Source organism: Henckelia pumila, chromosome 1, assembly GCF_033568475.1.
Source record: "Henckelia pumila isolate YLH828 chromosome 1, ASM3356847v2, whole genome shotgun sequence".
Taxonomy (NCBI): Eukaryota; Viridiplantae; Streptophyta; class Magnoliopsida; order Lamiales; family Gesneriaceae; genus Henckelia; species Henckelia pumila.
In genome coordinates, this window is record NC_133120.1 from 140,135,369 (window position 1) to 140,207,457 (window position 72,089).

The 72,089-nt window shown below is 36.2% G+C and overlaps 2 protein-coding genes and 1 non-coding gene across 3 annotated transcripts; all 3 read right to left on the minus strand.

Annotated features, from left to right (window-relative positions):
- Positions 1-21,419: 21,419 nt before the first annotated feature.
- LOC140876003 (zinc transporter 2) lies at positions 21,420-23,296 on the minus strand. The gene is made up of 2 exons (XM_073279842.1): positions 22,665-23,296; positions 21,420-21,950 (listed from the first exon to the last, which is right to left on the minus strand). Exons 1-2 carry the CDS (start codon positions 23,290-23,292, stop codon positions 21,559-21,561), a joined length of 1,020 nt encoding a protein of 339 aa, XP_073135943.1. The 5' UTR covers positions 23,293-23,296; the 3' UTR covers positions 21,420-21,558.
- A 26,145-nt stretch (positions 23,297-49,441) lies between these two features.
- LOC140874119 (uncharacterized) lies at positions 49,442-57,596 on the minus strand. Its single transcript, XM_073277397.1, has 5 exons — positions 57,473-57,596; positions 50,752-51,648; positions 50,350-50,585; positions 49,960-50,205; positions 49,442-49,630 (listed from the first exon to the last, which is right to left on the minus strand). Exons 1-5 carry the CDS (start codon positions 57,594-57,596, stop codon positions 49,442-49,444), a joined length of 1,692 nt encoding a protein of 563 aa, XP_073133498.1.
- Positions 57,597-62,262: 4,666 nt separating this feature from the next.
- Positions 62,263-62,368, minus strand: LOC140876929 (small nucleolar RNA R71). The gene has a single exon (XR_012149156.1). It is a non-coding gene; the product is annotated as a small nucleolar RNA R71 (small nucleolar RNA).
- Between the last annotated feature and the right edge of the window lie 9,721 nt (positions 62,369-72,089).

Sequence of the window (72,089 nt, forward strand, 5' to 3'; positions counted from 1 at the left end):
AATACAACAAATCCAATCGGTAGAATACAACCGACGATAACACAAGTGTATAAATATCATTATACAACCAAATCGAAGGTTCAAGGTAAACAAATCCCTACCCTCTAACCTCGCACTCTCGGATCCTCAATCCTGCTGAGAGCCGCCAGGACCGTCCAGCCTCAAACCTATCCCGCCACAAGGTACACCACAATACCTAAACACAGGGGAGTGAGTGACAACTCTCAATACATAAGCAATGATATACGTACAAATATGCGCACACATATGATTTCAAATCTCAGGTAAAACACTTGTTCATGGCGCCAAGAATATACATGTAATGCCCCAAAATTATATTAATGGATGTTATTTGAGATAATCAGAGATTTTAAAAGTCGAGGGCCGATTTAATTTTGATCAGGGACTAGAATGCAATTTTTGGAATTTTGAGGGACTAAAATGCAAATTTGGGATTTATTAGATATATAAAAGGATTTGACTTGTATTATTCACTTCATCACCTCCACCAAAACGCCATTCTCCATTTTAGGCATGAGAAAGCTTCCCCAAGCTTTTGTGATTTCCATTTTTGCTCAATCCGTCCGACAGAATTTATTTCTGACTTTATATCTTCGATCACAGCAACGAGTGCTCCGTTTGGAAGTAAGTCTTTCTTATTTCTGAGAAGTTTGAATTTTTGTACGTTGTTAGAATTGATTTATATTCAGAGAGAAAGATTTGAGATAGCTGTGATAGTATATCTAAGACGGTATGAAGGTCTAACGTCGATCGGATTTGATATGAATTTTCTAGTTATTTTCGAAAATTGGAGTTTTTAGATGTGTTGGGATTAGATTGGAAATGATGTTTGATGATTGAATTGAGTTTATTGAATTTATATCTTGTTGTCTGCGTTTTCGGTTTGATCAGTTTATAGCCGTTATGCTGTCAGTTTGAGTTTTGGAATCGTTTCGATGTTTTGATCGTATCGAGTTGATTGAGCTTTTGATGTCGATATTGATCCTATTGACTTCTTCTGATAGATTGAATTGAAGTTAGCAGAGTTTCGAGATAGCAGCTTTGGACAGTTTGGAAGATTGGAGTCGGTATAGTATCGATTTTCTTATTATCGATTGAAGAAGTTGATTGAGTTTTGAATGAGTTTGATTGGATATTGACTATTATCCTTATTATTGATTTCAGATTGGAGTACCTTCGAAGTGAATAAGGTATAAGATGACTTTGAAATGGAATAGGACGATTAACTCGAATCCGGATTCATTCGAGTGTCCTAGAAGAAATCACATACTTGCATGTTTTTATGCTTATATGAATTTATGATTGAATTTATATTTGAATGCATGAGATTACATATGCATTCATATAGAGACGATTGATTATTCATTTTGAATTAGACGATCTGGAGATTATAGCTGAGTGGCCTTGGTAGGCGATTTACTACAAGTGTCGATTAACTCACTATAATGCCCTAAAGTCTAGAGGATTAAAATATACCTCGTCCACCTCGAAAGGGGAGTTCAGTGTGATCGTTGGATATTTTAACCTCGGGATCCCAAACCGAAGAAAGAAAGAAGAATTCCATTTGATTATCTGAGTCTGATAATCGAGAGATTTTAAAAGTCATGCATATCATTTTAATTCAGTACTTGAATGAATTACTTGATTTATATCTGAAGATTGATATATGACTTTGATTGATGCATATCTTGATTGATATGTTTATTTGATATGCATGATCGTCTCTTTTACTGGGAATTGTATTCTCATCGGATTTTATGGCTGTTGTCTTTGTTTGTATGTGTACTTGGCAACAGGTGGGGCAGGAACAAGCCAGAGAATTCAAGGATAGAAACTATGTTAGAAGTGAGGTCTTGAAGTTTAGAAGCAAAACTAGTATCGAACTTGTTATGTTTTGTACTTTTGGGGGAACTTAGATTGATGTATGTTCTATCGTATTGAAGCATGTATAACTTAGATTTATGGTTATTACATTATGGAATTATGTTGGTTTGAATGCATGTTAGAATGGATGGAATTCCCTAAGAGTTTTTTGGATTTTGGCTTCAAGAGGGGGTGCGCCCGAGCGGCAGTTTTTAACCGCCCGAGCGCGAGACCTTTGTTCTAAGCCATTTTGCGTACCAGACTGCAGGCGCCCGCGCAGCATATTTGTTACCGCCTGCGTGGTGGAATTCTATTTTGGGCGCGCCCAAGCGGTAGTTTTCTACCGCCCGAGCGCACCCCTTTTTGAAAGAAAATAAATTTTTTTCTGAATTTGCCTTGGCTTTTGGTTTAAGCTCTTATGCTTTGTACTAGATTAGAGGATTAGAATTGAGGCCTCACATTAAGTGGTATCAGAGAGATAAGTTTCTGGATTTTATTTCTAGAAGTGAGCGGGGTAGATCGAGTCTGCTTGAACATAATTTCTCGCATGTAACTGATTAATTCTATGATTGAAGAATATGCGAGCATGCTTTATGGTTGAGAATTATTTGAATTACTTGGATTTGTGATTTAAATTTTTAAAGCATGAATTACTTGAGATATGAATTGTTTTGTTTCTGAATTAATTGAGATTCGAACTGTTTCGGGTTACTGGTTGTATTGAATACTCTAGAGATCGATTGAGTATGTCGAGCAGAGGTTTTTGGACACCAGATAGATGTATTTGAGATGCTGTGTCCTAATCCTCTTGAATCAGAATTTTCTACTCGGTAAGTTTTGAACAGAATTCAACTAGTAGTGAACCCGATGGTACAGAATTGTTCTGTGATTAAAGTGATGGATGTCACTCCGAACTGATGGAAGCATTACTGATGAGGTTTCAGTCTGTTAAACCTTCACTTTGAGGATTTCTGAGAATGAGTTTAGTTGTGAAAACTGATTAGAAGAGATTGGTCAGTTGTTTGATTCTCTAGACTACACCGACGAACTACGGATTCAGTTAGTTGGTGGTTATCGAAGAAGAAAGCCTTAGAGAAACAAGGTTTTTTTGTTCTTAGAGTTTGTTAAATCCGAGTTTTTTTGCGACAGACGTTAGTACTTGCTATTATTGAGAATTCACAGACTCTAACTACTCCTGGCTTTGATGAAGAAGGTAACTGTTTTATTTTAGTCTTTCGACTCTTTTGCTGTTAATTATTGATGCAACTTTTCTTCTTGTGGAGAAGTTAGAGTGATGCTTCCTCTACTTTTGAGTATCTGAATAAGTTGCGATGAATTTAGTTCGCAATTTTTTTTTTTTGAATTTTGTTTCGATGGGAGTTGATTGTACTGAGCAGTACTATACTTCGGTTAACAGATTTTGATTATATTATTGATGTAGTATATTAACCGAGTACAGGGCAACCGAGGTTGATTTCAGATTGTTGCCAGTTTCGGATCCGAGATGATAGACGAGTGGATTTCTCCTCCGGTAAGAATTCTTGAGTTAAGAATTCCTTTCTTATTGATTGTCGATTACCATTTGTTACAGAAGGGTGCGGAGGAATATTTGATGTATGCAGATGATGTCTTCAATCAGCCGTGTTGATTGATTTAACAGAGTTGTTGAGTTTGCTGATGTGGTTCTAGTTGAGATTCCAGATTTGCTTCCGAGTCGAGAGGATGAGTTCAGCATTAATTTTTGATCGAACATCATCGACTGATAATCTGAAGGGAAGAGATTTCAGAAATCGAATTCAGAATGAGGTACGATCGACTTGAATTTTAATCGTACAGATTGAATTGGAATTGCATCTGCAATGTTTATGAGTCCTTTGAACCGAATCTTCCCGAGATTTGTAGATTATTTCTTGAGTATTCTTATCGATGAATCTCTTATCCTTCGAAGAGCCGTATTGATCTTTCAGATTCTTTTAGAATTGTTCGCAGATTTGCATGCCGATCGATGATGCTATTCTTCCGACGTCTGAATCTTGTTGAGACCGAGTTGGCTTTTCCTCGATATTTTCTCTAAGAAGATGGAATTTTATCGAACACCTCAAGACTGGAGCTGTTATGAATTGATCTGGATCGATGTCCTTATCTGAATTTGAAGATTTTTGGGATTTAGCGAGTTTTATCGCGAATCATTTGAAGAATTCTTATTGTTGAGAAGACGATTACTCAGCAGATTATGTTCTTCTGTTCAGTTGTATCTTTGATGATCTTTTGGTGCTTTGCAATCCTTCTTATTGAGAGTTGAGATTTATTCTTGTTCAGAAGAACTCCGTATTATCTTGAGCATCGAAGAAGTTGAAGACGCTCGAGACGCAATGTTAGTTTCTGATTTGAATCTCACAGAGATCTTATTGCTTGAAAGATTTCAGTAATCTATTCTGATCTTGGAAGATAGAAGTTTTGATTGTCGCAGTCCGAACTGATTATGAGTTGGGAAAGAGATTTATAGAGGACGATTAATCTGACTGCGAATTTTATTGTTATCCAGAGAACTGATGGTAACAGCTACAATTGTAACCTGTATGATCTGATCTTATTTTATCTACTTCAGTTGTCTTCTTTGACAGATGATTGCTGCACTTTTGATAGAGTCTGAAAAATATGGAACGTTTATCTTGACTCCTTCATTCGACTTCGAACCAGAGTTGATTGAGAAGAATGATAACGCTTTGGAATCTGATTCGATCTTTCAGAATCCGATGAAGATAGATCAGATCTGAGTTTAATCTGAGATGCAGAATTTTTATTGATGCCTTATTAGCGAATAACATTTTTGTGCTAGATGTTTCGGTTGGAGATAGAGTATCAGGAGATTGGCACTTTGAAGTTTATTCAGAGTTCTTCCAGATGATCGGAAGATGGTTGATAAATTGAGGAATCAGATCGAATAAAGGATGATGAAGTATGAGATTCGAAGTATAGTTTCTGATGTTGTGAACTGTCAGCAGTCAGAAAGAGAACGATCCAATTTTCTGTTGTACAGTCTATTTTGATTCAGAATGGAGTTGGGATCACAATTCGTTGATTTTAGTAGCAAGACTACTTTGTTGAGTTCGAGATGAGTTGTTATCTGAGTATCGTTGAGCGAGTGATGGAATACTCGGTTAAGAATTCTCGATTCTAAGAATTCTTGATTTATTCTGTAGAATGACTGTTATTACAGAATAGTATGAACGAACTCTCGAAGCATTTTAGTCGATGTATTGAATTGTAACCTGAACTGGTTGATGTGGCAGTGGTTATTGAATGATTGAAGTTGTTCGGAATGAACTTCTAGATTGGTCCCGATTGTCAGAATGAGTTTGACACTGATTTGAGATCCAAATTTTTATCTACAAGAAGTTTGTGAAGTGAGATTTCTTAGAATCGTTTCAGAATTGAGGTATGATCGTTTTGAGCTTTTGACCGGCCATTTGATTTGACGAATACTCCTGTATTGCTGAAGAATGTGTCTGTAGACTGAATCTCTCAGAAGTATTAGTTGAAATTAGGAGTTCTTATCGATGAAATTCTTGTTTCTGGTTATGAGAATTGTACTGATCATACAGAGCCTTCTACAATCTTTTCAGAATTGTACGCCGATCAGTTGTAGACTAATCTCAATGTTTGAAATTCTGAGCGGACCGAATGAATTTCTTTGATCTTATTATCTGATGATGGAATTTCTGATTTTATACTTTCTTGTATTCTGATTTTCTGTGCTGATGATCTTTCAGTGCTGGGATTTCTTCTTATTGAGATTTTGGAATTGTTCTTATTTTATCTACTGCCTGATTTTGATTGACCGATAGATAGGATCCGTTATAGTTTTCTATACAGAATGATTATGATGAAGAGGAGAGAATTGATATCTTGTTAGAGGTTGTCAAATGTCATGAATTGTCGAAATCTGTCAGTCTAGACAGAGATCCTCGATGTAATTGTTCTTTCAGCATAGACTTAGAAGAGATTTTTGTTATTGATTGCAACTTATTTCGATTCGATACCCTCAGAACGACGGACAGCCAGATCAGATGAGTCCAACTTTAGAAGAATTGCATTGAGTAGTAGTGCTCGACTTAGCACTAGTTGACAGAATTCTTGATGTTTGTGGAGATTTCGTGCAACGACGGATTTTGATGAGTTATTGGAGGCACATTATAGAAGTTGTGCGAGAGTAGATGATGATCGAATTGAATTTTGAGATTAATTTCCTTTGTCACTTGGTTTAGAACGTAAGATGATTCGAATTGTGACTGAGTTTAGAAGAATTTGCTGACAAGGATGAGATGACTTTTTGTAAGGCCCGAAAATATTAAGTTCTTAATTACGGGATTTAAGATTTAAATTCCGAATAAAAGTGAAAAGATGAATTTAAGAATTTATGAAAATTAGAGATTTCAATGTCGGGTCAGAAATATTTAATTTGAGGATTTTTGGATTTTAAGATTTTAATATCCAGAATTCTTAAATTAAAAGATTAAAAATATTTGAATTGATATTTACGGAATTTAAGATGTGAATTCCAAGATGATAAATATCAAGGATTTAATTTGAGGATGAAATTCGAGCAAGGGCCAATTTGCAAATATTGAGTAATTTAGGGACTGAAATGCGATAAGGTCCAAAATGATTTAATTTTAATTCAAGAATATTTAATTTGAAAATATTTAGAGTTTAAAATTAAATTCTATTATTTTTAAATTATTTAGGATTGAAATTGAATTAAATCGCTTGTCCGATGACTAATTTGCAATTATGCCAAAGTTCAGGGGCCAAAATGAAAATTAGTAGATATATATCTACTTTGAAACGTGGGAATCAGATTATGTTCAGAATAAAATCAGAAAGTGGCCGAGAGAAAGAGAGAAAGGGTTCCAAAGTCATTTTTGAGATTTTAAATTTCAATATCTTTTGATCCGCCCGGTAGAATTTTCGATTGAACATATATTTGCGATCACAGCTCCGAGTGATATGTTTTGACATAAGATTTATGAAGTTCTACCATGTTTGAATTTTAAGTTGTTGTTAGAATTAAGATTGGATTGTATAAACGTGTTCTAGCATATACGACGATAGCATATCTAAGACGGATCGAGAAAAAGATCGTCGTTTGGACATGTCTTGGAATTTTAAAAGAATTTTCGAAATTCTGAATTTATGAGGCTGATGATTTCGAGATTATGCTATTGAATTGGTGATGATATTGAGTTTAAATGATTAACAAGATGATGTTTATGCTTTTGGAATTTCCGGTTTTAATCTGTTACGCCGCCGGTTCAAGATTTTGAATTGATATGCATTATGAATGTCTAGAGCTCATCTTCAAGTTTATTATGGATGAATTGACTATGAAATTATGTTTAGAATGACGATATGATGCTAGTTGAAATCGAAAGATTTATCAGACTCGAATAGTTGCGACGTCGGTTTGAATTCCGATTTTATTAGTCAGATTTGAACTGAATAAGCTCTAAAGAAACATCGATTCAGATTGGAAATTTATGTTTAGATATGTTATAATCTATTTCAGATTTGAATTGAAGATTAGTGAATTTGAATCGACGAGTTCGAGTTCGAATGACTTGAAGTGTTTGAAGTTGAATCAAAAACACCTTTAAGTAGCATTGATTGAAATAAACAGGTTGTGATGACCGATTTGGCTATCTTTGAGATGATCAGCATTCGAAACAGATTCAAGATATTTGAATCGCGATGAAAGGTATGATTCGACATTATTCCTACCAGGTAGAACAACTCGAGAACGTGGTGGTTTTCGAGTTAGCTTGAAATCACATACTTAGTTGTTTAAGTGCTCTTATGTGATTTACTTTCTTTTGTTGGTATCCTTGATTACTTACATGCATATGAATATATTATTGATGTGTTCAAGATGTTTCTTTAGCTTATGTATGATTTAATGCATCCAGATTGTGTTGCATTCATCTTGAACCCTACCTTGAATAGCACAGAGGGCAGAATGGCCTAGAGTGAATATGACGTTTGGAGAACTGTAGTTGAGTGGCATGAAATGTAGATTTACTTCCAGAGTCAGATGACTCATGGCACGGAATATAGATTTATATCCAGAGCTAGATGACTCACTATAGTTGCACCAAAGTCAGGGGAATTGAGATATTTAACACCACCTCGATTGGGAGAGTCGGTGGTTAGTTAAAGATTTTATTCCCCGGGATCCCAAGAACTAAGCTTATTGGTATCAGAATTGATAGCCTATTCCTTGGCACATGCATTGCATTTATGCATTAACCTAGAGTTTTCTATGGTTTAGATTATGCAGTTATAAATGCTAGCATGTTGTGATACGCTATTCTAGATATGAATGTGTGCTATTGCTTAAGATGAATCGTTATGCCTTAAGAATTTATGAATCGCTGATGATTCTATGATCTACATGTTATTACATGTTTTATGATTTTAGATTTGTATGGCATATAGATTCCATATGCTTTAACGATGTATATGCATGTCTTTCATACTGAGATTTATTCTCACCAGAATTATCCGGCTGTTGCTTTGTTTGAATGTGTGCATTGCATCAGGTTGGGGCATGAGCAAGTTAGAGTTGACTTGGATTGCACGAGATTGAAAGATTAGAAGTGGAGATTCGGGTTTTAAGCAGATAGAAAGCAAGAACTTTTGTATATGTTGTTTTTGTCAAGTATTGATTTATACTTGAGAGTTCATGTATTCTAGATCACTTGATATTAGTTTGAATGCATGTAAATTATCTAGAAGTATGTTTAGAATTTTATATGAAGTTTGTACGAGTTTTGGAATCACATTATACAACAAAGATTCATTTTATTTTTCTGGATAGGGTGCCCGCTCGATCGGGTGAACTCCACCGATCGAGCACGGCTTGTGAATTTCCAAAGAAAAGAAGTGAGTTGTTGGGCTCGCTCGATCGGGTGATTTCCACCGATCGAGCGAGGCCAAACTGGATTCATACCCGAGAGCTGGACATTCTTTCCCGCTCGATCGGGTGAATTTACCCGATCGAGCGAGGTGCTAAGAATTTTAAAAAAAAAATTAGCTCTTGGTTTGAATATTCTTTTATTGTTCGATTACTTGTCTATTAATCGTTAATTGCCCTAAGATGAGATTAGAAACCCGGGTCCCCACAACAGGTGGTATCAGAGCGTAAAGTCTTGGACTAAGATAGAAGTTGAGCGGGGTAGATTGAGTCGCATGCATTTATAGTATTGCATGAGTATGCTTTACTTGTTTTACAGAATTGTATGCGACAATGAGTATTGATTGCCACTGCTTGCTTTACTGATAGAATTACATGCTTATATGCTGATATGTATGCCTGAGTTATTGAATTCATTAGAATAAATGAATTCGTTGCGAACATGTATTAATTGAAAAGCATGAGAATTTGCAAGCATGTGTTCTATTCAGAAGCATGAGATTATATGTATGTTATACTGCAATTGTATTTTATAATCTCTGCCATATATATTGCTTCTGGTATTGAATAAGATAGATGATGTAGAGAGTATGAGAACCTCAGACAGAACAGAACAGTATTGAGGTAAGTGTTTGAGCCGATTGCACTGAGTATGTGAGTTGAACAACTTCAAAACTATGAATCATCAACTCAGAACGATACAGAATATGCTATGTCTAGAAAGGAGTTGATTTGAAGAGATGGATCAGTTGTTCAAGAGAAGAATATTCAGATGAACATAGCATCAGCTTGGTTTTATATCAACTTCAGGACATAGCAAGAAGTTGGTGAAGTTTCCAGAAGAAGTACTGAAATTGTTTGGCAGGTAAGTAAACAGAATTGTTTCTTTCCGTATATGTTAAAGATGATAGAACAGTAGACTTTGCAGAATAGAAGAATAAGTTGATTTCAAGCCAGTAATAGAAGAACGAAATCATGAACCGGTAGTACGAGGCAGAGTTGAATTTTTCTTCACGCCTCTGTACTTGTGAAAACCTATGATCATCACTTTCACTACAATAACAACAAAGATCGATTCAGTCTAAACGCCAGCAGATGAAGACATATAAGCATAGCTTCCTTAGCTGAAACAGATCGAGAGAACATGTGAATGACAGATAAGGTCATAGGCAATGCAAGTACAGAAAATAAGGCTCAAGTTGTAGATAAGAATATGACAGGTAAGTGAGTTAATTCTAGTTAACCGCTTATATCATAGCATACATTCATAGATCAGTGATTTGTTATGCTATAATCCGTATCTGATGAGCCTTTATTTAATAGTATTTGCTGAGATTTTTGCCGTTGAGTAGAAGAAATGCATTTGAATGATTAGACAGAGAAGATGAAATGCAGACTTGAGGAAATAAGATTGAATATGCTAATATCAGACGTGATATATTAAGCTAGAATGCATTATAGATATTAATGCAATAACTGAGTATCAGATAAGAATTGATTGATTATGTGCAGTGATTAAGTTAGATCAGCAATAGTAATGAGTAGAGATCTATTTGATATGAGTTTCAGAAATAAATTTCTATTATGTCGGTACTGTTTATATCACGATGACCGAGGAAAAATGTCAGTAGAAGATTAGTCGATATATTGAACTAGCATAGACTTAACCTAGAATTGACGGCTATGTCAGTGGTTAGAATGTACAGAAATAGTTCAATGACATATTTCGATCTTTCTACGACATGAATGCAGTTCTATATAGAGTGGTGTCTAGTACGAAAGTATTATGACAACTTGTATAGAAGAACATTACTTGAACTGAAGAACTTCAGAAACAGTTAGCAGATTTAGTATAAAAGAGTTATGTAGTACCGAAATGATGATTAATTCTATGACAATAAGTTACGTCGAAAAGATTATATTCGACTATTGTCAGCTGAACTCATGTCAATAGAGAATAAGAAAAATCAGTTACAGTGGAGCTTTTTCTTCAATTTTGCTGAAGCTATTACATCATAGAAATCACGATTCTTGAATTTCTTGCTATCGATTCTGAGGTTTTTGTATTCGACCACGATCGATTTTGATTGACTCTTATTCCTTTGCTAGAGTCTGATTTGTTTCATTCTTCTTGAATTTTATGATGCAAGTGAGTTGGTATCACTTAGCAGATTTTATCATTCAGAATATGTAATTTTGGATGATCTTGATTTGAGCAAGTTCCTTTGAGCTGAGATTTGAGAATTTTGATTATTTGATGTATTTATTCAGTATATCTTGATGTATTTGGCTCGTAACTGATAGAAATTCAGATTCAGACTAGAAGAAAGATTTATGGGTTTTAGATAATTGATGGATTTATTGGGTACAGATCTGTACTTGTTGAATATTTATGCTTGACAGATACTGAAACGATCAGAATTGTTGCGATCCAAGCTAAACTCGATTGGGTTGGAAAGATAAAAGCAACATTGATCTAAGATCAAGCAATAGAATATTGATTGAAAATGCTAGATTAAGATAAGAGATAAGACAGCAGAGCAGAATAGATGAATTTTTGCGATGAATAATCATTTGATTATGCCAGATATTCTAGATATGGAATATCAGATTCTGGACAACAGATTTAATATCCATTCAGTTGTCTCAACATGTATGACTTACATGTAGTCAGTACTTGGAAATTAGTATTGGAAGAAGAACTGAAAACAGATATATACGACAGAATTGACAGTACCAATACTAAAATTCCAGTAAAAGAAGCAGAAAAGAAGAACGCAAGTGGTTTATGTAACAGATTAGTTACATAAGAATTGAAAACAGATCAACTTTGTGAACAACTGTAGTTCGAATCTACATGAATCGTCATGATTTTGCGATTTAGAGTGTAGTATATTTCGACAGATTCAAGAATATGCTGTATTAGATATAATACAAACATAAAAAGATATTTGTCATGCATTTAGCAAGATGATTAGATTACATGAATTATTGAAATCTATTGTTGAGATAGAGACTTTAGATTTGTTTTCTAGATTGTGGCATTTATTGTCAGATGTTCTGAGTGTTTGGTTGTATGAGATTTCATTATACCATCCTCCGATTAGTGGAATATCAGATGTAATTATCCAGATTTTTGAGGATATGCTCAGAACAATAGTACTAGATTTGGTACTAGTTGCTTGATTATTTGCCACGTGATTACTTTGATTTCTGTGACACCTATTTGATAGATATAAAGATAATATTTTGATGTTTGATTGATCAGAAACACAGAATTGTCTTTATATTTAAACAATCTTACAGAAATATCAGCTATCAGACCAGATATGAGTCAAGAAACGATAGAGAATGTGAAGATTGTTTCGAACAGAATAAGAATAGAGCAGCATGAACAGAGCTAGTAAATGAGTAACAAATAGAGATTTGAAGCCTGAACAGAATGATCAGAAAAGAAATTTTTTCCCAAGCATCATTAGGTTCAGAAAGAGATTTTAGAAGCTATGAGTATTTGATCTAACTAGTTGATTAATACTCAATCGTGAATTGTCAGATAGATGAATTGTTATTTCAATTCAGATACATTAGAAGGCAATAAGATTGTAAGCAAGGCAGACTAACTAATGCAGAGTTAGATCACGAGAAAGAGCAACTTAGATATAAGTTGACTTAGTGATTATATGTATCGCAGAAGCAATCAGAAAGAAGATTAAGATACAATAGAAGTGAAGATATCAGAATAGATATCGAATGCTCAGAGAATTGAAGTCAGTATTACTTCAGTCAGCTATACAGCTTACGAGAATCCGCAATCAGATCGAATGCGATTTCGAGGACAAAATCATTCCTTAAAGGGGAGGAATTGTAAGGCCCGAAAATATTAAGTCTTAATTACGGGATTTAAGATTTAAATTCTGAATAAAAGTGAAAAGATGAATTTAAGAATTTATGAAAATTAGAGATTTCAATGTCGGGTCAGAAATATTTAATTTGAGGATTTTTGGATTTTAAGGTTTTTATATCCGAAATTCTTAAATTAAAAGATTAAAAATATTTGAATTGATATTTATGGAATTTAAGATGTGAATTCCAAGATGATAAATATCAAGGATTTAATTTGAGGATGAAATTCGAGCAAGGGCCAATTTGCAAATATTGAGTAATTTAGGGACTGAAATGCGATAAGGTCCAAAATGATTTAATTTTAATTCAAGAATATTTAATTTGGAATATTTAGAGTTTAAAATTAAATTCTATTATTCTTAAATTATTTAGGATTAAAATTAAATTAAATCGCTTGTCCGATGACTAATTTGCACTTATGCCAAAGTTCAGGGGCCAAAATGCAAATTAGTAGATATATATCTATTTGAAACGTGGGAATCAGATTATGTTCAGAATAAAATCAGAAAGTGGCCGAGAGAAAGAGAGAAAGGGTTCCAAAGTCATTTTTGAGATTTTAAATTCCAATATCTTTTGATCCGCCCGGTAGAATTTTCGATTGAACATATATTTGCGATCACAGCTCCGAGTGCTACGTTTTGACGTAAGTTTTATGAAGTTCTACCATGTTTGAATTTTAAGTTGTTGTTAGAATTAATATTGGATTGTATAAACGTGTTCTAGCATATACGACGATAGCATATCTAACACGGATCGAGAAAAAGATCGTCGTTTGGACATGTTTTGGAATTTTAAAAGAATTTTCAAAATTCTGAATTTATGAGGCTGATGATTTCGAGATTATGCTATTGAATTTGTGATGATATTGTGTTTAAATGATTAACAAGATGATGTTTATGCTTTTGGAATTTTCGATTTTAATCCGTTACGCCGCCGGTTCAAGATTTTGAATTGATATGCATTATGAATGTCTAGAGTTCATCTTCAAGTTTATTATGGATGAATTGACTATGAAATTATGTTTAGAATGACGATATGATGCTAGTTGAAATCGAAAGATTTATCAGACTCGAATAGTTGCGACGTCGGTTTGAATTCCGATTTTATTAGTCAGATTTGAACTGAATAAGCTCTAAAGAAACATCGATTCAGATTGGAAATTGATGTTTAGACATGTTATAATCTATTTCAGATTTGAATTGAAGATTAGTGAAGTTGAATCGACGAGTTCGAGTTCGAATGACTTGAAGTGTTTGAAGTTGAATCAAAAACACCTTCAAGTAGCACTGATTAAAATAAGCAGATTGTGATGACCGAATTGGCTATATTTGAGACGATCAGCATTGGCAACAGATTCAAGATATTTGAATCGCGATGAAATGTATGATTCGACATTATTCCTGCCAGGTAGAACAACTCGAGAACGTGGTGGTTTTCGAGTTAGCCTGAAATCACATACTTAGTTGTTTAAGTGCTCTTATGTGATTTACTTGCTTTTGTTGGTATCTTTGATTACTTACATGCATATGAATATATTATTGATGTGTTCAAGATGTTGCTTTAGCTTATGTATGATTTAATGCATCCAGATTGTGTTGCATTCATCTTGAACCCTACCTTGAATAGCACAGAGGGCAGAATGGCCTAGAGTGCATATGAAGTTTGGAGAACTATAGTTGAGTGGCATGGAATGTAGATTTACTTCCAGAGTCAGATGACTCATGGCACGGAATATAGATTTATATCCAGAGCTAGATGACTCACTATAGTTGCACCAAAGTTAGGGGAATTGAGATATTTAACACCACCTCGATTGGGAGAGTCGGTGATTAGTTAAATATTTTATTCCCCGGGATCCCAAGAACTAAGCTTATTGGTATCAGAATTGATAGCCTATTACTTGGCACATGAATTGCATTTATGCATTTACCTAGAGTTTTCTATGGTTTAGATTATGCAGTTATAAATGCTAGCATGTTGTGATACGCTATTCTAGATATGAATATGTGCTATTGCTTAAGATGAATCGTTATGCTTTAAGAATTTATGAATCGCTGATGATTCTATGATCTACATGTTATTACATGTTTTATGATTTTAGATTTGTATGGCATATAGATTCCATATGCTTTAACGATGTATATGCATGTCTTTCATACTGAGATTTATTCTCACCGGAATTATCCGGCTGTTGCTTTGTTTGTATGTGTGCATTGCATCAGGTTGGGGCATGAGCAAGTTAGAGTTGACTTGGATTGCACGAGATTGAAAGATTAGAAGTGGAGATTCGGGTTTTAAGCAGATAGAAAGCAAGAACCTTTGTATATGTTGTTTTTGTCATGTATTGATTTATACTTGAGAGTTCATGTATTTTAGATCACTTGATATTAGTTTGAATGCATGTAAATTATCTAGAAGCATGTTTAGAAGTTTATATGAAGTTTGTATGAGTTTTGGAATCACATTGTACAACAAAGATTCATTTTATTTTTTTGGACAGGGTGCCCGCTCGATCGGGTGAACTCCACCGATCGAGCGTGGCTTGTGAATTTCCAAAGAAAAGAAGTGAGTTTTTGGGCTCACTCGATCGGGTGATTTCCACCGATCGAGCGAGGCCAAACTGGATTCATACCCGAGAGCTGAACTTTCTTTCCCGCTCGATCAAGTGAATTTACCCGATCGAGCGAGGTGCTAAGAATTTAAAAAAAACAAATTTAGCTCTTGGTTTGAATATTCTTTTATTGTTCGATTACTTGTCTATTAATCGTTAATTGCCCTAAGATGAGATTAGCAACCCGGGTCCCCACACTTTTGATAGACGAACGGAGTTTTGGTGTATTAATCGACTAGAGATTCTGACATTCTCGGATTGATTGAGATGTCAAACGGTTTGAGACGAACGATTCAAAGTTAGATTGGAAGAAGATTCTTGACTTAGTTCCGAGATGTAAATTCTTATTGTAGTCCTTTGACTTTATCCTCGACCTTGTGATAGAACAGTGATTGATTTCGAGGACGAAATCGATTCTTAGAGGGGGAGAATTGTAACGCCCCAAAATTATATTAATGGATGTTATTTGAGATAATCAGAGATTTTAGAAGTCGAGGGCCGATTTAATTTTGATCAGGGACTAGAATGCAAATTTTGGAATTTTGAGGGACCAAAATGCAAATTTGGGATTTATTAGATATTTAAAAGGATTTGACTTGTATTATTCACTTCATCACCTCCACCAAACCGCCATTCTCCATTTTAGGCGTGAGAAAGCTTCCCCAAGCTTTTGTGATTTCCATTTTTGCTCAATCCGTCCGACAGAATTTATTTCTGACTTTATATCTTCGATCACAGCAACGAGTGCTCCATTTGGAAGTAAGTCTTTCTTATTTCTGAGAAGTTTGAATTTTTGGACGTTGTTAGAATTGATTTATATTCGGAGAGAATGATTTTGAGATAGCTGTGATAGTATATCTAAGAAGGTATGAAGATCTAACGTCGATCGGATTTGATATGAATTTTCTAGTTATTTTAAAAAATTGGAGTTTTGAGATGTGTTGGGATTAGATTGGAAATGATGTTTGATGATTGAATTGAGTTTATTGAATTGATATCTTGCTGTCTACATATCCGGTTTGATCAGTTTATAGTCATTATGCCGTCAGTTTGAGTTTTGGAATCGTTTCGATGTTTTGATCGTATCGAGTTGATTGAGCTTTTGATGTCGATATTGATCCTATTGACTTCTTCTGATAGATTGAATTGAAGTCAGCAGAGTTTTGAGATAGCAGCTTTGGACAGTTTGGAAGATTGGAGTCGGTACATTATCGATTTTCTTATTATCGATTGAAGAAGTTGATTGAGTTTTGAATGAGTTTGATTGGATATTACCTATTATCCTTATTATTGATTTCAGATTGGAGTACCTTCGAAGTGAATAAGGTATAAGATGACTTTGAAATGGAATAGGACGATTAACTCGAATTCGGATTCATTCGAGTGTCCTAGAAGAAATCACATACTTGCATGTTATTATGCTTATATGAATTTATGATTGAATTTATATTTGAATGCATGAGATTACATATGCATTCATATTGAGACGATTGATTATTCATTTTGAATTAGACGATCTGGAGATTATAGCTGAGGGGCCTTGGTAGGCGATTTACTACAAGTGTCGATTAACTCACTATAATGCTCTAGAGTCTAGAGGATTAAAATATACCTCGTCCACCTCGAAAGGGGAGTTCGGTGTGATCGTTGGATATTTTAACCTCGGGATCCCAAACCGAAGAAAGAAAGAAGAATTACATTTGATTATCTAAGTCTGATAATCGAGAGATTTTAAAAGTCATGCATATCATTTTAATTCAGTACTTGAATGAATTACTTGATTTATATCTGAAGATTGATATATGACTTTGATTGATGCATATCTTGATTGATATGTTTATTTGATATGCATGATCGTCTCTTTTACTGGGAATTGTATTCTCATCGGATTTTTTTGGCTATTGTCTTTGTTTGTATGTGTACTTGGCAACAGGTGGGGCAGGAACGAGCCAGAGAATTCAAGGATAGAAGTGAGGTCTTGAAGTTTAGAAGCAAAACTAGTATCGAACTTGTTATGTTTTGTATTTTTGGGGGAACTTAGATTGATGTAAGTTCTACCGTATTGAAGCATGTATAACTTAGATTTATGGTTATTACATTATGGAATTATGTTGGTTTGAATGCATGTTAGAATGGATGGAATTCCCTAAGAGTTTTCTGGATTTTGGCTTCAAGAGGGGGTGCGCCCGAGCGGCAGTTTTTAACCGCCCGAGCGCGAGACCTTTGTTCTAAGCCATTTTGCGTACCAAACTGCAGGCGCCTGCGCGGCATATTTGTTACCGCCCGCGCGGTGGAATTCTGTTTTGGGCACGCCCGAGCGGTAGTTTTCTACCGCCCGAGCGCACCCCTTTTTGAAAGAAAATAATTTTTTTTTTCTGAATTCGCCTTGGCTTTTGGTTTAAGCTCTTATGCTTTTTACTAGATTAGAGGATTAGAATCGAGGCCTCACAATACAGTATCGGCTAGAGAGCGACTTCGCTGGGTACTCGCATATTCGATATCAGGGCTGAGCCAACCCCATCCTGACCCGAATCAAAAATAAGATACAAGTCTCATATGGAAACTGTCATACCTGACTCGAGTCCAAAATGAGATCACTGTTCCCTATGTAGACTGTCAATGACTCACATCTCTCGGGATGCAGTCATACGTAAAATCGTGCATGTGCTAAGGCGGTAAAACATGCTAAAACATGATAAGACATATATAACATATTCATTGAACATACATGCAAATATATCATGCCGGCTATCTCGGTCAGTACTTACGTACCTCTAACACTGCTGGTCAAAACCTAGCTCCGCTTGTCTAGACCCCAAGCTTACTAGTCCAGTCTACTGCTACTACAATACAATTACCCATGCATTAATAATTAAGTTCTAAAAGCCTTAACTAAGCTATGGCATACTCCTAAATATTTTTAGGAATCCAAAGCTATACATGCATCCGTCGTTAGCCCTTCGCTGTCGATAGCCTCAAAACTAGGCCACAGCTCCGCTACGACGTCTAGATCGCTGTGCCACTTCCGGAATCCCTATAGGACGCCTAGATCTCCCTAGATCTTACTTAGAAGGCCTAGGAATAGAGAGAGAAGAGAGGAATTGGTGCACCTCAAATGAAGTCTCGGCCCTCATATTTATAGCCAAAGTTCAGGAAGTCCAAACCCTGTTCGGAGCCTCCGATTACGATCGGATCGTCCGATCCTGACTTTGGACCCTCCGAAGTCACATCAGTGACGTCATCAATGACATAATATCTCAGGACAGCTGGCTGACTGCTGTTCGGGCCGTCCGAACTGACTTCGGACCCTCCGAACTCCTCGGGCCTCCGATCTATGGCTCTGGTCACGTTCGGATCCTCCGAACCCTGTTCGAAGCTTCCGAACCTTCCGAACCAAACCCACCATTTTCGGGTGTCTTGGATCTATTTTCGAACTTCGTTAATCCATTTGGAAACTTCTTAATCATGTTTTACTTAATCTTAACATAATCACATGATTAATTACTCATTAATCATTAATTCTGGATACGGGTCACTACAGAGTTGGACTTAGCTGGTTCCAGCAGAGCTAGTTAAGTATAACCCTATTGTGTTCGGATTTTCGATTGGGTTGTATTATTATTTCGGGTTGTAGTTATTTATCGGTTGTATTATGTCGGGTTAGCATTTGTTTTAATTTTCCGTTATTTAATTATCACATGCATTTTAAGTTAATTGCATGCTTAAAGTTTTGGTTACTTAGTGATTTCGAGAAGAGTCACTAGAATTAGTCTAGTTAAAGCTTTTATTAAGCGATTAGTGATATGATGATTATCTTCTTATAGGCTTGGACTTGAGTAACCGAGTGACTAGGTTGCTTGAGTTTCTTGATTAGAGGTACATACGTAATATCCTAGATATCATAGTTGAGTAGGCATGTTCTATGTTTGCATGGTTTATATAGCATGGCTATGTGCATATATTATGTCATGATTATTATGTTGCATGCAATATCATGTTGAGCATGTTCCTTGATATTACCAGTAGTGGGGTTGCTCAGCCCCGAGTTATTGAGTGGATGGTTGGATCTGTGGATTCGGATCAGGTCACCTATATCCACATATTATTTTTGGTATGGGATCCACCTCTTGATAAGATGACCCAGCATGCTACATACCATGACGCCTTTTTTAAGCAGTTTTTCTACCTTGATAGGTTTTTGGTACCCTTTCATTTGCATTAGCATTCATAACATGTTTTTACTCATATCTTCGTGTTGATTATTGTTATTGCTCATGTCCATGTATTTTCTTTGGACACCTCATTTGACGAGACAGTTGCAGGTTGCCTAGGTTTTGGATCCGTATCTAGTTGGCGACCGAGGGTCTGGTTTTCAGTTGATGACAACAGAGCTAGTTAGAATTGATACTCCAGTGTATTGGAATTCGATTGAGTTGTATATTTTTTTGGGTTTCAATTATTTAACGATTGTATACTGCTAGGTTAGTATTGATTTAAGTTTCCGCATTTATCTCTGATTATTATTGTTTATGTTAGTTTCATTGTTAAATCTATGTTAGTATGTGATTTCGGAGCGGGTCACTACATTTATGGTATCAGATCATGCATTAGATCTTTGAGATATAGAACATTATGTTGGGTTTGATTTCCATTGGGACTTAATAGTTAATGGATATAGACTCGACGATGAGAGTAGCCATGACAGCTAAGGACGTTGGGACGATGACTAGAGACATCCTCGAGACCGCCATCACTAGCACTATCGTCGAAATTAATTTTATTTGCATAGATCTATCCGGTTGGGACCTAAGCCATTAGTGGGCAATGAGACACCGGAGGTCGCAAAGGATTGGTTGGAGCGCATGGAGAGTTGTTTCCAAAAAATTTCGGATCGAAGGAGAAACCTGTGAAGATTCTCCACAATTGGTTGTAGAGATTGTCATGAAAATTCTACCCCATCTACAAGATAATCGTACCCCACAATATTGGAAAGATCTGGTGAATTAGAAAGATCAGGTAGATCTTTGGAGAAATTAGAGGGTGTAGTCAAGAGACTGAACTAGATTATCGTATCTCGTATTAAGCTTTGGATTATAAGTATTCATATTCGATGTTAAGAATGGATTTTCTTGTGTAAGAATTTGAATAATTTGTATTATGAATTCCAGGCTTTTGGAAATTTTCTAGTTTGTTGTAACTAAGGATTTATAATAAAATTTAGTTAAACCTGGTTCAGTGGTTTAATGTTTTAATTGTTGGATTATTCGATTTGATTCCAATATTTGTTTTGATTATTAAATCCTCTATTTGACTAAGAAAAATATTCTATCTTGATATGACTATCTCAAAAATCCTTCTATCTTGATATTATTATCATAAAATTCATTAATATTAATATTTTTATCTTATCAATTCTAAAATCCGAAAATATGGGGTTTCACATATCATGTCCAAAAGGATTTACCATGCATTTAAATATGAATATTTATCTATATATGTGAGGTCTATATTTTTTGGGTGGAACACACATGTGAAAAAAATATCATCTTTAGATACGCCTTAATATTATCCTAATTAAGGTCATCATGAAAGTTCCCGTGTTTTCTTGTCAAAATTTCGTAGCATGTATATATATATATATATTTATATTTTTTTTTATGTCTACAAGAATTTTGAGTGCGATCGATTTGTTATGAGCCGAAAGTCAACCCGCATCTTACGGCAATTAAGATAATGTTTGATTAAATTTATTAAAAACAACTTATAAACTCGTTCCTAGAGCCAAATCCTCGTCCTGGGCCAACTCTGTTCTGTTCGCTTCGTCTAAATCATTAGCTAGCTTGGCTGATCAACTCCACATTTATGCGAGAACATAGCCATATTTTAGATAGAGCAAGTTGGAGAATTAAATTGATTCATGCCATTGAACTTGGATTCTAATATAAGAACGGATAGATGCAAAAAATCCTATATATCAATAATAATATCATACACATCGAATCACTTCGAATTATTTTAAACACATTTTCAAGATTTGAAAATACACAATTGAACAACGCAGACGAATTATATTTCCTTTCATCTATTTCCTCGAGTAAAATCCTTTGAAATACAAACCTCTGCCAGCAAACGAAGACATTTTAATCAAGAAATGGAACGTCACAAAAAACCCTGATCACAAGTCAGGCTAATCCCAAATCATCACCACTGCGATCACCCCCACACCGAGCAGCACCGCGAAGAACTTGAAAAACGGGGTATCGAAGTAAGCATTTTTCTGCGGCTTGAATCCCTTTGCTATGAGATGGTTAATGGCTACATACACGAAAACTCCACAAGCAAGTCCCATCGAAATAGCGTAAACCCAATCCGCAGTTTGTCCTTGTGTAGTGGCATCGAGTGCAATCCCTATCCCAACCCCAACAGGGCTCGATATAGCAAAGGCAAAGGAGTAAGCAATGGTTGCAAATAAGGGTCTCTTCGGAATCATCTTCAGAAGTGCAATCCCCATAGCAATAGCTGCAAATATCTTGTGCAGCGAAATTGTCCAAAGGTTTCTCCATGCATCCGCCTTCGTATCTACAAATTCAAATTTTGGGTGGTCAAAACTTTTGCAAATCAATCATGCACGTGCATTAGTTAAATATTTTTGACATTACTTGGACTTTTATTTATATATTATTGACAAAAATATATATGGTTCTATATTAATTAATATGTAGGAGTAGGAAAACCTTCTACCCGTATGACGACCATACGATTCCCACAAATAATGGTTAGAAAGCAAACAATCGATCCAATTTTGTAATACTCATAAATCTTGGTATTATTAAGTAATCGATAAAAAGATTCAAAGATTGATGTTACAGTTAATAAATACAAGTGTGTGAGTAAAAGTTAATGAAAGTGAATCGTCGTCTTCTTGTGTAATGAACTCTTAAAAATGAAAGTGATTTAAAATATAAAGTTTTTTAATCATATGAAAAATTAATGATATGAAAGTAATTGATAATTTGAACAAGAAAATTACATTATAACTTGTTCTTACGTGGATCAATTTTCGATTTTGGTGGAATAAGTTATAAAACCTTGTCATAGTTCGATACCATGTGACAATCAATGATAAATGTAACAAAATGCTGCATGAATTGTCGCAGAGGAGTTTTATTTCCTCAACAAATTCCTTGTTTCACAAGTTTACTAACTCCTTGGTTGCAAACATGTTCTACTATATATGATCAAAATAATAGAGTAATTTAGAACATTGCAAACAAATTAAACACATGAGTTTACCTGCGACTCCGACAGCAATGCCCTCAAAAACAGAGTGGAAACACAGAGCCAGTATAAGAAGTATGGAGTCCCCTAGAGAAGTGGTTCTCAATAAAACATGGTCCGCCGCATGTGCCGCCGCCGCCTCTTTGCGGCCTTCCTCCACCTCCACTACTACTCTAGCCTCCTTTTCTCCACCATTTGTCACGTAAACAATCACACAGTCACCCAACATGGTCAGCAGATAACCCGCAGAGGCCAGCATGAAGGAGAACGGGTAACTCTTGGACGTCAGCTCGCCGAATGTCGCGGTCGAATCGCTCAAGAAATGCATCAACGACGTGCCCAAGAAGACCCCGCCGGCGAACTGGATCCCCAGCAGAAGAAAACTCTCGTTCCATCTGTAGAAGTAGGGCGATATCCCGCCCGCAAATGTGCTAACAAAGAGGATGATAAGGCACCAAACCTTCACCAGAATCAACCCTTTCGAGTGCAGACTACCGCCGCCGTCTGAGGGGGCGGAGTCCGTGGTTTCTCCGTCGTGATCATCGGTACCGCCGTGACCCTTGATTCTGTGACACTGTAGTAGCAAGATTACTAAGAATGTGATCAAGAAAATTGACCTCGAAAATTTTAACGAACAAGTCATGATGGAAATTCTGTGTTTCTTGACAGATTTTGAACAATGACTTTTGGATGGTTGATAATTAACTTACAAGGATTAGTTACCTTTTATATTATCAGTACTACTTCGGATTAATGTAGTTAAATGTCGTGATTTTGCAGTACAAGAATTATATTGACTTTTACAAGGTTGTACTACCCACGGTACACCGCTGACCTATATCAATCAAAAAATAATATTAATGGCAGTTCACATGTATAAATGAATCTAAAAATCTTGTTTATTAATGAAACAGATTTGATTATACTAATGATATTTTATGTTAATATTGGCAGGTAAAAATGCAAAAGAATGTTGGACTAGATCATCATGGAGGCAAATAACGTTTTATGGATTAATTGATCAGTAATTTATAATTTATTGATTAAAGAATGAGAATGGGGATGTGGGGAATATGTATATATATATATATGTATTAATGGGAGCTAGGCGTATTAGTTATAAACACCTGTAGAGCAATACAAGTTGATAAATGAAATTTGAATTACATCTATAAAGTGATGGAAAATTTGTAAATTTCATCATGTATATACTATTACGGTTATTTAACATGTGTTTCTATATAAAGGATCGAATGCTTGTCTCTTTACAAAAGTTATAGAAGGTGGTAATGGTGCAAACAGAGACAATTATTATACTCCAACAATCTCCCTCATAATAATTGCATTCCTTGCAATCAATGATAGTTGAACTCATGACCTTGTCTCTGATACCAATTGTTGGACCGAGTGCTTACCGTTTTTTCAAAAGCTATAGCTGGTGGTAATGATGCAACTCAAATTTTTTAAACCACATAACAGCCCAAACGCCATGGTTCGATCGCTCAACCAAACAGGGATAATTATTGCACCCCAACACTATATCTTATCAAATTTTGATTTTAATAAGGAAACATTGTAATTTTAGTTATGTAAATTGATTTTTTTTTGTTTGTCATATAAATTTTTAAAGTTTGGTTTTAGTGTAATAATTTGGATTTTTTTTTTGGGTTTCACTACTTTTTTCCCATCGGAAGTCACTTAAAAGGTATGGACAGACTTAATCAGTTACACAGATTGATGTTGTCCTATGATGTCCACAACATCAAGGACCAGCACCACCTTTAGCTAAACAATTTTCAAAGTAAACATATAAGTTCAATCAGTAACTTTATAACTTAAGAATAAACACGAATAAATACGCATCGGAAATAAATAAAACAATTGTACGCAAGTGCAAACACTTGTGTGATGCCTCATGGCAAAAATCATTACTAGGACAAAGTAAAAGTTGATTTCAATAATCAATCCTAGTAAACCTATCAAAGTTAAGAATCTCAATGAGAAATCCTAACAACACTCTAAATTCAATTCAAGATTGAAAGACGAAATCTAAGGAGTGTAAAAGAAATAAAATAAATATCTCTAACACTTGAGATATTAATACTACACTCTAAATACTATCAAACTAGTATAGAAAAACCAAAGGTGTCGTAGTAGGAGATTAAGGTTGCAAGACAATGCCTGAAAGATCTTCAAGAAGATTGGGTAAGGAATTGTCCCGTAACACGACGAACACCACTGTAGAGCAACAACTGTTCTTTGAACTCGATTTTTTGTTTTTTCTTGTTCTCGTTGTTCAATTCCTTGCGTACACTCTCTTTGCCTCTTATTCATCACGCTTCAATCTAGCTACTACTCGATATTCGATATGTGATGATTTGTTTCCTTTTTATTGAGTCCTGTTAACATGAAAACAAAACTTTTGTTAATAAAAATAGACGATATCATATTATAAAAATAGATAGAAATTTATATTATTATGGCAAAAAATAGTCAAAAAAAGGCAAAAATAATAAATATAATTTAATTCATAAAGGAAATAGTTGACTAAAAATTATGTCTATTATTCAAGATATAATTTCCTTTCAATCTCCCCTTTTTTGTCTTTCTGGACAAAACAAAGCATAATGATTATCAGATGCTCCCCTAAGTTATACAGATTAGGCTCCCCTAAGTTAATCAGCTTAGAACTCATGGACCGGAGAAGCACAATAGGGAACTACACCAGTCACTGTGGAGAGAATACCACGATCCATCAAGAAGGTCACCATGTTGTACTTGTCAAAGGAGGTATGATCCAGGTTCCACTGGGCAGCAGTATCACCATTATATAATTTTTAGAAAAAGAGTTGAGGAGATCATACCCATCTACAGATTCAATGTTATCATCATCAGTGTGAGGAACATCGTCATTGTAGTAACCCAAATCCAGAATTTATAATTAATTGCTTATTAGCGGAGTAATCATGATTAGGATGGTCATAACATGATTAAGGACTCTCCTATGGGGATTAATAAGTTGAAAATCGGATTCAGGACGTCCGAAAATAGCCCAAATAGTTTCTAGTATTCGGGTAGATCGGATGATCCAAACTTGGGAATGCGGAGGCAGCGATCGAGTTCGGAAAGGAAGAGTTCGGACGATCCGAACTATTGAGAGTTCGGAAGCTAGAATTGAGTTCGGAAGCTTGGTGAGATCGGATGATCCGAACCCAAGCCAAGACAGGTGGTCGGTTGCATGTGATTGGTTGAACACGTGGCAAGAGATCGGACCATCCGAAGGTAGAGATCGGACGATCTGAAGTCAAGCTGCCAAGTGTCCGAGATGATGTCATTGTATGTGATGTCACGGATAACGTAGTTTTGAGATCGGATGATCCAAAGTCCAGTTCGGACCATCCAAAGTACTGGTAGGGACAAATGTCAAACATGCAAGTTAGAACAATCCAATGAGGTATTTCGGACCATCCGAACTCCGAATATAAATAGAGGGTCCGAGAGCCTTATTCTCACACCTTCCAAAATTCTTCCTCGCTCCTTTAGTTAGTGTTTTTAGGTGATTTTAGCCACCTAAATAGGTCCAAAAGTTAGTAGATCATCTCAATAGTAGTAGCGAAGTTGTGCCCAAGTTGTGGGATAGTCGCCATCAGTGGGCTGGCGACGGACGCAGGTATGGTTCGAGATCCCTAAAATAATTACGGAGTATTCAATAGCTTAGTTAAGACTTATAAAGCTTTATTAGTAATGCATGGTTATCTTGCATTGCAGTGTTGGACTGTAGATGCGAGGATTTCTAGGAAAATTATTTGAGGTACGTAAGTTCTGGCTGAGATGGCCAGCAGATATGCATGCTTATGTGTTGCATCTATGTGCCATTATTTCATGTTACTGCTTTGAGATATTATGCTGCATGTGGATATCATACTGAGGATTTGTCTTTTTGAGATGAGCCAGTATAGGGTCGCTCAGCCCTTGTTAGGACGTTGTGGCACTGAGGGTCCTGCTGACTTACGGGTTGCGTCGACTCTAGTGATCCAAGGACATTTTTAGAATCGCGTCTGGTTAGGAGTGAGTGGTTGAGTCATGTGGTTTGATTCCCCGAGGCCACAACTCATATCCTAGGCTTCAGTCTGAGCAGTTTGGATTTTTATATCCCAGGTATGGATACCCAGACATTGTATTCTGCATGCATCATATTTGTATGTTTATCCGTACAAGCGTGCTTAGCTTTAGCGCTCACTTCCACTATTTCTATGTTTTCTGGACACCCCATTCGACGGGACAGTTGCAGGTAGTTCCTATAGGGATTTGTAGTGGTGACAAGGATGTGACAGCAGGATTAGCTGTTAGGTTATGTTTTATTATATTGAATTGTATATTTTTCTTAGGATTTTCATCGGTTGTATTCTGCCTGGTTGTTTAAGTTGTAACTTTTAAATTTTCCTCAGTTTTTCTTTTATTTATTGTTAATTGCATGCTTAATTAAGCTTTAACCTCTGATTAGTAGTGGATCCGGGTTGGGTCACTACAGTCATCACCAACATCATACTCAGTAGAATGTTCAGATGAAGAATCGGACTCTTCTACAATAAAGGAGGACTCAAAAGATGAAGATGAAGAACTTTTAGATTTAGAAGGTCGATTATCAGCGAACTCCTGAGCCATTTAAGCATCGGGCTCATCATCTGATGCAAAGGCATTGGGCCTGGATGGTCCATGACCGCTAAATTAGGTGTCTACTAGCAAGTATACTAGGTCAAGTAATAGTAAGTGGACAACAAGCCCAAGTATCAATCCCACAGAGACTGTAGTCAATTCTCAAGATTTAATTATTTTACTTTATCTAGACAAAAATAAAAAAATAGATGCAATGGATTAAATAAAAATTTAATTACTAAAACAGATAATAAATAAAATAGCTGAAAGATAAATTTAATTAAAACGAGACAACCAAGACACATGTGGGTAGCAAACAAATTATGCAAACACGTGGCAAATCTAGGATCTAAATTTAATCTTAAATCACGACGAATTCTCCTAATTTATTTAACAGTATATTTCTAAAACAGTTAAACGTATTCAAATATTGACAGATTAATTTTTATAATTCTAATCAAATTCAAATGCATTGGGAATTATGAGAATTCAGTTTTCACTTAAAACCGCATACTGAAATCGAATACTATTTTTAGTCGGTTTAACCATATGTCAATTATTGAAGAGATCGAAATCAATTCTTAATTTGTCGACTCGTAAATGAATTAACATGCAAGTAAATAATTGATCAGGTTATTCACAAGAACAAAACATAACTCCAATAATCAGTAATCTTAATAAAAATCTAAAAATCCCAAATCAAAATCCACATGTTCGATATAAAATTGTTCGGCCCAATTTTGCGGTCTTGGTTGAAAGGAACTGCTCAATACTTGAAAATATAATTCAAACAACATTTTAATAATCTAAAGAAGAAAGGAAGAAAAACTCCGAAGATGATGGAGTGATCTCCGCCTCTTCAATCTCCAAGCCTCCTAGCCGCCTCTCGCCTCTTGTGAAATCTGGAACACTTCATCTGATATTTTATCTCTCTTTTATATGGATTTGAAAGCTCATAAAATAAATCCAAGAAAGTTAAGATTTTTAATTCCCAAAAATTCCAATTTCTGAGTCTGCGCTACGCCTCGCTCTTGCGGCAAAAAGTTGCCGCTCGAGCGAGCAACTTTCTGCCAAATATTTTTTTCCCGCAGCACAGGTCTCGATCGAGCCGTAAAAAATTACGGCTCGAGCGAGCAACTTTCTTTCCAACGTGCAATGATTTTTAAAAATTCATATATAGAGTTCTAGCCGTCAGATCGAGCTGAAATTTGAAATGCAGATTCAAAACATCTTTAATTCATTTTGAACGGTGGAGATTGGATTTGGATTTATCAATCATTAAAAATAAATTTTTGACAATTTCTGCTCCATAATTCATTATTGTGGTTCTACTCTTGCTCGAAATTCTTGATTTCTTCAATATTTCCTTCAAATAAAATCCGGAGAGTGAAATTCACATGCATGAAATAAATTATAAATAAAAAATGTATAAACACACATGAAACCATATGAATGCATGCCAAATAAATCTAAAAATAACATAAAATAATGCACACAAAAGACACTTATCCATTTCCCCATACTTAAAGTTTGCTCTCCCTTGAGCAAGACATAAACAAACACAAAACACAAACAAAAGTAGGAACTATTCATGGCAAGTGTCAGCCTCAGAGAAGTTCTATTATCAACTAAAAAAAACGAATGCTCTCAACCGTTCATAATACACCTTTGGTTTAGCGTGATCGTGTGTGCGCGCAATGTTATTCCAGCTACATGCAACTTAGAAAGAATCCGTTTTAAGACTTCGTAGCGACCTAACAGATCAGTGCAAGAGTCACTCTCATGCGCCCATTCCTTCCAATTACCTCTAACAAAACACACCTTCTTTGAGATTATTTTTGCGCACTGCCGGATTTTGCACCCAGATTTTTAAGGCCCCAATAACTAACCGCAAATTGGATTTCAATCCCTTCGTCTATAGCCCGGATGGAGCATCAACCCCATTGAATCCGCAAAATTAGTTTCAGACTAGGCGATTAGGATTTCAATCCCTTGCCCGAAATCCGGATGGAGTTGTTATTATTTTTTCAAATAATTAAATTTTTAATTCTTTTTATAAATTTTCATCAATTTCATTCTTAAAAATTATTTGGTGCGCCCAAGATCATAAGTGCAATTGTCAGAGCATCATTAGAATTCAAAAGACACAACTAAGAACAATTAGCACCTAGTGTCGTGCAATGGTCAAACAAACACAAACATCATCAATGGTATCTCTACAATTCACTGGTTTAACATGAGTGCTTAAAAATATTCACGGTTCAACCTACGGTTTCTCATGTCAAATCAAGATCAACATTTTGAAAAAAAATTCATTTTTCTAACTTCATATCATCATTGGCTCACATTCATTATCCTACTCAACACACATGCAACTAACACAAAATCTAACCAAATGCACACAAACTAAAACATTAACATATGAAGCACAAACGCAACACACAATGAATTAAAAACTAGACTAATCCCCCATACTTATCCAAAGCATTTCCCTAAATGCTTTGGAAACAATGAACAATATGAAAAAACAACCAAACAAATGCAAGACAAACAAAAAACACAATGAAAACAAAAATAACACTCCCCTGGTTTATGCTTCTTCCTCTTCCTCTGGCTGTAGAACTCCAAAGAAACTTCACTTATCAGGGCAACCTATTGAACATGGAAAGGACAAGTAAGGCATTGGATTATCAAAATATAATAAAAAAATAAACATAAAAAGAATAATAAAAAATATAAAGGAAAGAAAAACTGGGTTGCCTCCCAGTCAGCGCAAAGTTTATACTCTATTGCCCGACTTTCCAGTAGCAACCATCAAAGAGCAGCTGCCGCCCATACTAAGAATCATATGACTTTACATATGGGTCTTGATTTCCTACGCCCTCAAGCTTGGCGTGATATTGACATGGGAAGCTCGTCGGTCCATCAATACACGTCATGAACTGATTGGAAGGAGGAGACTTCGAATCTAGGCTGAAGCTCATGGAGGGTGCAATATTTTGGAGTTGACGTCAATAACAAGAACGTATTTTCTAATGGTGTACATGTAAAGGCAATTGACGATGTCAAATCTTTTGCATTGTATATTTCTTCCTTCTCGACTGTCACGTTTGGCTCCTCTTCAATGAAAAATTCTTCAAATAATAGTTCTTCATGCTCTGGCTCAATTACTTCATTCTCTTGACAAATATCAAAAACTAGTTCTATAAAACGCTCAATAACCCAAAGAGTTGATGCGGCTTTCTTAGAACTTATTTGTCTCTGTCTGTTTTGTCACAATATTCTCCAACTGAGCCACATGATCCTCAAACGCCCTATACACTCTTCTCGATGCTCAAATGGTTGGTTAACAAAATTTTTGGAGTTGAATTCTGGAGGATATCGCTGATTCCAACCCTGCAGTGAAGGATCACAATGCCAATGGTAGTCGAAATCTGCCATATCATTTAACAAGTGCATAACACTGTTATAATCTCTTCTGAACAAGTGACTGTCAGTTGCCAAAGCTCCATAATCCACCCAACTTCTTGTTGTCGCATCCAAACCACCATAAAAAATCTGAACCAGAGTGTAGTTCGAAAAATCATGATATCAACAATTATTTGCCAAATCATTGAATCTCCCCCAAGAAACATAGAATGGCTCCGAGTATTGTTGACCAAACCTTGTGAACGCTTATCAATGATCCATCTCCAAGTACCTTACAAGTAAAATATATATAAATATATATATATATATATATATATATATATTAAAATTAAAAATTAAACAAAGGCAAGGAAAAACAATGTGTAGTCTCAAGCAAATAATCTATCCTAATATTAACTAAACAGTCCCCGGCAGCGGCGTCATAAACTTGACAGCTAAATTCGGTGTCTACTATCAAGTATACTAGGTCAAGTAATAGTAAGTGGACAATGAGTCCAATTATCGATCTCACATAGACTTTAGTCAATTCTCAAGATTTAATTATTTTACTTAATCTAGACAAAAATAATAAAAAATGGATACAATGAATTAAATAAAAATTTAATTTCTAAAACAAATAAGAAATAAAATAGTTGAAAGATAGATTTAATTAAAACAAGACAACTAAGACACACGCAGGTACCAAACAAATTATGCAAACAATTGGCAAATTTAGGATCTAGATTTAATCTTAAATCACGGAGAATTCTCATAATTTATTTAACAGTCTATTTCTAGAACAGTTAAACCTATTCAAATATTGATGGATTAATTTTCATAATTCTAATCAAATTAAAATACATTGGGAATTATGAGAATTCAGTTTTCACCTAAAATCACATACTGAAATCGAATACTATTTCTAGTCGGTTTAACCATATCTCAATTATTGAAGAGATCGAAATCAATTCTTAATTTGTCGACTCGTAAATAAATTAACATGGAAGTAAATAATTGATCAGGTTATTCAAAAGAACAAAACATAACTCCAATAATCAATAATCTTAATAAAAATCTAAAAATCCCAAATCAAAATTCACATGTTCGACTTAAATTATTCGGCCCAATCTCGCGGTCTTGGTTGAAAGGAACTACTCAATACTTGAAAATATAGTTCAAACAACATTTTAATAATCTAAAAAAGAAAGGAAGAAAAACTCCGAAGAAGATGGAGTGATCTCCGCCTCTTCAATCTCCAAGCCTCCTAGCCGCCTCTCGCCTCTTGTGAAATCTGGAACCCTTCATCTGATATTTTATCTCTCTTTTATATGGATTTAAAATACCATAAAATAAAGCCAAGAAAGTTAAGATTTTTAATTCCCAAAAATTCCAATTTTCGAGTCTGCGCAACGCCTAGCTCGAGCGGCAAAAAGTTGCTGCTCGAGCGAGCAACTTTCTGCCAAATATTTTTTTTCCCGCAGCACAGGTGCCGCTCGAGGCTTAAAAAATTACGGCTCGAGCGAGCAAATTTCTATCCAACGCGCAACAATTTTTAAAATTTCATATCTGCCGTTGGATCAAACTGAAATTTGGACAGCAGCGTCAAAACATCTTGAACTTAATTTTGAACAATGAAGATCGGATTTGGATCAATCAATCATTAAAAATGAATTTTTGTCCATTGCTGCTCAGTAATTCATTCTTGTGGCTCTAATCTTGCTCAAAATTCTTGGTTTCTTCAATATTTTCTACAAATAAAACCCGAAGAGTGAAATGCACATGCATGAAATAAATTATAAATAAAAAATGTAAAAACACACATGAAACCATATGAATGCATGTCAAATAAATCTAAAAATAACACAAAATAATTCACACAAAAGACACTTATCAGTCCACCACTATAATGTTTCAAATTGGCCAAAAACTGGGCCAAGGACATCTCGAACTCATCAGAAGTTTCTTCTTCAACATGGGGACTGACTGGTTCTTCTAAAATCAAAGCGATAGGAGTGGTGGTAGATTCACCAACCACAAATGAATCTGTGGCAGAAACAGATGAAGAAGAACCACCAATGGAGGTTTTTGATCTCGGGATCACCTCGAAATCCTCATTGCTAGAGTCATCTCTAGAGGAAAAGTCAGGATCAAGAATGAAAGCAGGTCTAGCAGAGCCACCCGTTTTAAATCACTTTGACTTGGAATAATCTAAGTTATACCCAGCCAATTGACCGGTGGTTGCTCTTAGTCGTGTCGCGCCCAAATAAACCCAACTCAGATTAACTAAATAAACATGTAGTAGCGATAGTAGAGATCGTTCCCACGAGGAAAGTAAAATTTATTTGTGTTCTTAAAAATAATGAAAATAATTAAAAGGGTTTTTGGAATTTAAATCAATTAACATGCAAAATTAAATTAAACTAGAGAAATCAATTAAAAACAAGCCTTGGTATCGGTCGACTACACCCTTGAAATCATTCACTCGATCACCGATTCTCTAAAAATAATTAATTCTCATTGAATATTCACCATTGAAAATCTAATTCCTGTCCCACATTAATATTAGTTAATTAGACACCAGCGTTCTAGATTAACCCTTACCAATAAATCAACCCAAATACAGCGATCTAGATTTAAATCTAAAGTAGCATTCATATGAGTGAAACAGATGAATCTAGACAACACATGCACCAGCGGATGTATTTAGCCTAGTCAATTGTTGTTCATACGATTTAACAAATTCAACAGCAGAAAATATTAAACGAAGTTGCTTCACAAATTAGATGATTCAAACAATTACAAATTTGAATTCTAATTTAGCGGTAGATTGTACGAAAGAATTATCAGGTGATCAATCTAATAATTAAACACACAAGCATGAAATAAATCAGAACAACTCTTGATACTCGATAAAAATCAAACGTTGAAAATCAAAAAATCTCACAAAGTGAATAAAATCAAGGGTTTCGTCTTCCTTAACCAAGTACAAAAACTAGAAAGATTAAAATCTAAGAACAGAGAAGATAGAACCTAGCCGCCAGATGTTTTCTCTGTATGTAGCCATCTAATCCCTGCGTTCCCATCCTCTTTCTCGTCCAAATACCTCTTTTTATATGGCTTTGAAAGCCCACGAAATAAAGCCCGCAAAATAATAGTTTTAAAATCTCAAAGTTCTATTTTTTTCTCTGCACGACTCGCGCGCTCAATCGTGCGAGTTGGACGGATCGAGCACGCAAAAATATCCAACTTACTGTTTGCAAATTCTTTCTCGCGCTCGATCCTGTGAGTTGGTAGGATCGAGCACGATTTTTTTCAAGCGAGCAGCGATTTTGAAAAATTCATATCCGGAGATCTAGCCGTCGGATTGAGCTGAAATTTGGACAGCTGCTTTAAAAATCTTGAACTTCAGTCTAAATGGTGGAGATCGGATTTGGATTTCTCTAAAATTAAAAATGATTTTCTGATCATTGCTGCTTCGTAATTCTTCTCTTATCTGGCTCTTTCCTTCCATCTTTAGCTCCATTTCTTCTCTTTTCCTATATCAAATCACATACAATGATTAGGAACTATAACATGAATTTATCCAATAAAAATATACCTAATCATCACAAATTAACTCAATCAAACATAGGAAAATACCATCACATCAAACTCCCCCTACTTAATCCTTGCTCGCCCTCGAGCAACACAAAACCAAAAATAAGCTCGAACTCATAATCCATAACAAAAATAACCATGATCTTCACATTTGTGCCTCAGGAATAAACTCAATGCATGATCAAGAAACGCGTTAAAATGCTAATAACGGAACAAGTTCAATATCCAGACATTTCAACTACAGATATAGCCCCGAACGTGTGTGTGTGTTTGGTCATTAGCTAGTGTCATGCACACTTCACAGATCCATTCAATGTAAAACCCCACAATAGCTCAAGTTGCACACCGCCAAATCAAATTAAACCATTGAGAAGTTTTATAGTCTTTTCACTTCTCCGAGTAATTGCACCCGGTTATCCTCAACTCTATACATTCTCCTCCATATTTAGATCTTGGAATTTATAGGACTAGAATTTCAATCCCCATTCCAATGCCTCCCCTCACCTTACTAACTCCATTCTTTACTTTTTTTTTCTTTTTTTTTTTCTAATAAGCTCAAAAGGGAGGTTGATAGGCTAGCGACTTCCTAAGACTATCACAAGGCTCACACGACCTTCACTATGCTATATACAATTCACAAGCCATGACTCATGCATGCTAAAGAATATTCAAGAACCATATCAAAGTCTAATTTGCATTGGATATCAAAGTGTTCCAAAGTTAGCAAATCATCTATTTTCAAAAGCTTGCATGTCATCAATTAGATATCATCATGGGCTAGTAATTTTCAACAGTCAAATTCATCACAAACTATGAGCTCTAAAATTTTTTTTTTCTTCAAAAATCGGCTAAATTCTCAATGACTGGCGAAGTCTCTCCCCCATACTTAAAATCTTACATTGTCCCCAATGTAAGCAAAAATGCAAAATAAAAATAAAAATAAAAACTGAAAATGAAAGTAAATACTCCCCTTGGGTTGCCTCCCAAGCAGCGCTTGATTTCCAGTCTTCAGCTTGACCCTCAGAAGCACTCCTCAAAGAGCGGCTGACGCCCAAAATAAGTGTCATATGACACCACAAATGGGTCTTTGTTCCATGTGCCCTCAAGCTTGGCCAGATATATACAAATTAAGCTCTTCACCTCAACAACACTCCATAGCGGCTGGTAAACATGGGAAGAGAACGTCTCGGTGGGCTCTCGGAAGCCAACATCTTTTGAAACTGATACTAATGGAAGGGAAATATCTTGGGGATGTGTGTATGATAATACGATCAATGAGCTCAAATCGATAGACTCTTGAATTCCGTCATCCTCAAACTCGAGTGGCAATATATTTCCATCACTCCCTATTTCTTTCATAACATCTTCCGACTGCGGTTCAATAAGAAGAGAAGACTCAAACGCCCCTAAATCTTTAGCATGATTTGATTCGCACTCCCAATCCTGGTTCTCTGAGTCATCATCATTGAACCAAATCGGGTTGGTCACTGCTTGAGTATCTTGCTTCACTTCTTGTTCTTGGTGTTCCCGGGGAATTTATCTCTTGATATTCTCCATGTGCTCCACAAGGTGACATCTAGAATTTTTTAGATCTTCTATAGCTGCCTCAGTCGATGCCACAAGCTTGCTCATTATATCCTCTAGCAGATATAAGATCAACTTCGAACAACTTCCCTCCTCCTTTTGAAGCTCAAATGGTTGGTCTGTAAAATTCGGGTATTGAGATTGCGAATACCGGTAATAGTCAAACTCTGCTATATCATCCAACAGGTTTCTCATGGTATCAGCATCTCGGTAAAATATTGATATACCGGTTGTGAAAGCTCCATCAATTACCCATCTTCTTGTCACTGCATCCAAACCATTAAGAAAATATGTAAGGAGAGAATAGTTAGAAAAATCATGATACCAGAAGATGGTTGCTAAATCATTGAATATCTTCCATTCTACGTAGAATGGCTCCCCGTGTTGCTGGATAAAACTTGTGAATACTTGTCGATTTGACATCTTGAAGAATTACACAATAAGAATCCTCCTCCGCCTATGTAAATTTCTTTCTATCTCTGGGTCGTATGGAAATTTTCTTCTTCCGAAGATTCACCTACACGCACGAACAACCAGAGTAGCACTAGGAGGAATAATAAAATAAAAAAAATAAAAACAAAAACACAAATAAATTAAACGCCTTCCCCGGCAACGTCGCCAAAATTTGGTAGCGCTTAGTCGTGTCGCGCCCAAATTAACCCAACTCAGATTAACTAAATAAACATGTAGTAGCGAGAGTAGAGATCGTTTTCACGAGAAAAGTGAAATTTATTTGTGTTCTTAAAAATACTGAAAATAATTATAAGGGTTTTTGGAATTTAAATCAATTAACATGCAAGATTAAATTAAACTAGAGAAATCAATTAAAAACAAGCCTTGGTACAGGTCGACTACACCCTTGAAATCATTCACTCGATCATCGATTATCTAAAAAATAATTAATTCTCACTGAATATTCACTATTGAAAATCTAATTCCCGTTCCACCTTAATCTTAGTTAATTAGACACCAGCGTTCAAGATTAATCCTCACCAATAAATCAACCCAAATACAAGCGATCTAGATTTAAATCTAAGGTAGCATTCATATGAGTGAAACTGATGAATCTAGACAACACATGCACCAGCGGATGTATTTAGCCTAGTCAATTGTTGTTCCTACGATTTAACAAATTCAACAGCAGAAAATATTAAATGCAGTTGCTTAACAAATTAGATGATTCAAACAATTACGGATTTGAATTCTAATTTAGCGGTAGATTGTACGAAAGAATAATCAGGTGATCAATCTAATAATTAAACACACTAGCATGAAATAAATTAGAACAACTCTTGATACTTGATAAAAATCAAACATTGAAAATCAAAATCTCACAAAGTGAATAAAATCAAGGGTTTCGTCTTCCTTAACCAAGTACTAAAACTAGAAAGATTAAAATCTAAGAACAGAGAAGATAGAACCTAGCCGCCAGATGTTTTCTCTGTATGTAGCCATCTAATCCCTGCATTCCCATCCTCTTTCTCGTCCAAAGACCTCTTTTTATATGGCTTTGAAAGTCCACGAAATAAAGCCCGCAAAATAATAGTTTTAAAATATCAAAATTCTATTTTTTTCTTTGCACGACTCGCGCGCTCGATCGTGCGAGTTGGACGGATCGAGCGCGCAAAAATATCCAACTTACTGTTTGAAAATTCTTTCTCGCGCTCGATCCTATGAGTTGGAAGGATCGAGCACAACTTTTTTCCAGCGAGCAGCGATTTTGAAAAATTCATATCCGGAGATCTAGCCGTCGGATTGAGCTGAAATTTGGACAGCTGCTTTAAAGAACTTGAACATCATTCTTAACGGTGGAGATCGGATTTGGATTTCTATAAAATAAAAAATGATTTTCTGATCATTGCTGCTTCGTAATTCTTCTCTTATCTGGCTCTTTCCTTCCATCTTTAGCTCCATTTCTTCTCTTTTCCTATATCAAATCACATACAATGATTAGGAACTATAACATGAATTTAGCCAATAAAAATATACCTAATAATCACAAATTAACTCAATCAAACATAGGAAAATAACATCACATAAACCGGCTAAATCGGTGTGATAGAAATCTACTGGCAAGAGTACCAGGTCAAGGAATAGTAAAGTGGACTGAGAGTCCAAGTATCGATCCCACAGGAACTGCAGTCAATTATCAAGAATTAATTATTTAGCTTAATCTAGACAAAATTATAAAAAATCAATTTGATTTAAATAAAATAAGAATTTAAAATAAAAATTGCTTAAGAAATAAGAATTAAAATAGTTGAAAATAAAATTTAATTAAAACAAGACAACCAAGACACACATAGGTACCGAACATATCATGTAACATGTAGCCGATTAAGGACTCAGATTTAATCATAAATTATGGGAATTCTCCTATCTTGTTAAAAGGTCTATTTTTAGAACAATCAAACCTATTCAAATATTAACGGATTAATCTTTCATAATTCTAATCAAATTTTAATTCATTAAATATTTGTGAAAATTCAGTTTACACCCAAACCGCACACTGAAACCGAATTCTATTTCTAGTCGGTTTTACCATGTGTTGATTATTAAAGTGATCAAAATCAATCCCTCCTCTGTTGACTTGGAATCGATTAACATGCAAGCAAACAGTTGATCAGACTATTCACAAGATAAATATAAATCTAACAATCAATAAAATAAAATCAAGTCTGAAAAATCCCAAATAAACATCCATGTAGCCGTCTTGGTTGAATAAAAACTATTCAATAATTAAAAACAATAATTCAAAAATAAAAAAAAGAAGAAAAAAAAAGAAAAATCTTCTCTCCCAAGCCTTGTAGCCGCCTCCCTTGTGTTGTTCACGATCAGGAACTTCTGAACCCTAAAAAATATGATATATATTCTATTTATATGGTCTGAAACCCATACCAATTAATTTCCTTCCAACACAAGGACTTTTCGGAACAGTAAAGCTCCCAAACTCGTGCTCGAGCGGAGGATTTTCCCGTTCGCACGCGCAATGAAAAACAACTTTCTGGAACTGTAACTCGCGCGCGGGCGAGTTCAAATCTCGCTCGCGCGCCTAACATTTTCTGCTCCAAGCAACAATTTTGAAAAATTCATATCTCAAGTTCTAGCCGTCAGATCAAGCTGAAATGTGGACAGCAGCTTCAAAAATCTTTAACTTCATTCTGAACGGTGGAGATCGGATTTGATTTTTTCTAAAATTATAAATGATTTTTCAACCAAAGCTGCTCCGTAATTCACTCTTCAAAAATCCATTTTCCTACAAAATCAACCGGAAGAGTGAAATACACACACATGCACTAAAACACATAAAAACAATAAAAACAATATGAATGCACACAAAATAGACATAAAAATATCACAAAATAATGCATAAAAAATGCACTTATCACCAGTCATTTGGGTCGACAACGGATTTGGGGGCGAGGACGAACCATATTGAGTGAAGCAGAATCGGGAGGGTTCTCAACATCAATTTCGTTCCCAGTCTCTCCAAGAGCGATTTCTTCAAGAGCCACAGGGGTTCCAAAAATGGGACGATAGCCAATGGTGGCACATTCCCTTTCGATGTTGTTGGCTCGGATGAGGCAACATTAGGATTAGCACCCATCTTCGACCGAATATACTAAGGATCATAGCCAATTCCTGCCATTTTCGAGAAAATTGTGAAAAATTACTGAATTTGCAGGGATAGGGATGAGATCAGAGAGATGCAATGTGGGTAGGAAGACAAGTACCAAGGGAAGAGATGATATTAACCCTTAATCATGAAACTTAAAGATGTTAAATCCATGATAAAAGAGCCTTTGGGTTATTAAGTTCAGACTTCCCAAATTTAAGTTACAGTAATAGTAAAATGAAAATAAATTTTGAATCTTGAGAAAATTGGAAACTTAGCACACAAGGCAATAACCTAGAGAATTAAAATTCGATATACACATAAATTGATAACTCCACACGGCATGTAACACCACTAAAGTTATAATGCCAAAAAATTAAATTTTCTTCCCATTTGATTTTTCACCATATTTTATCAAAAGCATGGAACAACTTCACAATAGAATGCAAGTGCATGTACTAAGGATGTCTAAAACAGAGTGAATAACAACAAAAATGCAATAACAATGCATGAGATATGTTTTCGATGGTGATGTTTGCATCTGATGTTGGTAACATCTCCTGGAAACATTGTAGTTCTTTAAATATTTGAGAAACAATTCACACTTATTTTGACATAAATTCTTTTTATTGATTCAGAAGTGGTATCCTTCGCACTGTGAGAACGGTCTTCATAAAACTCCTGCAGGTAGCTTTTTCCATTTTCTTCCAAAATTTGATGTGATATACAATTGCATCCACACTTCTCTGATTAACTCACATATAAATTTTTCTAATTCACTTTTCACATGGGACAAGATCATGGAGTACACAAACATTCCTCAACTACTTAGTGACTTAAGTGAGTGATTAAAATGCCATAGTGTGTTACAAACTATTTATACAGGAGAACTAATGATTATCCAGCTAATGAACTTTTCAGAGCAAACAATACACTGAACAAAGTGCATGAATGAAATTCAAGAAGCCTAAAATCCTAAAAATGCACATGCATATTTGTTGTGGTCCCATGGTTTTGGCAACACCATGGACCAACATCAGTGAATGATCAAAGTGAACACATACCAAGATATTTCCTAAGATTGGAAAATCTCTCGAAATCCAATTCTTTTGTGAATATGTCAGCTAGTTGATTTCCAGTACCAATGAATTCCATATGAATCAAATCTTTTTCAACCAAATCACGGATAAAGTGATGTCTTATATCAATGTGTTTAGTGCGGGATTGTTGTACTGGGTTTTTCGTGATATTAATCGCACTAGAATTATCACAAGTTACAATAGAAGTTTCACTTTTAAGTCCATAATCATCAACCATTTGATTCATCCAAAAAAGTTGATAACAACAACTTCAAACTACTAAATATTCAGATTCAGCAATTTAAATTGAGATACAATTTTGCTTCCTACTGTACCAAGAAACCAAATTATTACCAAGATAAAAACAATCTCCAGTTGTACTTTTCCTATCGTCTAAATCACCTACCCAGTCAACATCACTAAAACCAACTAAATTAGTATTAGTTTCCTTGCTATACCACAATCCAAATTCCAAAGTACTAGCTACATATTTCAGAATCCTTTTTACTACTTTAAAGTGAGAAATTTTGGGATTAGATTGATATCTAGCACATAAACATACACTAAACATTATGTCAGGTCGGCTAGCAGTTATGTAGAGAAGACTACCTATCATGTTGCGGGACATGGTGTTTTCAACTTTGTCTACAACAACATATTTGCAGTTTTTCACTTGAACTCATAGGAGTTTTCATGTGTTTTAGATTATCACCACAAAATTTCTTCACAAGATTCTTAGCATATTTACTTTGACATAAGAAAATACCATCATCCAATTATTTAACTTGAAGTCCAAGAAAATAACTCATCTCTCCTACCATACTCATCTCTAAAGTGGATGACATGCATTCAACAAAATGATCAACATGATTTTGAGAAGATGCACAGAACAATATATCATCCACATAGAATTGATAAATCAAGATATAACCTTTGAGCCTTTGAATAAAGAGATTTTTATCCACTTCATGATTTTGAAGCCAATGCTCAACAAGTATTCTGTCAACCTACCATACCATACATGGGATGCTTGCTTGAGTCCATATAGACCCTTTTTAAATTTATAGACATGATCCAAATGCTTGGGATCGTCAAAACCCTTCGGCTGTTTGACATAAACTTCTTCATGAAAGACGCCATTAAGAGAAACAATTTTTACATCCATTTGATACAATTTAAGACCTATATAACATGCAATAGCAAGCAACATTCTAACAGATTCAATTCGAACAACAGGGAAAAAGGTTTCATCAAAATATACCCCTTCTACTTGACTATACCACTGGGCAACCAAATGTGATTTGTTTCTAACAATGTTCCCCGACTCATCAGTTTTATTCTTAAAAATTCATTTAGTGCCAATCACATTTCCATGAGCATGAGGTGGTACTAGATACATACATCATTTCTAACAAATTGCTCAAGTTCTTCATGCATAGCATTTATCCCAAATTCATCTTTTAAGGCTTCATTAAGATTCTTAGGTTCAGTGAAAGACACAAAACTGGAATACATTACCTGGGAAAATACTGAAGTATTGCATGTTAACCCGATCATTTTCGATAGTCCACTTTTTCTTTTTCTTTTTTTTGGGTTCTCACATTTTCCTGCAAGTTACCAATTATTTGAGATGTGGGATGATCTTTCTGAATCTTCCTTGTTACTTCATTTTCATTATTTTCTTCCTCACCAGTATGTATCTTTTCATTATAGTGACTTTCTTTAGATTGAATCAATTGGGAGTCTGATGTTGTGTCGTAGATGTTGACAACATCTGGGACAAAACAGAGAGTATCCAGTTCTTCATACATCAATTTTTGGAAGTCATTTTCAGTTGTCTTTCCTTTCAGATCTGCAAGATCATCAAATACAACATTAACAGATTCCATGATAGTCCTAGTTCTCAAGTTATACATCCTGTGAGAATGGCTATTAGTTAGATAACCAAGATACACACATTTATCACTTTTAGAATCAAACTTTTCAAAATGATCCATATCATTCAAAACATGGAAAATACATCCAAAGACATGAAAGTATTTGAGATATGTTTTATTTCACATAAGAATTTCATAAGAAGTCATAGTTGAGCCACTTCTCAAATACACCATATTAGAAATATGGCAGGCAGTATTCAGAGCCTCGGCCCAGAACCTCTTAGCCATGTTTTTCGAACTCAACATCACTCGAGCCATTTCCTGTAAGGTCGTGTTCTTCCTTTCGACAATCCCATTTTGTTGAGGAGTTTTGGAGCAGAAAATTCTTGAGATATTCCCTTCTTATCACAATGATCTGTAAACAATGAATTCTAAAATTCTTTTTCATGGTCAGTTAGAATGTGATTCATTATGAGATTATGCAAGTTGGTGATCTTAACAATCAGTTTATTAAAAACATCAAATGTGTCAGATTTTTATCTAATAAATCTTATCCAAGAAAACGAGAGAAGTCATCTACACATACGAACCAATAACGCTTACCCCCATGAATTTCAACTTCAATAGGACCCATAAGATCCACGTGTAAGAGTTCTAAAAACCGTGTTGTCCCATGATGTAATATCGGGTGCACAACACGAGTCTGTTTTCCATTTTGACATGGTCCACACACAAATGGAGTTCATGAAGTAAGGTTATGCATACCTCTTACTGCTTCATACTTACTCATATTCTTCAGAGTTTTGAAATTTTCATGTCCAAGCTTCTAGTGCCATATATCCAATTCACTAACCTTAGAGCTTCTACAACTATGTTTTTCACCAATTTGGTAGCAATTGTCAGCAGATCTTGTACCAGCATAACACAGACATTAGCTTCATCAAACACTTCACATGAATTTTTGTCAAATTTAACAAATAAGCTATCATCACACAATTAACTAATGCTAATTAAATTTTCATTTAATCCTTCAACATGGAGCACATTATGAAGCTTTGGAAGTCCTTTCAATTTTAACGTTCCTTTTTCCAACAATTTTACTTTTTCTCCTCTTCCATAGGTCAAACATCCACTTCTTTGATCCACATAATCAGTGAGAAATTCCCTTGATCCAGTCATGTACGAGAGCTGCCACTATCAAAGTACCAAGTACCTACAGAGTCAGTTTTTAATGATGTATAAATGACAAAACAGTTTGGTTTCACCTTAGGTACCCAAACCCTTTTACTAGAAGCCTGTTTCTTAGCAGTGTTGTGGCTAATATTGTCAACATCATAGGACAACACTGACTTGACATTCCACCTCATCTAGTCCTTCCTTAACTTGAAGCAGCAGGGCCTGATGTGTCCTTGTTTATGACAGTAGTGACAGACAAAAAGAGGTTTCTTACCTTTCTGTTTTTGAGAGTGAACCTTTTTTGGTGGAATTTTGGTTGTAGGGCCATCTTTAGCGGATGAATCACTTCCACTTTATTTCACAAACACAGTAGGTTTTGGAGTGTTTTTTGATGATTCACCTACTTCGAAAATACCACTTTTGAATCCCAAACCAGCTTTATTATCTTCACCAGTAGACAACAAGTCATTTAGTTTGCTAGAAATTGAGTTGTATTTCGCCAAAGTCTGGTTTGCTCGAGCTAGTTCATCCTTCATATCACAAAACTTGATATATCTCTTGGTCATGATACCTTCAAGCTTGGCCAGAGAGCTCTTACAATCAGTATTTTCTTTAGTAAGTGCAAGATTCGCTTGGTTCCTTTTTAACCAATCTGCATAGAGTTCCTCATACATACTTCGAACGCTTTCTAAGGTCAGCTCTTCTTCATCTTGATTATTATGCTCACTGGGCTTTACAACAGCATTCACACATAGTGAGTTTGACACAACCTTTCTGATGTTGTGGCATGGTGTTGCCATGCCAGAGACAACACCATGAGGATTTACTTTTCTCTTCACAATGGCAGTGAGTGATGTCTTATTTTCATCATCAGTATATTCTCGATCTTCATCCACTTAATCATCACTTAAAGACACTGGCATTCCTTTCCTCAATCGATTGGCACACTCATTCGCATAGTGTACATAACCCAAACATTCTCGACATTGCACAGGTTCAATCTTCTTGGGATTAACTTTTTACTTGAGTAGCTTCTGTCCTTGAGATACAGAGGGCCGTTGAGTTTTTAAAGGAGCAGTAGTGACATTTTCTTGGATTTTTTTATCACCTCCTTTGTTATCTCTCATTTTCTTTAGATAATTTCCAAATTTCTTTGTGATCAGAGATTAGACTCTTCGCATAGATCTGATGTATTGATTTCTTTTGTGATTTTCAGCAGTTCATCATAAGTGTCGTTTGACACTTGAAATGAAATCGATTTCCTTTTTTCCTTTTTCTGTGAGCCAATGTTCATTTCAAACACCTGGAGGATGCTTATCAATTCAGTCAGTCTAAGTTTTGATGTGTCTTTTACTTCTTCTAAAGCCAAGATTTTTCCATTGAATCATTCAAGCAATGACAAAAGGACATTGTTGACCATTCTTTCATTCGAGATAGGATCTCCCATACAAAAGGCTTCAGTGGAAATCTCATGAAGACACTGGTCATAGGAAGTAATGTTTTCAGATTCTTCCATCTTAAGATTTTGATAAGTTCATTTTATGCACTTAATTTGCATATGATTTAACTTGGATTTTGTGATGTATCTAGCGGGTTTATGCGTATTTGTTTGGTTTTTTTTGTGGTATGCAAGGATTGAAGTTAAGTACCGAGAAGAGACAAAATAAATAATTACAAAGCAGCAATAGTAAGAAATTTATTGTCAACTCTAGACAGATCCAAATCCAATCTCTACCGTTCATAATGTACCATAAGATGTTATAAAGTTGCTGTCCAAATTTCATCTTGATTCAACGTCTAGAACTAAAGATATAGTTTTTGCAAGAATGCTGCACTCACGCCCTGTACGTGAAGAAAGAAAGTGCATCAGCGCTAACAAAACATCGCCTTTGCGTTGTGTGTTCAAAGAGGCAGCCCCTGCGCTGTCATCAAGAGCCTCTGCGCCACGTCTGCGTGAAAAAAAGTTGCAGATTTTTGAAATTTTAAAACTCTCGATTTTGTCGCTTTATTTGTCGGGATTCAAGGACATATAAAAGGAACTTCAAGGATGCATAATGGGCTTCCACACAGATTTGAGAAGAAATTCAGCCGCATAAAATCTGAAGCAGAAACACAGCAGCAACAACGAGAGAAGAAGGCTAAAAAATGTGAAGAAGGAATTCAAAAGAAAAGATCTAAGACGAAGGACGCTGACGCTACTTTGGCTTTGTTTTCCTAAATCTTTTCTTCTTTAATTCTGTAAGTTGATGTCTAGATTTCAAAACATGCCTAGTTTTTTTTGTTCTAGTCATGACCTAAGTTTTTAAATCTAGAGGTTATTGTAGCTTAGTCAAGACGACTTCTATGACTTTTTAATTTATTTGACTGTATTTTTCTAATTTAATTGTGTTTTCTAGAATTGATTGTCGTTCAATTATTTGATCAATAATTGAATTATCATATTTATTTGAAATCGGTGTTTGAGAGAGGGAATTTTGAGTAGGACCATTAAAAAAATACACTATTAATGTTTATATAGGTCGGGAAACGTATAACTTTAACAGATCTTGTGTAAGAACATTGTTTATTGGAATCAAATTTTAATTGATACATTCTATTTATTACTCGGGAGAGGGAAATCGAAATACTTATGTGTTCTTGGTTATTAGATGAAAGAAATTCATGAGCATAAATTAATTAGAATTAGTCGTTTTCGAAACAAAGTGAAATCAAATCCTCTAGATATTTTTCTCTCAGTGATATTTATCTTAGTGTGTGATTTGTTTACTAGTTTTTCTTAATTAATTAATTTTGAACAACAAAAATTCTCTATTTAATTTTCTAAATAAGTTTTAGCCTATTTTAATTACAAGAGCTAATATAATTTTCAAAGTATACTCCTCGTGAGAAAGATACTCTACTCATTTTTTTAATTAAAATTTGAAAATCGTGCGCTCGCGAGCAAAAAATATGCAACAATTTTTTGGCTTCATTGCCGGGGATTATTGTAGGGCTTAGTCGTGTCACGCCTAAATTAAACCAACTCAAATCAAATTCATAAATATGTAGTAGCGAGAGTAGGGATCGTTCCCATGAGGAGGATTGAAATTTATTGTGTTATGAATTAAAAATACTAAAAATAAATAAAAGGGGGGGGGGTTTGTTTTTCAAATTAACTTCTAAAAATTCAGGAAATAAATAAATACTAATTATAAAATTCAAACTAATTAGCATGCAAGATTAAAATTGAGTTTACTAATAATTAATTAAACAAGCCTTGGAATCGGCCAGCTACGCCCTTGAAGTTTATTCACTCGATCATCGATTCTCTAAAAAATAACCAATTCACATTTGAATAATCATCATTAAAAATTCAATTTCTATCTCACCTTAATTTTAGTTAAACAGAAGCAAGCGTTCTAATATTAACTCTTACCAATGAATCAACCAAAATACAAGCGATTAAGGTTTAAACCCAATGTAGCATTCAAACTAGTGAGATTGATGAAGCTATACAACACAAACACAATCGGTTGTATTTAATCTAGTCAAGAGATGTCCCTACGAATTAATAAATTCAAAATCAAAAATTATCAATCACAGTTGCTTCACAAATTAGAGGGATCAAACAATTACGGATTCGATATCTAACTTAGATTTAGATTGTATAAGAAAATATTACTAGGTGATCAAGCCAATAATCAAACACATATGCATGACAATAGAATTCAAACAACTCTTGATATTCAAACCAAAATCAAACCATAAAAGTACCAAAATCTCACGATAAAAATAAAACTTCAAGGATTCGTCTTTCTCAACCAAGAATTAAAACTTTGCCACGCAGGGCCATGAAAAACTAGTAAGAAAAATTGAAGAACAAAAATAATCTAAGAACAAAGGAGAGAAAACCTAGCCTCCATGATGTATCTACCATCTTTTGCATCCAAAAAAACTGATAAAATTCGTGTGATAGATGTTATTTATAGCCTAGAGTCATTCTCAACCTTCTTTCCTCTTTTAAAAAATCTTTTTCCTTATCGCGGGCGCGCTCGAGCGCAAGAATTGGCCGCTCGAGTGCGCCTCTTCTCTGTCCCGAGGAAATTTTCTGCGCATAGGCGTGCTCGAGCAAAACATCTGATTGCTCGAGCGCGATAATTTTTTGTCTTGTTTTTTTCTTTTTTTCTCGCATTGGCGTGCTCGAGAGCGCATTACTTCTATCCAGCTTCAATAATTATTCTCTTTTCTACTCAATTTCTCAACTTTTGCTCAATTTCTTCTCCTTTTCCTATATCAAATCGTAAATTATGATTAGAAATTATAAAATCAATTTAATCATCGCAAATTCACCTAATAATACAAATTAAATCAGATAAATATAGGAAAATATCACCGCATCAAACTCCCCCATACTTAAACCTTACTCATCCTCGAGCAACACAAAACCAAAAATAAGTTTCGAGCTCATATTATGTAATGATATTATCCATGATATACACATGTGTGCCTCAACAATTAACTCAATGCATGATAAAGAAAGGCGATAAAATGCTAACAATGGAACAAGTTCAATAACCAGACATTTCAACTAGATATAGGCGCGAACGTGTGTGTGTGTGTAAGGTCATCAACAAGTGTCATGCATACTTCACAGATTCATTCAATGCAAAAACCTCACAACATCTCAAGTTGCACACCAATACACGCATAAGCTCACTTGCACACACTTCTCCACTATCTAGCCACTTTCAAACACAAATCAAGTAGGACTTTATTAGCTTGTAACCAGCTTGTTAATTCTTATGAAAGAAAGTTAAGGATATAACAAATAAGAGAGTAAGAAAATATGCACAATGCAAACTTCTCTTTTTACATGATCTTTTTTTCTTTTGTTTTCTTCATACCTTGAGTTCTTTGTTTTTTTTTTCTCTTTTGGTCCATTGGGAGACATATTTTTTTTTCTTTTCAAGGCAGATCTTACTCCTCTCTTTCTCTTTTCATTTTTTCATGCACTGAATTCCTTGATAATGAACTCAATAGTAGATAAACAACAATAATCACAATTCATATAATGCAACACATCATACTCCCTTCAAAGGTATGGATTAAAATATCGTATTTAGGCTCATTAGGGAGATTGATAGGCTAGCCCAAGAATGTCGAATGGGGTCTAAATATATGCCAAGCATACACCATTCTTTTCAATTAAGCTCAAAGAGGACACTATGGATAAATTTTATTTACATGGTAGGCTTGAAAGGCTCAAACAAATCAAAAATCACCTATATCACTTTCATATTTGCTCACAGTCTAGATATACACATAAAAGAATATGTAGTTATGTTCTGACATTCACTAGCTACTTTCTAAGACTACCACAAGGCTCACTCGACCTTCAATATGTCATATACACTTCACAAGCCATGACTCATGCGTGCTCAAAAATATTCAACAACCATATCAAAGTCTAATTTGCACTGGAGATCAAAGTGTTCCAAGGTTAGCAAATCATCTATTTTCAAAATCATGCATGCCATAAATTAGAAATCATATTGGTATAGTGAATCTCAACAATTTTATTCATCACTAATTATGAGCTCTAAGTTTGTTTTTTCTCTCTCTCGAAATCCTATCCTAATTCCCTCCCCCACACTTAAATTCTTACATTGTCCTCAATGTATGTTAAAATGTAATAAAAAAACTAAAATAAAATAGCAAAAAATGAAATGAGAAGACTTCCCTTGGGTTGCCTCCCAAGAAGCGCATCTGTTTATTGTCATTGGCACGACTTTATGCCACGACTTCATGCTTCCTTTTTGCTCAAGGTGGTTCATATTTGGTTACTTTGTCCACCTTCACCCATTTGAGTATTTTCACAGTTAATTTCGGTCTATGCTTGTTCTTCTTGGATTTCTTGGAGATCCCCATCTCTTGATGACTTCTTCCTTTTTCCATGGGTATATTTTTTTTTTGTCGATCTGGAGGAAATTTTAGCACAGTTTTAGATGCCTGCAAATCAGAGAGAAAAATTCTAGTATTAGAATATTCAGCAAATCTTGCAATAATCTCCTTTAACTTATTCTCATTCACAAATTTCTTGTTTTCTTGTGACAAGTGATCAATGATATCAAGAGTATTAATAGTACTTTCACGACTAGGATATTTCATGGTATCATAAATATTAAACTTAACAATCTCTCCATCGATTCCATAGTGAGAGTAGCATTATTATCATTAATGATAATGTTTGAAGTTTTTAGAAATGGTCTTTCTAGAAAAATTGGACTAATTAAATCATTATTTTTCATGTCATGCACATAAAAGTCTGCCGGAAAAACCAAATTGTCAACTTTCACAAGAACATCCTCAATCACACCCTTAGGATAAATAGTAGACCTATTAGCCATCTGAATTACAATTACAGTTTCTTTCAAAGGAATGAGTTTCAAGGAAGCATAAATAGGGTATGACATTAGATTGATTGATGCTCCTAAATCTAATATGGCCTTCTCAAGTTGCACATTTCCTGTTGTGCAAGGAATAGAAAACATACCTGAATTCTTGCATTTTGCGGGTATCTTTCTCTGAATCACAACAGAAACATTTTCTCCTAATTCTACTTTCTAAAATCCCTTCATTTTATGTTTTCTTTCCGAAATACACAATTCTTTTAGAAATTTAGCATAGCGAGGTATTTGTTTAATAGCATCTAACAAAGGAATATTTACCTCACATCTACAAAAAGTATCATAAAAATCCTTGATGCTTTCATCTTTCTTAGACTCCTTCAATGCAAAGGGAAAAGGGGGTATGGGTTTGTACTCTGAAAGGGGAGGGAACTTACCTTTTGGTGTGTCTTTCTGACTTGACTCATTCTCATCTACCTTGGATTCCTTCTCTTGAGTGTTCAACTCTCTTCCATTCCTTAGAGTAATTGCACTTACATTTTCTTTTGGATTCGAAACTATTTGAGAGGGTAAAATGTTAGAGTTTTCTGCCTCCAACTTGTTTATTGTTGTCGCCAACTACCCCATTTGAGTGTTCCATGTTTTGAATTCTTGCCCTTGTTTCCTGTTGAAATTTCAAATTATTAGTGGAAGGATCCTTAACAATATTCTCCAAAAATTCACCAGGGGTTGTAATTTGAGGGGCCTGAGGTTTTGGAGGATAAGGCGGCCCAAATGGTTGATTATTCGGCTGCACATGAGGCGCAGGTTGGTTCATCGTAGTATTGTCATATATGAGGTTTGGATGATCCTTCCAACCTGGATTGTACTTGTTCAAATAAGGGTCATAATTTCGCTGTGGTGGCCCTGGAAATCCTTCTGTTGCATTAACTTTCTCAATAGATTCTTCTTGAAGTGTGGTACACATATCAGTTGAGTGTCCCTTCGCAGTGCAAATTTCACATACCTTCACATTTTTTCCATTCTCTACAACAATTTGACGCACAAGAGACTTTAGATCAATCAGTTGCTGTTCAAGGGAAGAGACATTTACTTCGTTCTTCTTCTTAGGCGATAGGTCAAGCCTACTAGTACCAAATTGCTGAGAGTTAGGAGCCATATTTGCAATTAAATTCCTAGCACCCTGTGGTGTTTTGTCAAAAGAAAAAACTCCTCCACTGGCAGCATCCACCATGATCCTATCATGGTGTAAAAAACCTTCAAAACAATATTGAATTAAGAGATTTTCACTTATTTGATGTTGCAGACAGCTAGAACAAAGATTTTTGAAATGCTTCCAATATTCGTGAAGTGTCTCTCCCATATACTGCTTGATGTCATATATCTCTTTCCTGATGTTCGTTGCTCTCGAAGCTGGAAAATATTTTTCTAAGAAAATCCTCTTCATCTCATTCCATGTTGTGATGGATACAGGAGGTAGATAATATAGTAAATCCTTTGCAGCATCCTTCAGATGAAAAGGAAAGGCTCTAAGCTGTATTTGTTCTTTCGTCACTCCAGCTGTTTTCATGCTTGTGCAAACCACATGAAGCTCCATAAAATGTTTATGAGGATCCTCACCTGCAAGGCCATGAAAATATGTTAAAAGATGTATTAGTCCGGATTTTAGTTCTAAAGTGGCAATATCTTCTAAAGTAGGAATAAAATGCATAAAGGCTGTCGATTCAAATCAAGAGTGCCAAGTTGTCTCAAGATCATATTTGCATTTGCAGCCATCTCTTCTCTAGGTTCTTCAAATAGAAACTCTTCTTTTTCTTCTTAAGATTCAGCTGCACGCATGAGCAAAAAAGAGTAGCACTGGAAATAAAAAAAATAAAACAAAAACATAAATAAATTAAACAATGCCTCCCCGGCTACGGTTTGGTAGCGCTTAGTCGTGTCACGCCCAAATTAACCAAACTCAAATCAAATTCGTAAATATGTAGTAGTGAGAGTAGGGATCGTTCCCACGTGGAAGATTAAAATTTATTGTGTTATGAATTAAAAATACTAAATATAAAGAAAAGGAGGGTTTTTGTTTTTCTCAGGAAATAAATAAATACTAACTCTAAAATTCAAAATAATTAGCATGCAAGATTAAAATTGAGTTTACTAACAATCAATTAAACAAGCCTTGGTATCGGTCGACTACGCCCTTAAAGTTTATTCACTCGATCATCGATTCTCTAAAAAAATAATCAATTCACATTTGAATATTAATCATTGAAAATTTAATTTCTATCTCACATTAATTTTAGTTAAATAGAAGAAAGTGTTCTAATATTAACCCTTACCAATGAATCAACAAAAATACAAGTGATTAAGGTTTAAACCCAAGATAGCATTTAAACAAGTGTGATTGATAAAGCTAAATAATACAAACACAAGCGGTTGTATTTAATCTAGTCAAGAGATGTTCCTACAAATTAATAAATTCAAAAGCCAAAATTATCAATCGCACTTGCTTCACAAATTAGAGGAATCAAACAATTACGGATTCGATATCTAATTTAGCTTTAGATTGTATGAGAAAATTACTAGGTGATCAAGACAATAATTAAACACAAAAGCACGACTATCGAATTCAAAAAACTCTTGATATTCAAACCAAAATCAAACAATAAAAGTACCAAAATCTCAAGAAGAAAAATAAAACTTCAAGGATTTTTCTTCCTCAACCAAAAATTAAACTTAGCCACGCAGGGCCATGAAAAACTAATAAGAAAAATTGAAGAACAAAATAATCTAAGAACAAAGGAGAGAAAACATAGCCTCCAAGATGTATCTATCGTCTTCTACGTCCAAAAAAAAATGATAAAATTCATGTGATAGATGTTATCTATAGCCTAAAGTCCTTCCCAACCTTCTTTCCTCTTTTAAAAAATCTTTTTCCTTATCGCGGGCAGGCTCAAACGCAAGAAGTGGCCGCTTGAGTGTGCCTCTTCTCTATCCCGAGGAAATTTTCTATGCATAGGCGCGCTCGAGCGCAACATCTGACCGCTCGAGCGCGATACTTTTCTGTCTTGTTTTTTTTTCTCGCACAGGGGTGCTCGATTGGCCATAACTTCTGTCCAGCTTCAACAATTCTTCTATTTTCAACTCAATTTTTCCTCTTTTTCTCAATTTCTTCTCTTTTTCCTATATCAAATCGCAAACAATGATTAACAACTATAAAATCAATTTAATCATTGCAAATTCACCTAATCATACAAATTAACTCAAATAAATATAGGAAGATATAACTTTATCAAGTATTTTTATTGAAGTTATATTTGAATTTCTAGTTTTTTATCATGAGATCTAAAGAACTACTAGAGCATTACGTAAAGCAAGAAGAGAAGAATTGGAAGAGATGGCTGAGAATAATCCACCTCCTTTGGTGCCCATTAGAGATAACTTCAGACCCGTAGTCCAATCTCACTATTCTGGAATAACTCGTGGAACTATTAATGCCAGAAATTTCGAGCTTAATCCTGCTTTGATCAATATGTTTCAGCAGAACTAGTTCAACGGAAGTGCTACTGCCGATCCTCGCATGCACTTGAGGAAGTTCCTGGAGATAACAGACACTGTAAAAATTAATGGAGTTTCTGAAGATATAATTAGACTGTGTTTGTTTTCTTTTTCTCTCAGGGATCAGGCACGGTGTTGGCTGCAGTCACTTCTACTGGGGAGTGACCGCTTAAATCGGTATGATTAAGAATCTACTGACAAGCTTACCAGGTCAAGTAATAGTAAAGTGGACAAAGGTTCAGATGTCGAACCCACATGGACTGTATAATTATGAATACCAAAATATGATTATTCCTACTTAATCTAGACTAATTAATAAGAGTGATTTCAAATTTTAAACTAAGAAATTAAATAGCAAATAAAATTCAACTCAGTAAAAACGCAGCAAAGATTTTGGATTAAAATTCAATTTGGAAAAAGCTCGATCAAGGACACACGTAGGTACCAGACAAATTATGTAACAAGTAGTCGATTCAAGACTCAAATTTAATCTTAATTCACATGAATTCTCATAATTTGTTCAAAGGACTATTTGTAGAACAATCAAACCTATTCAAATATTGACGGATTAATCTTTCGTAATTCTAATCAAATTTAAATGCATAAATAACTGTGAGAATTAAGTAAACACCTAAACCACACATTGAAACCGAATTCTATTTCTAGTTGGTTTTACAATATGTTGATTATCAAAGTGATCGAAATCGAAACCTCCTCCGTCTACTTGGAATCGATTAATATGCAAGCAAACAGTTGATCTGCTATTCACAAGATAAATATAAATCTGATAATCAATAAAATAAAATCAAGTCTAAAAAATCCCAAACAAACATCCAAGTTTTCTACATAAATTTGTCTGGCTCAATCACGTGGCCTTAATCGAAAGAAAAAATACTCACGAACCAAAATCATGATTTAAAAAATGTTTTAATCATGAACTAAAAATAAAAATAATAAAAGAAGAAGAAACGAAAAATCTTCTCTCCCAAGTTGTAGTTGTCGTCCTCTGCGTTCTCTGCATGTTGGAACCCTTTAATCTGATGATTAGATTTGTATTTATATGCCCAAGGGTCTTCAAAAGATTGCATCCAATCCGAGCAAGAGTTTTCAAAAATACAAATTCTGCACGCTCTGCTCGCTCGAGCGAGCATGACTCTGTTTCGAAGGATTTCTGGGCTTGCTTCGCTCGCTCGAGCGAGCAACTTTCTGTCTCAAAAGATTTTTGGCACGTCTCGATTGCTCGAGCAAGCACAAGTCTCGCTCGAGCGAGTGAATTTTTTTGCTCCGCATGAAATTTTGAAAAATTTATATTTTGAGTTCTAGCCGTCGGATCGAGCTGAAATTTGGACAGCAACTTCAAAACATCTTGAAATTTATTTTGATTGGTGCAAATTGGATTTGGGTCTTTATAAAATTAAATTTGAATTTTTGGCCAAGGCTGCTCCGTAATTCATTCTTCACAAATCCATTTTCCTACAAAATTAACTCGGAGAGTGAAATACACAAGCATGCACTAAAACAAATAAAAACACATAAAAATAATATGAATGCACACAAAATAGACATAAACCTATCACAAACTAATGCATACAAAATTCACTCATCAACACCCCCATACTTAACTCTTGCTCGCCCTCGAGCAAGACATACAAAAACAATATAACAAAAACATAAGTAAGAATGAATCATGAACAACATAGCCTCCGATAAATACAACTTAAAAAATTAAAAACCACAAACTTTTGATTGTTCACAATACACTGTCAGTTTAACGTAAACGTGTGTGTGTACCATGTTATTCCAGTTTCTTGCAACTTCAAAAGAATCCATCCTAAGAATGTTTAGCGACCTATGAAAATTCAATGCAAGTATCACAATCCAGCACGTCGTCATCTCAACAATCCCAAACAAAAACATGCACTTTCTTCAGATTAATTACGTAACTCCAGATTTTGCACCCGGTATTTTTTTATAACCCCCCAATAATTACCCGCAAACTTAGCTATTACTAAGATAGGATTCGGATTTCAATCCCCTCTTCTATAGCCCGGAAGGAGCATCAATCTCATTTAACCCGCAAACTTTGCTATGGAACAATGATTAGGATTTCAATAATTGTCCAAGCCCGGATGAAATTGTTATTTTAAAATTTCAAAATTATTAACCTCATGGAATCCGCATACTTAGTCAAGAACAAGAGATTAGGATTTCAATCTCTGCTCGTAACCCGGATGGAGTTAACTTAATTTTCAACAAAAGTTTTTTTTTTCAAAAATTTTATAGGTACGCCCAAGATCACACATGCAATGTCTAACAATCATCAAGAATCCAAAGACACTATCATGATCAACAAGCATCTATTGTCGTGCAATGGTCAAACAAACACGAACTTCATCAATTATTTCACTACACTACACCAGTCTGACATGCGTGCTTAAGATGATTAACGATTCAACCAACAGTTTCTCATGTTAAATCAAAATCAACATTTTCCAAAAACAATTTTTTTTTTCAACTCTATCCTCATCGGCTAACAGTCATCATTCTACTTGTATCCACAACACAAACAACAACACGTTGATAGGCATGATTACAAACTATATGCAAAGAACTAAACCATATTAATGCAAAACACAATGATGAACGAAACAAAACTAAATAACACCCCCCATACTTATCCAAAGCATTGCCCTCAATGCTTCAGAAACAATGAACAAAATGCATAACAAACACACAAATGCGAGACGAACAAAAACAAAATGAAAAAGTAACACTCCCCTGGTTGCAGATTCATCCGCTTCCTTCTTAGTACTGGGACGGTAGCAGCAGGCTGGCTATATCAGTCGGGCACGGCAAACTGTCATGGGAAAAAATTAAAAACAAAATAAAAAGAAACACAAACCAAAAACCAAAAATAAAATAAAAAGCAAGGTAAAGAACACTGGGTTGCCTCCTAGTCAGCGCTAAATTTATAGTCTATAACCCGACTATAGTCCTCTCTTGAGTGGCGACATTCAAGGTGGCTTATCCACCATCATGGAAAAACTCAGATCAGTCCTGCAACTGCATTATTCACTTCTATAGAGATTTTTCAAGGGACCAATTCCCGCGGATAGCTGAACCTGCTGACAATCCCCAACATAATTAATCACATCAATAAAATTAACAGCAGAGCAAGATTTTAAATTTGAACTATCACTAGCCGACTTAAACATATGGAATACTACTTGCTCATCATTCAACCTCAAAACTAAATCTACCTTTTTAACATCCACTAAGGCTCGACTCATGGCTAAAAATGGATGTCCAAAACTCAGATGCACCTCGCAATTTTTATCTAAGTCAAGAATAACAAAATCTACAAGATAAATAAAATTTTCTATCTTGACTAAAATATTTTCCACGACTCCTCTTGGGTATTTAATAGATCCATCAGCAAATTTAAGAGAAATATTTGCTGGTTCAATATTTCATATACCCAATTTCATAGAAAGTGCATGAGGCATTAAATTTATACTTGATCCTAAATCACACAAAACATTATCAACTGATAAACTTTCAATTTGGCAAGGTATAGAAAAACTCCCTGGATCTTGAGATTTTTGCGGGGAGCTTATTTTGAAGCAAATCGAACACTCCTCATGCATTGTGACATGCGTCACATCATTCAACTTCTTTTTATTCCTCAGTAAATCCTTCAAAAATTTAGCATAGTTTGGCATCTGAGCTAAAGCATCTACAAAAGGTATGTTAACATGTAGTTTCTTGAAAGTTTCAAGAAACTTTTTAAATTGAAATTCAAACAATAACTGCTTAGATCTTTGAGGAAAAGGTAAAGTATAAATATTAACATTATCATTAACCTCAAATTTTAAAGTCTTACATTTCCTACCTGCCATGGAGGAATTTTCAGTACGCGCATCCTTCTTTAATTCTGAACTTTTTGGCCCCTCCATAGTTTTTTCTTCATCCCTCTGCTGCTCAAGTTTTTCAGATTGTGATCTATTAACTACCATGATAGCATTCACTCCTTTGGGATTTGTTTTGGTGTTACTCGGCAACGCTCCAGTGGAAGATTAGACAGTTGGGTTGCTATCTGAGCCATCTGAGTCTCCAACTTCTGCAGCATAGCTTCTAAATTATGTAGCCGAGCCTCAGTACCAGCCACATATTTCATCATAATCTCCTCAAAACTCGGCTTCTTCTCCTCTTGCTTGGGCTGCCAGTTCTGATTGTAGTTGTTATTGTAGGAGTTGAACGGCTGCCGTCCTTGGTTTCCTACAAAATTAGCCGCTTCAAATTCAAATAACTGCTGTTCCTCTGGCAGATTCCCTTGTACTTGAGTTGTTGGTGCTACTTTCATAAGTGCCACTTGGTGTGTCAGAGCGTCAATTTTTTCATTCAGGGCCATTAAAACATCAACCTCTAGAATTCCATCCTTCTTCTCCTTCTTCACATCCGGCCACCCAATGTCACTATCTGCCATATTACCTATAATCTCCCAAGCTTTTGCTGGCGTTTTCCTGAATAAGCAGCCATTAGCAGCAGCATCCAGCATAGAACGCACTGATGGATCAGCTCCATTATAGAATGTCTGCGTCTGCTGGCTCTGAGTGAGATTATGTTGAGGACACATCCTCAACATATTCTTAAATCTGGTCCATGCCGCATGTAAGGACTCTCCCTTATTTTGCCTGTAAGAAATAATGTCAGAAAATAACTTCGCCATCTTTGTAGGAGGAAAATACTTGTTCAAAAAGTTTGAACAAGCTCAATCCAAGTAGTGATAGAACCGGTAGGCAGATAATCTAGCCACTCAAGTGCATCTCCCTGTAAAGAAAATGGGAATAATCGCAGTCGCACTGCATCAGATGTTACCCCATTAACCTTGAACGTGTCACAGATCAACAGAAAATGCTCCAGATGAGCGTAGGGGGTCCTCCACAGACGTACCCCCAAATCTCTCTTGCAGTTGGATCAGCTGAATAGTAGAGGGGTTCATCTCAAAATTGTTCGACTCAACAGCGGGGCGAACTATGCTAGATCCATAACTTTTAAATGGCGGCCTAATCAGATCCCATACAGTACGGTTTTCTGCCATCTCTTTTCTATTTTTGAATCGAGTTCCAGATTAATATCTCTCCTAGCTCTCCGAATCCTGTTAAGTGTGCGCTCGATCTCCAAGTCAAGTGGTAAGAGATCTTTTGTGTGTCGAGATCGGTGCATCACTAGCAGATAAGTACCTGAAAATCACCAAGAAAATAAGAAAATTTCAGAATTTAATAAAATAAATTAAAATTAAGTCTAATCTCAAGCGAAAATTTTTTTTGATATCAAACAGTCCACGACAATGGCACCAAAAACTTGACCGCTTAAATCGGTATGATTAAGAATATACTGGCAAGCGCACCAGGTCAAGTAATAATAAAGTGGACAAAGGTCCAGATATCGAACCCACAGGGACTGTATAATTATGAATACCAAAATATGATTATTCCTACTTAATCTAGACTAATGAATAAGAGTGATTTCAAATTTTAAACTATGAAATTAAATAGCAAATAAAATTCAACTCAGTAAAAACGCAGCAAATATTTTGGATTAAAATTCAATTTGGGAAAATCTCGATCAAGGACACACGTAGGTACCAGACAAATTACGTAACAAGTAGTCGATTCAAGACTCAGATTTAATCTTAATTCACGGAAATTATCCTAATTTTTTCAAAGGACTATTTCTAAAACAATCAAACCTATTCAAATATTGACGGATTAATCTTTTGTAATTCTAATCAAATTTGAATGTATGAATAACTGTGAGAATTCAGTAAACACCTAAACCGCACATTGAAACTGAATTCTATTTCTAGTCGGTTTTACAATATGTTGATTATCAAAGTGATCGAAATCGAAACCTCCTCCGTCAACTTGGAATTGATTAACATGCAAGCAAACAGTTGATCAGGCTATTAACAAGATAAATATAAATCTGATAATAAATAAAATAAAATTAAGTCTAAAAATCCCAAACAAATATCCAAGTTTTCTACATAAATTTGTCTGGCCTAATCACGTAGCCTTGATCGAAAGAAAAACTACTCACGAACCAAAATCATGATTCAAAAAATGTTTTAATCATGAATTAAAAATAAAAATAAGAAAAGAAGAAGAAACAAGAAATCTTCTCTCCCAAGTTGTAGTAGCCGCCCTCTGCGTTCTCTGCGTGTTGGAACCCTAATCTGATGATTAGGTTTGTATTTATATGCCCAAGGGTCTTCAAAAGATAGCATCCAATCCGAGCAATAGTTTCCAAAAATACAAATTCTGCACGCTCCGCTCGCTCGAGCGAGCACAGGTCTCGCTCGAGCGAGCATGACTCTGTTCCAAATGATTTTTGGGCTTGCTTCGCTCGCTCCTCGCTCGAGCGAGTGGATTTTTCTGCTCCGCGCGACGATTTTGAAAAATTCATATCTTGAGTTCTATTTGTCGGATTGAGCTGAAATTTGGACAGCAGTTTCAAAACATCTTGAACATTATTTTGAAAGGTGGATATTGGATTTGGGTCAATATAAAATTAAATTTGAATTTTTTACCAAGGCTGCTCCGTAATTCATTCTTCAGAAATCCATTTTCCTACAAAATTAATCCGGAGAGTAAAATACACAAGAATGCACTAAAACACATGAAAACAATATGAATGCAAACAAAATAGACATAAACCTATCATGAACTAATGCATACAAAATGCACTCTTCAGGGAGCATAACTACTTGGGAGGATATGAAGGTGAAATTTCTTGCAAAAATATGTTGGAGAACGCGGCGATCAGATCAATCAGAATTGATACCCAGTGCAGCGGAAGTTTAAAAATTTTATATGGAACGATTCCATATTGGGTATCAAAACTTTTACGATTAAATTGTGTGTGTAAAAATTAAATAACAATTATAAATTTTTACCTTCAATCTCGAATCGAGATTATGGACACCAACAGATTACTCTGCTCTTGTTGTATATCCCTGGAACTGATGGACGAACTGTTCTTCAATCAGGTCCACGAACGGATAATTAATCCCTCTGATAGATTGCACTAGAAAATCTATCAGAAGTTTCTACAAAAAGAATTAACGAATTTGATCCGTTAAACTAGACTGTAATTCAAAATTCACAGACTGGATTTTCACGAGCAGAGGGGAGGGGGCGGCGGTCACACTAAAATAAAATTAGGGTTTTCGAAAATTATTTTGTGACCTGTTCTGTATTATTTCTGTACTGCAATAACTTATTTATAATGTAGGCCGCTAACAGCTTAGGGCCCATTAGTCATAAGTTCAAGCCCGACAAGCAAAGCCCGCATGTTTAGAAATTAATATAAAATTCATCATGACTCCGATTGATAAACCGATTTCACCAATGTGCACAGAAACCATTTCTGCACCTTTTAAAGTCAAGATAAATTTTTCTGAATCCGAATTCAGTGATTTCCAAAAATGCCCATCCCTATGTCATTTTAGGAAATCTTACTCCTCTACTCTTAATTAAGAAGTCCAACTTCTTTGTTCATTAAATTTAACTCTTTAAATTTAACTATCTCAACGGGGATTAAAAATCCATTACTCTGTGTGACCCTCAATGGTTCAGGGATACAGCTAGCCGTGGGCTCACAACTCCTTGTGACTCGGAACAACAATTTCCGACTTGCCCATCGAATCATGGTAAGAGCGTCTAGCAACATCGCCCCATGATTCCCTAGGTATCACTGATAGTGCCTGCAAGAACCAATAGATTTTGGTTAGCGTACAGTACGGTCCCTTCATCCAAATATCCCGATCGAATCAACAACCATTGGTATATCGAGAGTCGTTCGAGATTCGATAACTATGCAATACATCTTGAAGATCAAATAGTGACATCGCATGTGTTACTAAGAAACCATTTCTTGAAACACATCATGTACTCTGGCCAGAGATTCGTCACACTAATATCTCCTCAGATCGCATAGGATATCCACACTCGCAAGTATGTGGTGAATCCTTGACAACAAAGCATCGACTCCTATATGTGTTGTAACTGTACCCAATCCCAACACCTGATGACCCCAATAGAGTCGGTAAACGAGTCAAAGCACAGTACTAGCATATAGAGTCTCAATGATGTTTCAAGTAGTAAGGACTAATGGTGTACAACCAAAACCGCGGACTTTATCCACTCGATAAGTGATAACCACTTGGAAAGTCCAGATAGGGTAGTTCGATCATTCATCGTATGAATATCCATTTGCATGCTTCGAACATCTCTATGTTCCTTACCAATGAAACGTGGTACTCTGCATCGCAAATGCTAGTCTCAAACTCGAGCGATCCTTATCCTTATTATCGGACGGCTCAATCGACTAGGAACAGTTTAGAATATACAGTGACTATAAGATGTGTTTCATGATAGACATCCCCATGTTCTACCACATCTTACATACACTATAGTATATTCAAGGTCTTTATCAAAACAACAAAAGTATATCACAATATAACAATATGAAGAAAGATAAAGTCATTGCCATTAATAAAAGTGTAAATTATATTAAACAAAAGATTGTTTATACAAAGAGTCATCAAAGCCCTTAGCCACAAGTTGGCTCACCGGGCACCCACTCTTTCAAAATATTTTCCTCCTTCCATGTCCACTCAATTGAAGATAGAGATTAGGACATTCAGGCAGCATGATTCTGAGCAGCTATATGAGGCATGAGAGCGTTACAAGGATTTTCTCAGGAGATGCCCGAATCATAAATTTGCGGATTGGGAACAGATAGAATTATTTTATAATGGTCTGAGTGCGCCTACAAGGATGTCTGTGGATTCAGCAGCTGGAGGTACTATATTTGTAAAGGCCCCTGCTCAGGCATATGAGATGCTGGAACAAATGACTATCAACATCTTTCTGAAGGTATGGCTATTAATATTGCAGATTCACATGCTCTTGACGAGGCCCAATATATTAACACCAGAGGCTATGGAGGATATCGAGGCAACCCTTTCCCAAATTTTTATCATCCTGAATTGTGTAACCATGAAATTTTTTCTCATGCAAATAATAAGAATGTAGTAACCCAGTTTTATTTTACAAGATTAAATGGTTAAATATTTTTAAAATTAATAAAACATGATTAAGGGATTTTTATTATATCAAACGTACAAATAAATCGGATCCAGAATGCCCAAGAATGGTTAATGGGCTCAATCGGGCTCTGGTAGTTCGGAGGGTCCGAACTACATAGCCTAGAGGGTTCGGAGATTCTGAAGGGATCGGAAGAAGCGAAGCAGTTAGGAAGCTACGGGACGATCGGAACGTCCAAAGAGGGATCGGAGATTCCGATCGTGGTTTCTTGTAACGTGGCATTGATTCTTGAACATGTAACTGCATGAAGGAGATCGGAGCTTTCGAAGTATAGATCGGAGCTTCCGATCTTTGCCGTTCGAAACATGGCATGCATGCAACGATCAGAGCTTCAAATCGTGGTTTATAAATAGAGGGTCTGAGGCTCATATTTGACTTGCCAATTCACTTTCTGTAGTAACCCATAAACCATTTTAAGATAATAATATGTTAAACATGATTAAGGGTTGGTATTTAACCAATTTCGGAGTGTTATTGGACTTCAGAAGTAAAATTTGGGCTTTTTAATTTTGGGCCGGATAGTAAGCTCCGATCCCAGATAGTAAGCTCCGATCCTAGATAGTAAGCTCCGATCGGAACGGAAGCTCCGATCCTTGAACGGAAGTTCCGATCCCCAGCTGCCAGCAATGATCGATGACTCAGTCGCGAGTTTTGACAAGTGTCGATCATAGAGCATATCGGAAGCTCTGATCGTAGATCGGAAGTTCCGATCCTGGCATGGCAGACATGCACGCAATGAGCTGGATCGGAAGCTCCGATCCCGAAATCGGAAGTTCCGATCCTGGCCGAGAAATTTGCCTATAAATAGGGCTTCTCAGATTTATTTCTGAATTACAAATTCCCGAGTTTCTTTATTCAGTTATATAGTGTGAGATATACACTTGAGGGCCCTATCAGTTATAATAGAGGTTCTGAAATAACCAAGGTGTGGTTATAGTCATCCGGGACTAGCGAATTCAAAGGGCTAACTACAGACGAAGGTATGGTTCGGGAATCTATTTAAGTTTTGGGAGTACTTATTAGCTTAGTTAAGGCTTATAGTATTTATGTAGTGATACGGTGAACTTTTGAATATAGGCTTGGAACCTAGGATCCTATTATACTTGAACTAGCCTAGAGGTACGTACACATTGACTGAGATTGCCAGCGAGTATACATGTTTATATGTTGCATTTATTTTGCATTATTATATTGCATGATGTATGATTTACCGTTTTCTATACTCATATGTCATGTGCATATACACGTTGAGCCTATTTCTTTTTATACCTGATTATAGAGCCGCTCAGCTCTATACTCTATAGTCTATCACTGAGAGTACCGCGACGGCGGGGGCATTTATGTCTATCTACTCTGGTGTACTAGACGAGTGTGGTTGCACCCAGAGGTTGATCCGTGCGGTGGCAGCACTCATATGGCACCGGTTCTGAGCATGACTTTTCAGATGATCTTTTACCAGTCATCATGTTGCATGCATTGTATACATATGTTTACTCATGTCTATGTACTGGGCGTAGCGCTCACGTCCTAGTTGTTATCTTGGACACCCTATTCTATGGGGCAGGTCGCAGGATGGACGGAGCTGGTAGTTCAAGGCAAGACTAGGGAGCTGGAGCCTTGAGGATTTTATTATACAGCAAAAATCGATATAGCTGTATAATGTTTACTGTTTAAGATTTCAATTTGGTTGTATCACTACAGATTTAAGTCTGGATTATGTTACTAAGCTGATATGTAAATTATGGTTTTGTTTCCGCATGTCTTACTCTATTAAGTTATTTTGCTGTATTAAGTTTAATGCATGCTATTAGTTGTCAGTTAGTAGGTGATACCATGCAAGGTCACTACATTTTTGGTATCAGAGCATGCATAGATTTTGGGATTAGTACTTGGGATTTAGTTTAGTCTTGAATAATTCTTGCGCATTTGGGATTTTAATGTGTAATTCTTTTCAGGATATGGCTGACGAGAGTCATGGTAGTTTTGGCCAGGGAGGTGGTCATCATCATCGTCGCCATCATCATCAGGATGATCAACATCGTCCTCATGAGGGTCGACGTCGCTATATTATTAATAAGTTCATGCAGGTAGGACCGAAACCCTTAGTGGGAGGCGAGAATCCTGAACAAGCTAGAAGCTGGATGTCTAAACTTGAGAGCACGTTCCGAGCTTTCGAGTGTACTGAGGAGCAGAAACTGGAAGTTCTAGAATTCGTTCTAGAGGATAGAGCACTTTTTTGGTGGGATGCCAAGGTTGCTCAGGCACGTACTGAGAGAGGACAGGTAACTTGGGGGGATTTCTGTCGGGAGTTTCAGAAATTATATTTTCCTCCGGCTGTTCGCCAAGCACGATCTATGGAGTTGCTTAATTTGAGGCAAGGATCAATGACTATTGATCAGTATCAGCAGCGATTTCTTGATCTGCTACCTTTAAGTCCTCATATCAATGCGAGTTATGCGTCGAAGTATGATATCTTTTTGCAAGGCCTGAACCAAGATATCTACGCACAGGTTGTCGTCTGTGATGACCCGGTGTCTTATGAGACTTTGGTGAACCGTTGCCGTCTTGTGGAGACCAGCAACAGACGTGGACAGTTGATGATGCCAGCACAGCCTAGTGGATTTATTGAGCCTCGAGCTCAATCTGTTGTGTCATCTGTACCTACGTATTCTTCTACTCCTACTACTTCGTCTGGTTCTCGTGGTTCACGAGGTACATTCCGCTTTGGGAAGAAGAAGAAGAAGGAGGAGGAGTTTTGTAGCCACTGTGGTGGGAAGCATCCTGCAGCTTCATGTCGGAGAGCTACTGGGGCTTGTTATATTTGTGGTCAGCAGGGACATCTGCGGAGAGATTGTCCTCAACGCATGGGTTCTGCTAGTGGATCGGGATCCCAGGTTGGATCTCAGGCTTCTACTTTTCCATGTCAGCAGCCAGCACCACAGAGTTCTTCTGGTTTTCGTCCCCAGACTCAAGGGCAGGTGTTTGCTCTGTCTCAGGAGCAGGCTACTGAGGGAAGCGATCGCATGTTGGCAGGTAACTTCTTGTTATGTGGTATTCCTGCACTTGTATTAATTGATACTGGAGCATCGCATTCCTTTATTTATAGTCGCTTAATTAAGAGCATAGATTACCTTACGTATCATTAGATATGGATTTAGTTGTATCTACTCCGTTAGAGCAGGAGGTAGTAACTAAGCGTCTAGTGATGGGTTGCCTTCTGGAATTTGAGGGTAATGTGTTATCGGCTAATTTGATGATATTAGCGATGACGGATTTTGATTGTATTTTGGGAATAGATATGCTGACTTTGTATCACGCTACTGTGGATTGTTATCAGCGTCTGGTACAGTTTCATCCCGTTGAGGGTGATAGCTGGTACTTTTATGGTGAGGGTGCGCGACCTCCGATGTCACTTGTTTCGACTCTGAAGGCATGTCATGTTTTGGAGTCAGGTGGGGAGGGCTACCTCATCTATGCGGTTGATATGTCTGCGAGTAGTCCGGGTATTGATCAGCTACCGATTGTCAGCGAGTTTCCTGACGTATTCCCTGATGAGATTCCTGGTTTTCCTCCGGTTCGAGAGGTTGAATTTGGTATTGATCTAGTACCAGGAACTACGCCTATATCCCGAGCACCTTATCGTCTGGCACCGTCAGAGATGAGGGAATTGAAACAGCAGTTGCAAGATCTGCTTGATAAGGGATATATTCGTCCGAGTGTTTCTCCGTGGGGAGCACCTGTTTTGTTTGTCAAGAAAAAGGATGGATCGATGCGATTATGTATTGATTACAGGCAGTTGAATCGTGTCACCATCAAGAATAATTATCCTTTGCCGTGGATTGATGATCTGTTCGATCAACTACATGGTACCTCTGTTTATTCGAAGATAGATCTGAGATCTGGATACCATCAGATGCGGGTACGAGACTCAGATATATCTACGACTGCTTTCAGGACCAGATACGGGCATTATGAGTTTCTGGTGATGCCATTCGGTTTGACGAATGCACCGGCAGTCTTTATGAATCTGATGAATCAGGTATTTCGAGATTATCTGGATAGATTTGTCATCGTCTTCATAGATGATATTCTTGTTTATTCTCATGACAAGGATGAGCATGCACAACATTTGAGGATTGTTCTACAGACGTTACGAGATAAGCAGCTATATGCGAAATTGAGCAAGTGTGAATTCTGGCTTGATCGGGTAGTATTTCTCGGTCATGTGATTTCGAGTGAAGGGATATCTGTTGATCCTAGTAATATAGAGGCAGTGCTGAACTGGTCTCGTCCGACAACGGTTGCTGAGATTCGTAGTTTCTTGGGTCTAGCGGGATATTATCGTCGGTTCATCGAGAATTTTTCACAGTTGGCCAGGCCTTTGACTCAGCTTACTCGGAAAGATGTTACCTTCATTTGGTCCTCGGATTGTGAGGAGTCGTTTCACGAGCTGCGTAGACGTCTTACTACTGCACCTGTGCTAGCTCTACCTTCTGGATTAGGAGGTTATGTTGTTTATACTGATGCCTCTGGTCAGGGGTTGGGATGTGTGTTGACACAGCATGGACATGTTATTGCCTATGCTTCTCGACAGTTGAAGACGCATGAGAATAACTATCCAGTGCATGATCTCGAGTTAGCCGCCATTGTATTTGAGCTCAAGATTTGGAGACATTATCTTTATGGCTAGAAATTTGAGATATTTACGGATCACAAGAGTTTGAAGTATTTATTCACTCAGGCAGAGTTGAATATGCGACAGAGACGCTGGATGGATCTCCTGAAGGATTATGATTGTGAAATCAAATATCATACAGGTTCTGCTAATCTTACTGCTGATGCCTTGAGTCGGCAGGTGAGACTATCTGCACTTCAGACTAATGAAATATCTCATATGATTCAAGAGTGTTGTTCATTGAGTTTTACGCTCAAGCACAAGAAATGGAGGAATGGGATTCGTTTGTATACTATTCTATCTGAACCAGCATTGTATTCTCGGATCAGAGATGCTCAGATATCTGATGTTAAGACTCAGCGATTGGCACGTCTAGCCAATGGAGTTAATACATCTGGATTCCATTATCAGGCAGATGGTTTATTGTGCCTATCCAATAGAGTGGTTATACCTAATGTTGCGGAGCTCAGGAATGATATTCTATCTCAAGCTCACAGGAGTCGATTATCAGTTCATCCTGGAAGTATGAAAATGTATAAGGACTTGCGAACTAGATTCTGGTGGAAGGGGATGAAGCGAAGTGTGTATCAATTTGTTTCGAGATGTTTGGTTTGTCAACAGGTCAAGGCTGAACATCGACGACCAGGTGGATTACTGCAGAATCTTGAGATTCCCGAATGGAAGTGGGATCACGTGACTATGGATTTTGTTACCCACTTGCCTATGACTTCACGTCAGTGTGATGCTATCTGGGTTGTCGTTGACCGTTTGACAAAATCAGCACATTTCATTCCTTATAACCGGGAGTATTCTTATGATCGCATGGCACGCTTATATATCCAGGAGATTGTGCGATTACATGGGATTCCAGTGAGTATTGTCAGTGATAGAGATCCGCGATTTACTTCACGTTTTTGGGGTAGTTTTCAGGAGGCGTTGGGTACCACTCTGAGTTTGAGCACTGCGTATCATCCGGAGACTGATGGGCAGTCAGAGCGCACTATTCGTACGCTGGAGGATATGCTACGTTCTTCTGTCATGGACTTTGGTTTATCTTGGCAGGATCAGTTACCTTTGATTGAATTTTCCTACAATAACAGTTATCATCGTAGTATTGATATGGCACCTTTCTAGGCATTGTATGGTCGACGGTGTCGTACTCCGTTATTCTGGGATGAAGTCGGGGAACGGCAAGTCGAGGGTCCTGAATTGGTGCAGAGATTGTAGACAAGGTAGATTTGATCAAGCATAGGATCAAAGTTTCTCAAGATAGACAAGTCAGTTATGCGAATATTCGCCGCAGGCCACTTCAGTTTGAGCCTGGTGAATATGTTTTTCTGCGAGTATCACCTTTCAGAAAGGTGATGAGATTCGTTGTGAAAGGCAAGTTGTCTCCTCGTTACATTGGGCCTTTCCAGATACTGGAGAAGATCGGAGATTTTGCTTATCGTTTGGCTTTACCGCCATCTTTTTCCAGTATACACAATGTTTTTCATGTGTCGTTGCTTCGACAGTACATAGCTGATGAATCTCATGTGATTCAGTCTACTGATATTCAGCTAGAGCCAGATCTGTCTTTTGTTGAACGACCAATATGTATCCTAGACATGAAGGAGAAAGTTCTTCGGAACAAGACTATACCACTTGTGATGGTACAGTGGCATCGCCGAGGCGTTGAAGAAGCAACTTGGGAAACTGAGAGTCGTATGCGAGCAGAATATCCTGAGTTGTTTGCTTTGTATTTTTGATTACCATGTAAGATGTAATTACCATTGTTGTAATAAGACATGGTTTGATGTTTCATATTGTTATCTTGATTTGTCTTTAGATGTTATTTTGCGGACGAAATATCTAAAGGTGGGGAGAATGTAGTAACCCAGAAACCATTTTAAGATAATAATATGTTAAACATGATTAAGGGTTGGTATTTAACCAATTTCGGAGTGTTATTGGACTTCAGAAGTAAAATTTGGGCTTTTTAATTTTGGGCCGGATAGTAAGCTCCGATCCCAGATAGTAAGCTCCGATCCTAGATAGTAAGCTCCGATCGGAACGGAAGCTCCGATCCTTGAACGGAAGTTCCCATCCCCAGCTGCCAGCAATGATCGATGACTCAGTCGCGAGTTTTGACAAGTGTCGATCATAGAGCAGATCGGAAGCTCAGATCGTAGATCGGAAGTTCCGATCCTGGCGTGGCAGACATGCACGCAATGAGCTGGATCGGAAGCTCCGATCCCGAAATCGGAAGTTCCGATCCTGGCCGAGAAATTTGCCTATAAATAGGGCTTCTCAGATTTATTTCTGAATTTCGAATTCCCGAGTTTCTTTATTCAGTTATATAGTGTGAGATATACACTTGAGGGCCCTATCGGTTATAATAGAGGTTCTGGAATAACCAAGGTGTGGTTATAGTCATCCGGGACTAGCGACTTCAAAGGGCTAACTACGGAGGAAGGTATGGTTCGGGAATCTATTTAAGTTTTGGGAGTACTTATTAGCTTAGTTAAGGCTTATAGAATTTATGTAGTGATACGGTGAACTTTTGAATATAGGCTTGGAACCTAGGATCCTATTATACTTGAACTAGCCTAGAGGTACGTACACGTTGACTGAGATTGCCAGCGAGTATACATGTTTATATGTTGCATTTATTTGGCATTATTATATGGCATGATGTATGATTTACCGTTTTCTATACTCATATGTCATGTGCATATACACGTTGAGCCTATTCCTTGTTATACCTGATTATAGAGTCGCTCAGCTCTATACTCTATAGTCTATCACTGAGAGTACCGCGACGACGGGGGCATTTATGTCTGTCTACTTTGGTGTACTAGACGAGTGTGGTTGCACCCAGAGGTTGATCCGTGCGGTGGCAGCACTCATATGGCGCCGGTTCTGAGCATGACTTTTCAGATGATCTTTTACCAGTCATCATGTTGCATGCATTATATACATATGTTTACTCATGTCTATGTACTGGGCGTAGCGCTCACGTCCTAGTTGTTATCTTGGACACCCTATTCTATGGGGCAGGTCGCAGGATGGACGGAGCTGGTAGTTCAAGGCAGGACTAGGGAGCAGGAGCCTTGAGGATTTTATTATACAGCAGGAATCGATATAGCTGTATAATGTTTACTGTTTAAGATTTCGATTTGGTTGTATCACTACAGATTTAAGTCTGGATTATGTTACTAAGCTGATATGTAAATTATGGTTTTGTTTCCGCATGTCTTACTCTGTTAAGTTATTTTGCTGTATTAAGTTTAATGCATGCTATTAGTTGCCAGTTAGTAGGTGAGACCATGCAGGGTCAGTACACTTTCCCTCTCTCGTCTTCTTAGTATAATTAAGGGTTTCCAGCCTTCCTAGGCAATGTACAAGGCTTTGGCGAGGGGCTCCGGGTCGTAGTGGAGTTGTGCCCAAGTTTTGGGGTTATCGACATCAATGGGCTGATGACGGACGAAGTTATAGCTCTAGCTCCTTATAGAGAATAGGGAGTATTTAATAGCTTAATTAAGGCTTTTAGAGCAAGATTATAATGCATGGTTATTTTGCAATTTTAGTGCTAATGGTACGCTTGGAACCTAGATGGATGCTTCTAGGACTTCCTTAGTAAGGTACATAAGTACTGACTAAGATAGCCAGCGGGTTTGCATTCTTATGTGTTGCATATTATATGACATGATCCATGTTACTGCTTCGAAATATTATGCGACATGTGCATTCATATTGAGCTTGGATCTCCTTCGAGATAAGCCAGTGTTATAGGGCGCTCAGCCCTTTGTTTGGACGTTTTGACACAGAGAGTCACAGTGGCCGATGGGTCTAGTGGACTTAAGTGATCTAGGGAAAATTTTTTTAGTTCACGTTCGGCTAAGAGTGAGTGGTCGCGTCCATTGGTTTGATTCCTCAAGATTACAGCTCATATCCTAGGCGCCAGTCTGAGCAAATTCTGATTTGTCTACCTAGATATGATACCCGTTCATTACATTGCATGCATCATATATGTATGTTTACCCGTACTAGCATACTGAGCTTTAGCGCTCACGTCCAGTTATTTTATGTTGTCTGGTCTCCTCATTTGACGGGGCAGTTTCAGGTTGTTCTCCTTAGGGTTTAGAGATTTGATGATGACAAAGACAGGATTGCAGGGTTAATCATTAGGTTCTTAATTATTTTGTATTAAACTAATTCAATTGGATTTTATAAATTTGTATTTATTTACTGGTTGTATTATGCCAGTTCTAGATTTTGTATTATTTTCACAGTTACTCTGATTATGTTTATGTTTATTGCATGCCTATGTTTTTATATTAGTAGGTGATCACGGTGCGGGTCACTATATTTATGGTGTCAGAGCATGCAATAAAATTCTTTGAAACATAGTATTGATATTTGGGTCATCCTTGTAGATTACGAATTGGACTTGATGACGATAGCAATAACAGGAGTTGGAATAGCAAGACACTTAGGCTTTTCCAAGATCGTCGTTGCCAAGATTGGCATCAGAGACTCACCTTTTGTGGATCCCAGCAAGATGGATCTGGAAAAAAAGATCAAGTTTTGAACTCCAGATACTTCTCTGAATCTATTGGAGCATGGGAAAACGTGATCGTTTAGATTTCTTGTGATACATAGATACCCCTGAAGATTCT

What these genes read in the sequence shown, in the direction of transcription:
- LOC140876003 (XM_073279842.1), bottom strand. Translation starts at nt 23,292, where the DNA reads ATGACTTGTTCGTTAAAATTTTCGAGGTCAATTTTCTTGATCACATTC. An exon ending in CATTGCTGTCGGAGTCGCAG is followed by an intron (nt 21,951 to 22,664) that starts GTAAACTCATGT and finishes TTGAATTTGTAG; the next exon opens with ATACGAAGGCGGATGCATGG.
- LOC140874119 (XM_073277397.1), bottom strand. Translation starts at nt 57,596, where the DNA reads ATGGTAGTTAATAGATCACAATCTGAAAAACTTGAGCAGCAGAGGGAT. An exon ending in TGAAAATTCCTCCATGGCAG is followed by an intron (nt 51,649 to 57,472) that starts GTAGGAAATGTA and finishes ATGGCCTTGCAG; the next exon opens with GTGAGGATCCTCATAAACAT. An exon ending in TTGTGAAAGTTGACAATTTG is followed by an intron (nt 49,631 to 49,959) that starts GTTTTTCCGGCA and finishes TCTGATTTGCAG; the next exon opens with GCATCTAAAACTGTGCTAAA.